Here is a 72,089-nt window from a genome sequence, read left to right on the forward strand (position 1 = left end):
GCTCCGTCAGGGTTTCTGGTGGAACTGGGGGATGAACACTCCAGAACCACAGCAATTGTTTGTGTGTGATCTGCTTCACGCAGTCGCATGGGACCAGGGCCAGCTCGGAAAACCAGGTTAGAAATAAGGATTGCCAAAGCACCTTGGAAGTCACTTGGCTCTGTGGCCTCTCACTGCTCCTTTACTGCTAACTTCACGCACGTTGCTCTTGCAGCAGGTTGTTTGGACTTTTACTTTGTGCTGGCTTTGCCTTTTTGACTCTTTCCTCCAATTGAAGTGGTGCTTCCACGCCAGTGAAACTTCAGAGGGGGGAAGCAAACTCAAAGCGAGGGTGAGGGTGGGGGAACCACTGGCGCCCCATGGGTGTCTCTGGTCCCTCCTCACCTGACCTTCATCCTTTCTCACGGGCTCTTTTCTCCAAGGAGCATCCCAGTGCTCCCAGCAGTTCCCATGCGAAGGCAGGCCAGGCTTTAGCACGTCTGTGGAGCGAGTTAAAGTTCTCAAAAAAGAACTTAAAAGTTGAAGAACAGGACCTTTCTGTTCATATCCAAGTCCCTTGCTAAGCTGCCTTCTGAGTATTTTTGGCCTTTTTATAAAGAAAGGTTGTGGCAGCATCTTTGCACAGTGGAGGCTCTTTACTAGAGAGCACATGGACTATAATTTTGTTCCTTATTTCCCAATTTGTGATCAGCTATATTTGTATATCACCTATATGATCTCCTGAGGCTCCTGTTTGGCTGCATAGATGATGCATTTTCCTCCTGTAGGATTTTGTTATTTTTGTTTCATTTTTGTTATGAAAATTAGGACTTGAATGGAATGAAATCTAATTTAAACAATACAAACAGAGAGTTAAGAGAGTGCTACACAAGGTATTCAAGAGTCTTATGCCTAGGAAAGCTCTTAATAAACCTAAGTTTAGTGTATTTTCATGGAACATTTAAAATATCTCTGATATTGCAGTGTCAGAAACAAATTTCATTTATTTATTTCTAAGCAATACTTTTAAGTTTTGCAAAAATTACTCCTAGGTAATTAGGATTAAGATCAAGTCTAAATCAAAAGAATACAGAATGCTTTGTATAAATGGCATAAGCCTGGAGTAAAAGTGGGATAGGAATAGATGATTTATACTGCTTTGGTTCAGTGCCCTGGGTTCAAAGTCAGCCAAGGATAAAATCAAAGTAGGTTTTTCAGTCTGAATAACACAAATGTTATGTGGAAAGATTTATATTCTGAATGCTATCTAAGCAATTAATCCAAAGGGAATTATTTATAATTGCTAATTAGTTAGACAACTACAAACGATATAGAATGGAATTATGTATCAGTTCACTTCTAAAATCTTGTGGGCTAATGTAATTGTGTTCCATTAGTATAAATCCCTTTACAATGGAGATTAAAATAAATGGGACTGAAACTTCCTTGGCTTCTGTTTCCAGTCCTGCTGTAATGGAAGGTTTGAGCCCAAATCCTGTAATAGGATGAAGCTGCCCAGCTGAGGGGTGTCAGAGGTCACAGGCTATCAGAGTTTGTGCTCTTTTCAGCAGTGCTTATTTACTTCTATTTCTTCTAACATTTACTTCCACTATTTCTTTGTTACTTACAAAAAAGTGGAAGCAATCTTCTGCTCTGTTTGGTCTCTCCCATTCCATGATACACAACCCTAAACACAATAAATGACTTTCACTTTTCTGCAGATGTAAAAGTGTCATTTCTATTTCTGAATTTACTCAAGATAGAACTTTTTACCACCATCATTACAAACATATACATCGATTATTTGAAGTTGTTTTGCTTTTTGCTTCACTGGGAGATCAAAAAGTTGTCAGAAGAGAGTATGGGCAGATTTTAAGGTTTTGTGAGGACGCTCACTGCCATTAAATTCCTTCTCGCCTTCCTCGAACTTCCAGGATGGATAATGTACACAGCAAGCAACATGAGAATGCTTACACTGAAAACGGGATCCAAAGACACTTTCAGAGTCCACAGAAGCACAGCAATGACGCTGGAAGGATCTGCTGTCGTTTTCCATACACCTGGACACCCCAGGTGCTGGAGAGGTGCTACAGCTGTGCCCTTCTCAAGAGCTTCCTGAGGGGAGGATTCATCCCACAGTTACTGCAGCAACACAATGGAATGTTTGTGGAATATTTCTGCAGAGATTCCAATCAATAGCAGTAAAAATTAAAACGCTTTTTTTGCAGCTTTTGGAAGCTTTGTTAAAGTAGAAATAATTTATCCGGGTAAGCTGAAGTCTCCTCCTGAGACAAGGTTTTGGAATTTTCCACAGTTCAAAGGACTTGTGCTTTGTAAAATGAAATGACCCTATTAATCCACATTGAGGGAATTTATAGTCAGTTTATGCAGAATAACTTTACCATTTCAAGAGCAGTAAGAAGTTGATTTACATGCTGCTACTCATAGAAAAAGAGGTTAACATTTTCTCTTTCAAACAAGAGCAGCAGTTCCTGGGAGGATGGGACACAGCAGTGGTGCAAACAGGGTTTGTGCCAGGAAAGGTTGAGAGTGTCAACTGCCCCAGTCTGCAGAACCCGTCCAGTCACAGATGCTCCCAGGAAGGTTGGGGAAATGGCAGCGAAAGGGAGATCAGCTGGAGCTCTGAGATCAGGTGTGGCTCAGAGGGACAGCTCTGGTGTCCGGGACAGGACAGCCCTTGGGTGGCTCTGGACATGTCACAGGTCACTGAGAAACAAAATTAAACTAATTAACTCAAAATTTAAACGAATTGATGGTCTTGAACTGGCCTCTGTGTTCTCTTCAGGATTTTCCAAAATGTTGAGAAAGGGCAATGGAATCAGATTCGGGTATTTTTAATCGTTTAGAAAATTCCATGTGCAGACAAAAGTTGATCGTTTGCATTGAACTGAAGGTTTGTACTGCCTGCTGCACAGAAAAAATAGGTAGATACTGTGAAAATGCCATGAAGAAGACATAACCCTGGTCCTAAAAAGAAGACATAGAAATCTCCTGTTGGGAAACTGGCTTAGAAGTGCACCAGAAATACAAACTAAGCTAAAGTACTGCTGTATTAATTAGTAATTTAATATGCAGAGTAGTTCTGAGGGAGAGACAACTGAGGAAGTCAAATAAAAGAGCCCAGTAACCACCATTAGGAACACATTGATTTGTTTGTCCAATTAATTTTAGACCTAACAAATTACTGTCTGCCACGTGACTGATCTCTGACAATCTCACAATACTGAGTGGATGAAAGTATTTGCACAGATTGGATAGCAATAAAGCAGAACGTGAAACTATGGGGGTTTAGATCTGTTTAATTGGAATTTGAACAAAATTAAATTGAATAATAAGGTCAAAGTAAACTGGTTCTGATTATTGATATAAATTTCATGTAGCTACAGGAAGATATTGAAGCAATTTATTTCAATCTAAAGTTTTGATTCATTGTTAGATATGCAATTAAATTTATTTTGTGGAAGCTTTACAAATGCTTAAATCTTCAATGAAATATTACCCTGTAACTGAAGGTTTAAACAAAACAAGTAACATAGTTATCTTTTGGATTTACCTTTCTTCCTTTGGGAATCCTATTCTACTGTTTTACTATTTTTGTACTTCAAAGATATTTGCAAAAACTGGAAAATTAGATCTCAGTTCCCATCCTTCCTTAGGTGGGAGCTAAATCAGTGTCAAAGATGAAAACCTCCATCCCTCTTTAGCTGCAGGCCTACAGACAGCCCTGAGGTCAGTGGTGCTGCTGAACCCTGTGCTGCATGTGAGAAACTTCCCCAAATTCACTGTCACCCCAAACTGCAACCTAAAACCCCTCTGCGACCTACGTGCATTTTAATGTTACTGCCTTCTGTGCTTACACAAAGAGCATTTAGTGATACAGAATGATCTGTTCCACGTGGGAAAAGAGATCACTCCTGAGAACAAACCTGTTGGAGGGAATGTATTGAGGTAAGTCACCAAAAATAAATGGGAAAGTTTTATTCCCATTGAGGCAAATCAAGATGAGGTTGAGATTAATTAAGCAGGAAAAGTACAGCACATGACACCTAGTCTAATAAAGACATTTGCATATTTAAAGGAAGTGAAACAATATCTGTTTTAATTAAGTAGGCTGCTCCTTCAGGTTAATGCATTCAGGGGAAAAATTAAATCTGTCTCGAATCCCTGGAAGAAATGGAGAGTGGCTGTAGGAAATTGGCCTCCTGAAATGTGATTAATGGACTTACACGATGAGGACTGACTCCTGCTAAGGCACCAGGGCTTGCAGGGAGCCAGGTGCTGCCACCTGGAGCAGGGGCTGCAGCCTCCAGGCACAGAGCAGAGGGTCCCTGGGACCACGGAGCAGTTCTCAGGTGTCACCTCCCTGCAGATGTTTTCCTCCAGCTGTCCAGAGGTGTTGGCATCAGAAGATTTGACATCTAATTTGCTCCAGCAGCCCGGGTCTCACGTTTCCTCCACTTTTGTTGTGGATCAGAGGGAAAGGCTCATGCAGCCCCTGAGGCACCCAAAGGGAGAGGGTTTAACCCTGCTGGGCAGGTGAGGGCTGCCCTCCTCCTGCCTGCTGGACAGGCAGGCTGCTGGTGGAACAGATGTTTTCTGCCATCCAGTGCCAGGGATCAGCAGAAGCAATTAAAATGACACTGAATTTCCAAAGCTGCTGATTAAAGGGGTCAGGTGCTGACGTGCTCTCTTGTAAATGCTTTATATCCTTTGAATTACTCATGTGAGTCCAAGAGCAGTGAGAAGAAACCTCTTGAAGTGATCAAAACTCCATTCTCAGGAGTGCTGCAAGGTGAGGAGCCAAAGATTCTTTATGCTCTAGCAGAAAATAGTGCAAAGCAAGAACAGAAATCTGCTTTCTACTCCCAGCTGTCCTCATGTGGAGCTCCACAACACCTGCAGAGAGGGTGCCAGGCAGAAGAAGAGAGAATTTTTAAGTTGAGATTTCCAGAGAAAAACAGTGAAGGTAGAGGAGTGCCCCAGTAAGATCAAAGGGGAGTTCAATACCTGTGCTATGGACACAAATGAATTCATTTCCCGTGTTTTCAAAGAGCAATTGGATGTGATGTCACTTCAAGTCCAGCACATTATGCAAATATTTTCTGCAGAAATCCGGCATTTCTATGGTATGTCTCGTGCATAATCTGACTGAGGAATACAGCTGGAGTTTCTCTCACCAAAAACCCCTGCAAACATCCCTGCCAGGCACAGGGATTTTTCTAATGAACAAAGTTCTGGATGTTAAAGCTTTTTAAACAGAAGTTACAAAGATCAACAACTCTGCAAAACTTCACTTGAGCCTTCAAAGAATCATGAAGAAAAGTGCATAAAAGCCTAACTCATTATTATCTGGTAACTCATTAATATCCAGGACTCATTAATACCTAGTAAGTCATTAATATCTAGAAACTCATTAGTATCTAGTGAAAGTTACCATAAGAAATAAATATAAGGGCTGGAGAAATCCATATTAAATTCAAGGTTATTAAGTGAGTCATGCTTGACAAAAGCACATCTTCCTATTTTTTATTGCCTAGCACTGCTCAGGATGCATCTAGCAATTAAAAACATAATTGTTGCACAATAAAAATTGCCAAAGCTATTAACCAGCCATATAAATGAAAACTTTGACTCCTAACATTTTCCATCAGAGTAATACAGAGTACAGTCAACATGCTTCACATTTCCAGGAATTCACAACCATTACATCTTTTGTTTTTGTAAGTCAATCCATTTAGTTTAAAAAAAAAAAAATCATTAGCTCCATCATGCCGTATTTTTCTAGATATTTTTGATTTTTACATAATGAGAGAAATGTGAGGCAGAAATTCTTCATTAATTAAGTAAACACTATTATAATTAGTTGAAGGGTATTTTTGATGTTTAAAAAAATGTTAGGGGGAGGATGTCCAAAGGTTAAAGCATCAGAGTGATGAAGTGCACTTTAAGTTGGGGCATAAATATGGCCCCAGTAATAGCTGGAATTAGCAAGACAAGGTTAAAATTTAATTTTTCTAATAGTGAGATGTTAAAAGTTACATCCTGCAGTATTAGGCATAAATGGCTTGTGTTACTTTGACTTTCATGGGGAGAGCTGAGGTCACTGGGCCCAGCTCCAGGGATGTACTTAAGCACATGTTTAAGTGCACAATAATTATGCACATACTTAAAATTTGTCCTGCCTCGTTTTCTCAAGCACTTGCAGCTACAAAGCCAGTGGTAAAAATCAAGAAATAAGCTGATTTCTAGATAGATGCTGGTCTCAGAACCTGCTGGGTCACAAGCATACAAAACATTTGCAGGTGGAAGTATTTTCTCTTTCCTTTATCTTGGTGCAATCTGATTAGAATTATTCTGGTGTTGGGGTGTACTATACAATAAAAAGAATCACCTCCTCAACCAAGTATCCCCTCATGATTTTTATTTTTTTAAACACTCAGGGAAATGTTGCTAAAATCAGAATTTCTGTAAACTTTCAGCTAGAGAACATTAGGAGAGTTCTCATATAATTGTAATTTCTAAATGGCTTTTGAGGCAGATTTGTAGAACCTGGAAGATACACATATTTAAAAATGGACTATGGAAAAGGTATTAATATATATATTAATTCTGGATTTCATATTTATTCTGCTTCTGTCCACCAGGGTCATATATAATTACTGGTAAAAAAAGTCATAGGTATCTTCCAACTTGCAATATCAACATTTACTCTCTATATTATTTTTATATCTAATCTTTTGCCTCGATCATCTTTCCTAAGGTATCTAAAAATACTTTACACTATAGTGTAGTAAAAATTGCCTTATTTACAAATTCTTATAATTTAGTTATTCAGAAGCAGTCCATTTTTATCCTGCTTATCTGATAGATATTCTGATGTAGTAGTTTAATAGACAAATGTAATTTTACAAAACACTATTAGATTGCATGCTTGTTTTAAAGATTAAAGTGGGTGACAGATTGATCGCTCCTAAATTGTTCATTCAGGGTAACTACACACATTTTAAACCACATTTATTTCATCTTCAGTGTACATAAATCCAATGAAACATTAATTTTTCTATTTAAAAACCCCATGTTGGAGGACAGGAATTATTGTCCACGCTCATGAAATTAGATTAGATTACTTTGGTTTTGATAACTTCTGTTAGAACAATCAGGTCTTAATTTTGTTATTAAGCTCTAAATTGTGGATATACCTTATTTCAAGCGTGATGATATATAAAGATTACTTTTAGGGTAATTTTTTTTTCCTAAAGTGTTATTCCTAAAACAAGCTATAAAACAAATTACTCCTATACTGAATAAAATATATTTAAGTTAATGATTTTTACACTTTACGAGCATAAAGTGAGAACAGAAGAAACATTAAAAACCATTATAGATTTGTAAGTATCTTATTAGGAAAAAAAAAAAATCAACTTACTCACCAGTCTGGCTGGCCAATTAGAGTGATTTGTTTCTAATAGAAGGATAATTTTGTTTTGGTAAAAGAAGAGAAACTGTTTAGTGCTGTCATTTGTTCCAAGTCAGATTTTGCAAAGGGTTTGAACCCAACAGTTAATCTGTAATTTGCCTCTGTATTGAGTTTTGCTCCAGCCAAGGTTTCTGTGTGATGAATGCAAACACAGGCTGGGGAAATGCACCTTTAGAGGAGGTGGGTGAAACTTGAGGGAAGGTTTTACAGACAAAGGGGAAGAGGAGAGAGTGCACTCACTTGAGTTCAGCTCCTGCAATCTGCACCGAATCCATTTGTACCATATTCAGGTGGCACCAAAAAACCAAATAAATAAATCTTTTTTTTTTTTCTGAATGTATCGTTGAATCATTTAAACCAATCAAATTGATTTATTTTTCTTTTTGGTGCAGTGGCTGGTCTTGGGGATAAGAGAAAACCAGACTATTAGAATTAATCATGACCTCAGTGTTTTACAGCAACACACGATACTCTCCTGAGTAAACACAAAATAGATTGTTTGGATTAAGTTTTCCCCATGTGGGATGATTATTAATCACTGTCAATTTGAATGGATGAATAAAATGCAGTTCAGGTGTGACTTTCTCAGGAATGACAACTCACTGTTTGGTAATATGGTCATGGATGAGAGAAGGAAAATATTCCTAGTAAATTGTCAGGTAATTCAGCTGGGGGAGTAGCACAATTGCATAGCAAAAATAAAAGTCATTGTGATCCTGGCTAAGAATAATAAATGAAGAAAGAAGCATTGTAAATGAACTTCAGGGATGCAGACTCTGGGAAGATTTGTTGGTGTTAAGGTCAGTGTCTTACCTTTTTGTTAATCTCTTCCTTCTGAAAATACCCACAGAGATGAGGAAGTTGCTACTTTTCCTTTGTCCTTGCAAGTCCTCTGTAATCTTTGTTTTCAGACAGAAGATCAGGCTCATTGCATCTGGTAACGACCCTTCTGCTCTGATCAGATCTGTCAACTCACACTGGCCAATTATTTTGAAGTGTGCAATGCTGTGAGTTGATGCTTCTCAAGAAATATGAAGCAAAAGGAAGAAATATTCCTACTTTAACCTTTATATGGCATAAACTGACAATACTGTACTCTTGTGTCCTTTTCTTACCTGTGTTTTCAACAGAAAATTTTGTACTTCTCCATATAATGGAGTAGGTCTAAAATGTGCAAAGATGATTGGATGAGTATGTCTTGAAAATTTTTTAAAATGTTTTTGTCACCCAGTTGAGATTTGAGTGGTATTGACATCTCCAGGATCAATGTGAGGTGGGACAGCTCAGCCCACAGGGCTGTGCATGAAATGAGCACGGGGCAACTCAAACTTCAGTGAAACCACAACTGCATCTTTTTTCTCCTGAGCTTAGTTCATACTACCAAAATCTCATATTTTTGCGTGCAATTCTCACTCTGAATAAACAAGTTTTCAACAAACAGACCAGAAAGCTTCTTCAATTCTTCTCTCATTCCTAGTGCAGAGAACAGTCAGTAGTGCCTCTTGCACTCAGCTTGTCAAGGGACAGGTGGTTCCTTGGCTTTTCCCAAGCATTTCCTGAATCCTTAATGCTGTTGGACATCATTCTACACGCCGTGCTGCAGGTCCCCCCTGGAGTGCTGGTGGCTTTGTGATTAGTTGATGGAAGAGCACAGAGCACCCTTGTAAGAGCACAGTGCTTCCCTTTTCCTCCCCTGCCCTGCTCTGGTTCTGTATCAGAACAGCTCTCACGCTCGCTGATGCTGCTGCAGAGCCTCTTTTATCTTTTCAGTGCTCGTCTCTTGGTGAGTAATTTACCTCTGCCATGAGGAGCACAGAAAGAAAACGACATTTTGCAAATGTAGAGTTAAACACCTATTTGAAAACCAACTCAGTGCAGCTCAGCTGCACATTTCCATAACCTGAAATTATGTCAACCTTAACATAGGAAGTAGAGGTGTTGACACAGCAATGTAATTAACAGTTTATACAAGAAACTGGCTTTTGTGATAAAAGTTCTGATTTTTAAAGACCACAGGAAAAAAAATTGTCTGATCTTGAAAAACTTGAAAGACATCGGTGACAAACACATACAACAGCAACTAAAATGTCTTGTTTGGTTGTTTGTTTGTTTGTTTTTTTGTTTTTTGTTTTTTTAAGAAATAAATTAATTTTCAAATTCATTCAAATCTTTAAGAGCAGAGTAATTTTATTCCCTATTTCTGTTTTTAAGGGGAGCCGAGTCCCTAATTTGCTTTGAAAATCTAGCAAGCATATTCTCAGTTGCTGAAGGAATGAGGACATGCTTGTTAAAACCTGTTCAGCTAATTTGACATGTATTTGCTAGAAGAAAATATATTACCTTACAAGTTGTCTACTTCTATATGATGCCAAAATACATTTGCAATATTTTTATCTAGTGAACTGAGCTATTAATTTACACAACAGAATTGCAAATCTGAGAAGATTTTCCAGGAACTAAAGTGACTGATGTTAACACTATTCATAATTTACAGAAACAAGAAAAAAAGACATTTGCTGGCATGCAAGTAATCTAGTTATAGGATTACAAAGATAAACCCCATCTACATCAGTGCAGCACAATCTTGCTTTGAAATTGTTTTCTTACAGTCTGCAAGGATTACACGAGCACATCAATAAACTGATCTGAGTACTCCTGGTCCCAGCATCCCTGCTCTACCCAGGGTAGACAACATGAACTGGATTCCACTGAGACCTGAGGTGCAAACTGTGGGCAGGATGTGCCCCACACACTCAGCACCACTTTTTTTTTTTTTTTTTTTTTTTTGTTAAAACATATCTAAGCCAGAAAGCCAAACAAATTGGCTTTTAATGGCATTAATGATTTTGTGCCTCCTCCTCTGTCTTTCATTCTGACTCCACTTTCACCATTAGATGTTTCTGGAGCAGCAGTGGTAACTGGATCCTGAGCCTCACCCAGATTAAAAGAGAAACATTAAAAAATTTGCTATTTCTTTTTGTGTGGGTCTCGCTGAAGCTCTGGCTGCCAGCTTGCAGAAGGCAGGCTGGAGCAGGTCAGCACATGCCCCCAGCCCAGGCTCTCACTGAAGCCGTGGAACTGGAGGCTGACTTGGCTCTCTGTAGTTTGGAGCACTGCAGTGAACCACAATTCCCTCACCCCAAAATGGGTCAGGCACGAGAACGCTCGTCTTTAATTACTCAAGGGAAATATTGACACTTTTAATTCATTTTCATTTCCTTTCTTGTCGATATCCCTCCTTTCTTTACTATCCCTTTTGTATGTGCTTGCAAATCTTCCTTTCAGGAAAACCTCTGCAAAGACTCTTATTTCTCCCTTTATATATATATATATATATATATATATATATATATATGTATTATAGATTTAATTCCCTTTTCCTTAGTGCCCTTGAACACAAACATGAGCCTGCTTCTTGAACAAACAATCCTTATGATAGCTGTTGAAAGCTTCTGTAAAAGCCTCCCCTTGCTCAGATGTAAAGTTAAAATTTGGAGATGGAAGAAAAAGAATCTCGTGATCATATCCTTCCCTCCAGAGTTATCTGGCTGAGAAAAAAATAAATAAAGTTTTCTTATTTGTTTTCTTATTGAAGTTTTTCTCATTTTATGCTGAATGTTTACTTTCTGTCTAGTCCTTCGGCTGTGTGACATTACACTAATGAGGCATCGTGGACAGTGCTTTCCTTTGTTTGTTTGTTACAATCATGATTACTTGAATGGGCAGTGCCTGAGGAAAACACAGCTCTGCTTTGCACCAATCCAGGACAGGAATTTCACACACAGAAAGGGGACCATACCCCAAATGCTGCTGACCAGAGATCTGACCTTTTCCCTGGATCCAACTTCTTCTTAGTCAAGTGATAAAAATGGCATCAGGTCTGTAAGGAAAAGTATTTTAATTGGCATTGCTGCCTGGAAATGACATTTTGAAAAGGAATGCCAGGTGAATCTCCAAATTTTTTTCCAGCAGCTGTCACAGTAGTTCTAGCTTTATTTCTGGGTTTATTTTCTTTACGTGTTCAGATGAGAGGGCCGGATTTGGTAAATATTGTAAATTTTGTCACGAAACACAAACACTGACACCTCCCTCTGCTTCCCACTCATTCCTGGGATGTGATTTTTACTTCTTGTAAGACACATAAATAAGTTCAGTATATTTAAAAGTTGTGTAATTATAGCTATTTGAGGTTGTTGAAAGCCAATACCAGGTTTACAGAAGAGTTTTAATTTGCAATACTCTGCTCCAAGTGCTCCTGCATCCACTGAGTGTGTGCTAGCCATCAAAAGAGAAGCAGAGTTTGTCCAGGCAGCTGGCAAAGAGATGTTACGAGATTAATAGAAAGACTATTCCCCTTTTACAGTGGTGAAGGAGAAGCCAGGCCAGGAGGAAAGAATTACCTTACATTTCAGTTACCAATATTTACATTTCATTCTTGAATACTGTTCCAGAGCCCATGACTAAGCACAAAGCCTCACCCCAAGTGTGACACAGACACAGACACAATGATATCTATTTGCAACAGCAGCTTTGGCCCTAATTCCACACAACCCATGATTTAGTTAAGCAAATGAGAATCCATGTAGGTGAACTCTGCTATTATATGCCACCCTAACAACAGAGTAAATTTCAATTCCTGTCATTTTTAGACCGTTATTATAGCATCAAATATCTGCCTTTGGCTTTATTGGATAACAGAGATAAAGATGGTGTGTCTTATAATTATTTATGGGAGTGGACAGAGCTATCTTTAGGCAAATGATGACACACTGCTGAAAGCATACACTGTGTGAAATGTGAACTTGCAGTTCTTTCGTGTAGTTTTTTTAGACAGCGTTTAAGCTGTAAAGACTGAATTACACATGAAGGGAATAGTTAAATTATATTCATTTCTGGAAACGTGGCAACTGGAGCAGGAAAAAGACCTTTACAATGGATGCAGCCACACCAAAGCATTCTGTCGAGCATAGAGCAAAATCTCACTTAATTTGGGCTTTATTGAACTATATCGTACCGTTTGTTTTAATGGCGCTCAATTTTAAGTCTAAAACTATCTTTAAGTGATTTCACATATATGTCTAGGAGATATGAGAGTGGCTCTTTAGATTCCTTCTGGAATGTTTTTATTTCTCCTGAATCATTTGGATTAAAATACAAGTAGTTCCTCTGGCCTATCATTAACCTCTTGAACAGATAATTTATGCTTCAGTACAATTCAACATATGAAAAAAAAATAATTGTGTGCATTAAGGTATAAAGTACAACATTTAGAGGAACTTAACTTAAAATTCAAAGGTTCTGAATGCTTTAAAGTGAGTGTGCCAACAGAAGGTGCCCAGGTTAAGAATCATGGCATTGGAACTCATAAAGGATACATGAAACAACTACCAGGTAGAGAATCCACCAAAAATAAATCTCTCAAATGAACAATTACCTTTAATAAGACTGGCCAAGATTGCAAAAATATTTGTATTACTAAAAGAAGAGATGTAATTTTCCATGGAACCATTTTCCTTGTAAATCTGGTATGTCCTAGACTCACAAATGCATCATCCAAGCCATTTCAGGGATTAGCTTTGATGCCATTAATTCATAAAGAGTTCAAAGGCATCACCTATCAGGACAAAATTATTTTTTTTCACCTTTGTGGTGCTCTGTATTTTGCTTTTCTTCCTCCTCTAAATATCTAATCCACAGGCCCATTTAAGTAATAAGCACATGTATAGCACAATAAAGAACAGATAGCTGTAAATAATCCTGATTTCTCATGTTATTGATATTGATGCATATCAGGAATAAAATTCCTCTCTTGGATTATTTATCTCTTTTCCAAAACTAAAATGCTTTTTCCTTAAAGGACTGAGATTAATTTCTGACCTTTATAGATCTCATTCACTTGTGATTATGCAGAAAATGTCTTTTGAGCCAAATTCTAGTGATTAACAGGGTATTTTTGGACTTTGCTTTAACATATTAATAACTGTACATGTGTACATTATTTTAATTAGAAAAATATTAATTGTACATATTTTTTTTTAAATGTCCTGCTCCTATATCCCCCTGAGATCATTCTATAAGAATTACAGAGAAAATGAGATAGAACCGGTATAAGTGTGGTACGTAGGTCAAAACTAGAACATTTATTCCTCTAAAAAAACCAACCAAACCTCCTCAGGTATCAGTGCAGAGACTTCAGTCTCAGTTTATTGTGTAGCTGAATGGGCCAAATCCTAAATCCACGATCCCTCTTTTAGTTCTGATCTGAAGCCAAAAGATTCACAGGAACATTAAGGTCCCAGGATGATAAATCCAAGCTTCAGCCAAAAAAAACCCCACATCCATCAAACCAGATCTTGGAGTGCCACAGCTCCTCCTCCTTTTAACCCTTCCAAGGATGGGGACTCGACCCCTTCCTGGGCAGCCTGTTCCAAGGTTTGACCACTCTTCCAGTGAAGAATTTTTTCCTGTGGTCCAACCTGACCCTCCCCTGGCACTACCTGAGGCTGTTTCCCCTGTCCTGTCCCTTGTTGCCTGGGAAGAGAGCCTGACCCCACCATTCTCTGCTGCCAGGGAGCTGTACAGAGCAATCAGGCCTTTTCTTCTCCAGGTTAAACACTCTGAAGATCAAAACTCCAAGAATTTGATTCATTCCAGCCCCTCTTGAATCTCAGAGTCTCCTAAAAGTGAAGTTGTTGGAGGCACTGCTTTGCTGAGCCCCAACTCTGGCACACAGAGAGAATTTGGGGTCTCAGGGTACCACACCTGCCTAGCACCACGATCTGTCAGACGCCCTGAAAACCTGGCTTGTCAAGCTCCAGGCCAGTGAAGCTGAGCTTTGGGAGGTGCTGACACCACTGGCAATCCAGAGCCTGTTTTGAAGGGTCTGACAGGGCAGCAAGACGCGCTGAGCTCTGCTGTAATCAGCAGAGACAGCAGGACACGTCTCTGCTAAACAACAACCAACGCTCCAAAGCACTTCTGCTTTCTCTTTTATACCCACTCCCCTCTCTGATAACTAATCCAACTTAAAACATATGGCTTGCAAGCACAAACCTGATTTGTGGCCTACCCAGAATAAAGAAGAGCCTTTGTTCTTCTCACAGAATGTCTCACACAGCAAAGGATAATTATGAGAGGTTACAAGCCCTAAAATCATCCATGTGACAGAACACCCAACCTCCAATGGAAGGATTCCAATAGAAATGTAAATAGTCAATGCAGAGAACACAGTCAAAACCCCGGCCTCAGGTTTATTTCAATTTCCTTGTTGATGAAAATATAACTTTGATAACGAAAAATATTTCTATGCTATGATATCCCAGTAAACAAAACCATCTTGGAGTGACAGACAGATCTCTGGGGCAATGTTTCTAGATTCCCTTACAGTTTCATACATGAAGCAAGTCTATATAAATTTAAGGAAATGATGATGTGTCTTTGAAATGTAACAAATTAAATCAAAGACTCTAAGGTATTATCAAATCTTGAGCTGAAGAGGCCACAAGAAGAAGGAATGGAGGGAAGGAGGAGAAGTTCAAACTACAGAATGGTGTAAGAACACTCAGACATACTCATCCTGTCATGTTTTTGTAATCTCACCCAGGGCCTCATTTAGCACTCATGGTCATTTTTAAAGCTGAATGTTGAATAGGCTAAAGCAGGACAAGAAGGACCCAAACAAATAGCTTGGTGTCACACACTGCGAACACAACAACGTGGAATTACAGCTTCTTTGAAACCCCATGGTCCTGGATCTCACACGGGACTTGTAAAACAGGGGGATGCAGCAGAAGGCCATGAGCAAACTGCTGCACAGATCCAATCCCCGAGAAAAACTGGGTTCAGCCAGGAAACTTGACTGAAAAGCTCAAGCCTGCCAGGCCTGCCCAAGTGAATGAGGGCTGCTCAGTGCCCTCCACCCCACGCTGGCCCAGCCTGTGGTTTCTGCAGAGCTGTGACTGCACTTCCATCACGTCTGCCCAGAGCCCCTGGGAATCTGAGTCCCCTCTCGGAGCTGAGAGAATTGTTCATTAAATCTGTGGCACTTCCCGTGCACCTTCAGCTCCTTGAACATGGAGAGCTGTTAACTGGCTTAAACATTCCTAAAAGTGCATGTAGAGTAAGTTGAATTAAGCTATGTGTGTCACTAATTAAAATCATTGAGACTTGAGTGGGCCTTAAGGGCAAAAATCTGTTCCTTTTAGAAGGAACACAGATAAATACTCTAGGAACATTTAAGTATAATTATTATAGCCTTCAGGACTCTGGCCTAAAAGTATCAGAGTGACTGCATTCCTGATGGCAAAGTTTATTAGCGCTGTTTATTTTTATTTTCATACAGTTATTACATGAATGCCTGGAAATGACACTGGCACGGAAGATCTGTTAATAACACACCCTATATAAACAGTTCAATTACTTTTGCTCATCTGATTTCTTTCAAGGCAATTTTAAAATCTGAAAACATGATAGGTGAAGAAATTTTAGTTCCTTATTCATAGGAGAGACAAAATTGCATTTTTGTCAGCAGTTAGGAACAAGCCCAATGCCACCTGTGCAGGCAAAGCTTTGTACCCTTCACAAAGCTGTTAAAAAGAAAAAGGGTGGTGGGGGGGAGACAACTTGGACCTTGATTTTTCCATCATGATGCTTCTGGGAAACTGTTGATTGCTCCCTCTTGCTACAAGTCTGGCATAAACCTGGATCTAAGTCAACATGTAAGTCTAAATCAGGATCAAGACACTTGACCTGCTCTGTGCTCCCAGTAGTAACCAATACTTTCTGTGCTGCTGTCAGGCAGTTTTGGTGGCACACTGGTGATGCTGCTGTAACTAATAGATATTAAAAACACACAGTTACCACACATTTATGGCTATACGCATAAATGTGTTTTTTAATGGCCTATTACTTTGTGTAGAGAACTATTTAATGGCCCTAGGATAAGGATGTATGCATGGATAGGTTGTTTTAAAAAGGCTTTATATTCTTGGCAAGCCAGATCTCAGAAGCTATTGAAGGGATTCAGAAGATGTAGAGGAGGTTTACAAAGAATCCAGCAAAAAATGAGGAGAGCACAGGCTTGAGGGGACAAGCACAGATCAATGCCAGAAGCCCCAGCTGAAGAAAGACAGAGCCCTGATGATCAATCACTGATCAATATTGAAAGCAGGGTAGAACCAGCTACAGAGCACAAGTGGAACAGGTATAGAGCTCTGAAATACATTCTGCAGCTGCTGGTGACTGAAAGCACAGACAGAACCATCTTTAACTGTATGCAAGGCTCCAGTTAAATTAACCATTAGTGTGCCTTTCTGCAGAACAGGGTATGAAAGACTAATTACTTTGATAGCCTGTAATATCAAAAAGTAAGTATTTATTATCACAAAAAGGTAATCAAACTCTTGACCTATGTCATCATGATCCTCCATCCCGGAAGCTGGGAATTCACATACAAGAATATATTTATTTCCTTGCCATCTTTCCAAAACATACTTTACAAAAGTGTCAAACCATTAGGAGAAATGAGCCATTATTCTTCTGACCTTTTGCAAGTAGATTACAGAGCTGGGATCAAATCTCATTAGAATTATACATCCACAAAGGCACTTCAGCACAGCCAAAAATCAGGGTAAAGCATTCTTAAACTATTTTGGTATTGCTCTGCAAAGAGGTTTAACCATGACTAAGAGGAATTTTGTAGCTATCCTTTCATTAGCTTTGAGACTTGCCATTCATGTGCAGGGACTCTTAAGGATCAACATATACTTTTAAAGATAAGACAAGATGAAGTCTTTTATTGTTAAAGACTGAGTAAAGAGGCGGAAGACTGAGAAAAAGGCACAAAAGCATCTCATTCAGAAATGAAGTTCCATTTTAAATTAATGAAATCATTAAAAATCACTAATGAGGGAGCTGATAATCACACAAGAGCTGGCTGAATATTGGACTGGGGTCTGTGCAGCCGTCCCAGGCGAGTGGAGAACATTAATGGCAACAGGCAGAGCTAGTTGGGATATTAATGACACCAGGCTCAGGTAGAGCTGCGCACACCTGCCAAAAGGATGGACCTGGACTCTGCTGGAACTAGGAAAGGAAAGGGTTGTGTGTTAAATGTCTGTGTGCACAAGGAACAAGCTGAATTTCCAGCTTGTCTCTTTCTGCTTGCTGGGGCTGTGCATGCAGCCCCACATCCTCCAGGAGAGGAAGATCTCCTGCACCCAGGGTCTGTCCCAGGCTCCCCTGACCCCCTGACCTGCCCTGCTCTGACAGGAATGCCTCTGCCACCCTGCTGCTGCTCTTCACTAACAGATTTTAGTTTTCCCTACAAACCTTTAGAAAATAGTCTTTATTTTACGTTTGTGGTATAAAATTGATGCCTGATGTGAAATCTTCCTTAACGAATATTTGCTGGAGTTGGACATCTGCCTGTTTGCAGAAGATTTTTAAAACCCCCAGCCAATCATTACTGCAGCTCCCCTGTCTTACAGGCAGCTCATATTTAATCTGTGCGTTCTTTAAATGCAAAGCATGCTATATTTAGTGTTCAAACTGCAGCATTAGTAAACTGAGCCCTCATTTATGTGTGCATGTGGGTGAATTGGGTGTCTCACAAAGGATTCAAGCAGATGCTTTGGCTTTAATGATATTTCTAATCATCTCACTTATGCCCCAAGGATATTTTCTTATGCTTTATTCTCCTGTCATGATTTCTACTCATTACAGTAAAGTGTTATTTTAAATCTACTTTTTATATTTGAACTTGCTTCAGCATCAGCTCCTTAACAACTTCATTTTTTTTTTTAAACGCACATTTTCCTTGTGCTGTCTAATTATAGGTACTGTCCTCAAAGGCATAGGCAGCGCAGATAAAAACAATCACACAATTCAGTGGTGACTTGCAGTCTTTACTGGTGACATCAGTGGTGATTATTATGCACTTTCCTAAGAGAGAAAGTCAGGAATAAAGTCAGCTGAAGTCCAAGGCCAGGCTGGAAAGGGCTTGGAACAACCTGGGACAGTGGAAGTTGTTCCTGCCCGTGGCAGGGGTGGAAGAGAGCAGACTTTAAAGGTTCTCTCCAATTCCAACCTTACTATGATTCTATGTTTCTATAATTTTTTTAACTCCAAAGTTCCTTTATACTGTCCATATTTTCCTCCTAGAAACTGCAGCCTTATAATCCTGTCTATTAAAACAGCTCATGCTTAAAGATCACATTTAAATTCAGATTTTACGAAACATAAATAAATACATTAGTACCTTTATAGTACGTAAGTGTGGTTTCAATTGTTTTATTCCATGCAAGTCAGGTTTCTGAAAGAAAAAATTATCTTTTGTGTGTATATGGACGTGCCACTTCTTGTGAGAGAGTCAAGAAGACATTTCTTGGACTGTTTTCTTAGAAGGGAGAAAAAAAAGAGGAAAGATATTCTGATTCCTGGTGGAAAGGTTGATCCAGGAGAAACAGCTGGGAATGTCAGAATTCCCTCCCTGTGAAAACTCATCTTACAGTCATGAAAGCAATGACTTGGTGAGTATTTGTGAGGAAAACAAGATGAGGGGAAAGTAGGGGAGGGAGGAAGATGTAAGTGTGGAAAGGAAGCTCGTGCAGAGGAAGAAATCTGCCTTGGTCTGAATACTGATTCCCAGAAAAAACAGATATTTATCTGTTACGAAAAAGGAAATATAAAGCCGCGGCAAGATTTAGTTTCTTACATAGGAACATAGAAAAAAAAGCTGAGAGCTGCTCAAAAGTGCCCTGCAAATTACAGGCCTTAAATTGGCCAGGCTCACACAGAAGTCTAACTAATTAAAATCTTGATCCATTATTTTGTGTGGACATTGATTCAGAGCAAGCAAAAAGCCAAGTTTTCTGATTAAAAACTTTAAATTTCTTTGAAAAAAATAATGATCAAAAACTTCTGGCAGAAATAATTGGCAAAGTAAATTTGAGAAGCAAAATTTGTCATTTTCATTAGCTAAAAATTAATTAGCAGTAGGTATTGATTATCCAAAAGTAATAAAAAACCCTGAAAAAACCCAAATACTCCTACTAATTTGCAATCTGAAATTAATCACCCATAGCCATATGTCTTTGCTTTTGAAGAGCATTTGACAGATTAAGTTTGGTGGAATTAAAGACTAAGGAATGTTTCCTAAATCATATTTTCAGTAATTGTATTTGAAAGGCACGTTTGTATCCCATCAGTAAACACAGCAATGGTGTGGGACAAAATTAGAACTGATTAATTAGTCTGAAATAGAAAAATACTGGCTCTGAAGTTCTACAGATTATCTCAGCGTGCATGTTAATACCTTAAAAATAATGTTAGAAGCAAAACAAAATTCTGTCAAAATAGATAAAGGTCCATTGAAAATAATTCTTTATGGGTTTTCCATTCACAGAACAGTCTAAACACGTATAAATTTTTACCTGTCAAGAAGTGGTTTTGCCCAGGTGCATGTTTTGGGGCATTTTTAGCTTTTTTAGAAGTTGATATAAAAAGTTAATTTGGAATTAGGGGAAATTTTGTTTTCCGTCCATTTTCTCAAAGCTTTTTCCACCTGGTTTAATCAAGGACCACTCCATTTATCTCGTGTCCTTTATGAAATCTTACTAATGCTTTTGATAAGGGAATTTTTTGGTGTGCCTTTAAAGCCAGTATTTACCCCTTCTTTATTTCCTACTTTTGCAGGCACAATTTGCCAAGATGAAGACTGCACACACGCAGATTTATGTTAAATAAAAACAAACATTTCATTTGGCAACAGACTATGTTTCAACCAAACACACTTAATTTGCATCTACAGAGAATTTAATATTATTTATCAAAGATTAAACTCCAATCTGCCGAAATCTTGATCCTGGATCTAAGACAAATGCTTTCTCTCAGAAGTGTGGCAAATCCAGCCCTGTGACTCTATTTTTCTTTTTTTTTTGGGGGGGGGGGGGGGGGACAGGGAGAAGTGAAGGGTTTGCCAGTCAGACTGACCTTTGGGAGAGAAGAAGTCTCCCATGATGAATTTTTTGTGCTTGGGACACACAAACCCCTGTGTGCAATGCACACAGCAGCCCTGGTGCCTGTAAATATTAACTCTGATGCTTTGAAAGCCTCCTGCAGATATTTGATAAATTTCCAGTTGCATACTGGCTGTAAAATCGTCATTTAGGAAGTTGATTTATTTTAATTAAGAGCATAAGTGATCCTGTGTCTCTTGAGACTTGCTGGAATGACTCATGCACTCATATTTATCTTATTACCTGGGGATTTAATATAATACTGAATCAATTTTTTTCTTCCTCCTGAAGGTTTCTGCATCAGAAATCAACTGATTTAATGATTAGAGTACTTAAAGAAAGGATAATACTTTATTTTCTATCTTAACCAGCTATGAAGACTTGCAGAAGGTGTTCACATTTATTATGTTATGATTTATATAATCTGTACTTTTTCCCCTCATAGCTGAGCACGAATGGATGAACATCTTGATTTCAGACTTTATTTGAAAATTACTCCAAGCATCCTAAAACTTAATCAGCCAAATTAATCTCTTTATATAATGGATAATTTATCACTATTCATGGAAACTCTAAAGAGCAATACTGTATAATTTGTACAGTAGGTCTCTGGTTGTCTTAAATTACAGGCAAGAGAGTGAATTCCCAACTTTCACAAGAGACTGAACATTCCAGTGTTTTTAGGAGGAAATCATTGCCCACATGTATCACTCAAAACTGCACTTAAATTTTGGGGGAGCAAGGCCTGCACCTTGTAAGGAAAAGCCATATTATTGTAAATTCCTTGTGCAAAATACTTGCTATGATTGCTCTACGCTTCTAATATCCCAAAATTCTACTTAGCTAATTTCATAATTCTAAAAAATAAGATTTGCCATCTGCTAGAAATGGAACCCCTATTAGAAAAGTTTTTTTTAAAAACTGCATTCTCTAATAATTCTGTGTCATGGAAATTCGAGCAGTAATATCTTTTATCTTCCTTTGTGCTCACTTTTCCTGGTGTGGTTCATGTGGTACGTAATGGGCTCATTATGTGCATGAAGCAGCATCATAGCATTTGCTAAAATATCATTAAAATTTATATTATTTATTCCATTCTAAAGAAGCAAGAGTATCCCTGTGGAGCCCTCAGAGTTGTTTATTATAATAATGCTGTGTGTTTGCAGGTATGCAACAAGGGAATCTCTTATAAGGAGAAAGATTAAAGAAGGAATTATCAGAACATTTTAGAGGTTACCCTCAAAGCTGAAGTTCTTCTCTGACCACGGCTTCCCATTGTGCTGAAACTCCTCTGAACTGAGGAGATCTTCTACAGGAACCATGTTCTTTGGGGAAAAAACACAAAGGTTTGGTGTTTCTCTCTTAAAAATCACCCCCAAACATCCCTGAATTCCACGTGGATGAGAACAGAACAACCTCCCAGAAAACTCTGCATAAAGGGTTCAGCTTTCCTTGCATGAGGAAATATCAGCCCATTTTGACTTGGAATCCACTTGAGTTTCTATCCCAAGGCATTTTAGGTATTTTCCTGCTAATTATGCATCTCCTGTCTGCAACAGATAAATAGAGTGTCTCAAGTAAGCATGTAACCATCCAATTAATATAATGGTTAGACAATGAAGATCAAATTATTGGCAAAAATTAGCTGGTTATGTTCTAATAAAGCAAAAATATTCTAGTGAGGCAAAAGCCCAACAGGAATTTAAAGCATTTGTAAATAAAGGAATTATACAGCCTTTTCCAAAAGGGAAAAAAAAACAAAAACAAAGCAAAACAAAAACGTTCTGTTTTTCTTCATATAAAGTGGCATTTCTTCCTCCACTTATTTGGCAATAAGATTTTGAACACCATTGTGTTCTCCCAATTATATACCAATCTCTCAAAACCAACTTTTCTTTTATACTTCTATTAAATTCCTCAAAGTCCAGTGGAAAATATTTAAAATATTTTAGACGTTTAAAATAAATATAAGCTACTTGCAAGTTTCTGTGTCCTTGGAAGGTGATTTGAAATTTAATTTAAATTCCCTTCCAACCCAAACAATTCCATGATTTTAGGTAAGGAATCCACACTGTAGAGGCAGCTCCTCCTCAGCACGACTCCTGAAGGTGCTAGAGAAGGAAAACAAAAAGCCAAATGCAAAATCTTTGTAACACGGAAAGTAAAACCAAAGGTTTAGATACAGAAAGACTTAACATCTTTAATCACTCATTTTTATTTTTCAAGACAAACCAGACATAATTTGAAATGGCTCAGTGAGCTGTAAAAAATTGACAGTAGATGTATGTGAGAAGACTGAAGAAGCAATTATCTGAGACTAATTTGAGTTTATCAGGCAGAAATTAGACTTTTATGGGTAAAGTTTTAGCTTTGTATTAAAAATGATGCATTAAAATATATAAAATTTCAAGGGTAATATAGTTAAGACTTCTTGGCAAATAACTGACTTTCTGTCTGCACAGCTCCTGCCTTCTCAACAGCTTTTATTCAAGTAGGAAACATTCTAGAATGACAGATAATAAAAAATGCTGTAATACATAAAAGGAGGGGGAAATCTCTCTTTGGCTTTGTACCTGACTTCTGCAACATTGGGGATGCCAAACTATTGTCAGTTCCTGGGGAGGCTGGACAGAGTTCACAGCAGAGATGCAGCTCTTGTAAAACAGTTTTTGGAAAAGGTACATTAACATGAGTGCACTTTGTCTTTCACTGACCCCAGAGAAGACTTTATAAAGCGGTTTAGAGGTTTTTCTATGTTTTAAAAAGTGAATAGGTGCTATACCAGGTCAAAAGTCTAATTATACTATGTAATCACATCAAAGTTTCTCCTCTTACATGTTAAAAGCATTAAGAAAAATATATTTTTTTGTTCAAATTTTAAAAGCCTATCTGTTTCCCTAGAAGGTATCAATCCTGCACTATTACTATTGATATTTACTATAATATTTACAATATTACTATTTAGTGGCCAAACTCCTGTTTATGTAATTTTCCAATAAAATAAGGGGCTGTTTAGACTACATTCACATCCAACATGAAATAATATTTCTCAGGATACAAAATGGACATCCTGAAGGATGGGAAATAGAAATGAAAGGCTAAACTTTGAGCCTGTGAATAAACTATTGAATAACTGCCTTATTAATCACTTGTTTATAGTACTGAATGCACTGTGTGGAGTGTAAAGCATTCCAATAGACACGGGACTGAATTTCTTTGTACAGGTAAGTTTAATTCTAGCATTTCCTCAGTTGTCAGCCCTCAACCTTGCTGTCTCTTTCATCATAATTTACCTGGGAACTGTGTCCATAATGACTCCTATAATTATATTTTTTTCCTACAATAATTCTGAATGCTTCAGAGAGATTGATTATTGCAGGAGGTAAGGACCAGAATCTTTCTGTAGGATCTCTATGAAATCTTTTGTCTTGAAAAACTATCTTCATTGCACAATTTAATTTACTTGATTAGATGCAAAAGACAACTGAAAAAAGGAAACAAGAAGTCAAACCTAAGGGGTCTTTCACTAAATGTGGTAAAATTTAGATTACTGGTAGAAATTCTTTCATTTCAAAGATTCATATCTTAATAAGCCTTGGAGAAGCCTTAATTGTCTCTCTAGTGAAGACCCGTAGTTGTCCAGCCCATAATTGCAGATTTGGTAGATAACTGAACCTTTTCTCTTCCAGAATCCTGTCAGTGAAAAATATTCGTGCACTTGATGAGCACACTTTGCAAACATGGGCAAACTTCTGGAATATATTATTATTATTATTATTATTATTATTATTAGTATTACATTATTATATATTATTATTACTATGACTATTATTACTATTATTGATGATGATGGCAATAATAATAATAAAAATTATTATTATTATTATTATTATTATTATTATTATTATTATTATTATTATTATTTCTGATTACTGAAACGACCAGAAAATAAAAGCGAAATTAAATCCATGTATTTCAGTGGTCCCTCATATTCTAGGGAAAATTCCCACATTCAGTGAAAATTGCATTGGATAATTGCATTGGGGTTGGGTTTACTGAATAGACTCAATAGCTCGAAAGGTTTGTGAAGGACATTTTACAAGCCAAATTTATTGCCAAAGAAATAATATTTTACCATGTCTGTCCTTTACAACTTCAAGATTTTTTTTTCTGATCAGATGGTCTAAATTTGTCAGGTCGATTCCTTAAAAACTTTACTGATAATGTTCCATGGTCGTGGAAGAGGAAAGGTCAGGGTTTGTCACACCTCCTCTAGATCAGAGGGTGTGTTTGAAATGACAGCATAAATACCACAAGGATGTGTTCCTAAACACCATTCATAGTTAACTGGCTTTGGGGAGAGGGGAGGAGACAAAGATAATGGGGGAGAAATTCTTCTAAAAAATGATTTTTTTGCATGTAAATGTTTTTAATAACCCAGATGTTTTGATAGCACTGCCCTCCATGAATGGTGGCAAACGCTTCTCCAGGGTGTTTTTCCTCCCTGCCTGAGACATTCACATAAATGAGAATGGAGTTTATCTTCAGTCCTGAAATTCTGAGCACATTGCTGCAAACAGGCTAAAGGAGGGGCTCTTTTCCTAATGTCTGTCCTTGATCATTCCCAGATTTGTCCCTAAAGGCACTTTTCATTTTTTTTAGCCGAACCTAATTCATTTTTTTTTAATTAAAATGATAATATTCCATCCATATTCCCTTGAGAAGAGCTTAGCCTTTACATTACCATTATGTGCTATCTTACATGTCTTTACATGATAATGATTTTGCTGTTACTCAATAACTATGCTAATTTCAAACACAGGAGGGAAGATTATCTCCCTCCCAACACTTCCTTTCATACACCCCACCCTGAAACACGCAGCCCTTCTTCCCCTTTACATAAACATCATTACCATGGCCTTCCCACTCTCACAGCCTCCCATCATCTGGTGGTCTTTACGTTCATAACACTGATCCTTGTCATCCCCAAGTCTGTGCAACAGCAAGATAATCGGGAGCTCACGATGCAATCATTACATCCCTGTGTTAGTCTCAATTTACACGGAGCACAGCTCTGCAGCTGCAAATCCCATTCTTGGCTACACCTCAGCAATTACTTCTACGTGTCATAGATTGTTTCATTTTTTCATTTTTCAGACTATCATGAACAAATAAATAAAGAGATAAATATTTCAGTATCTGACCAAGCGGTGAAAGTACAAGCATTTAGGATATTATAACTACAAAGAGCTTCTTTAGTTTATAACTTATTGCTGCATTTCTGTATGAGAGGGGAGGTGACCAGCCCATACCAATATCTCCAAGGGGTGCCAGAGGTTGGTGGTTCTCAGTTCAGTGGTGCCAGGGACAGGACAAGGAGCAGTGACCAGGAACAGCAACACAAGAAGCTCCACCTCATCATGAGGAAGAACTTCTTTCTGTGGAGGGCAGAGCCCTGGAACAGTGCTCAGGGGGCTGTGGAGTCTCTGTCTGGAGACATCCCAAACACACCTGGACACTTTCCTACATCACCTGCTCCAGGTGACCCTGCCCTGGACTGGGTGATCTCCAGAGGTCCCTTCCAACCCTGACTTTCCTCTGATGCTGTATCATAGAGAACAGTTTTTGCCTTATTTTGACTGTAAGTTTATGCTAAGTTTAATGAGGCTTGCTAAATCTGACACATCCTATCTAGATACCACAGTGATAGATACATTAGATGTACCAAAATAGATATATTAGAGAGGCAGAATTAGCACTGTATGTGCTAAGGTTGATTGATTACTTGATGAGTATTATATTCCCTTTACTGTTCTCTAAACCCCAGCTTTATTAACTCCAACCAATTTTCTCCAACTCTTCAATTTGTAGAACTAATTGTGCCTCGTTGCAGCTTCCTCCATTTAACTGATGAAGACTTAAGAGACAGAACACTTCTACAGATAGAAGATGACTATATACATAAAAAGCAGATTTTTATAAACTGAAACTTGTTTAACTCTATTTATGTGTTAATTGAAACTTATATGTACAGAAAACTGCCTGCATATGAATATTTAATATATTTAATTCTGGATTTTACTTTTTCTTACAGCAAAATCTGAATTTTGGTTGTGTACAAGTTCCATAAACCCTTTGCAAATTTTCTTTATTAACTATAGAAAAGTAAGGAGATATTTGTGCTGTCTTCATTGTTTCTGAATTAAATTTATAGCACTGAAGCCTGTACTTGTGATTTATAGAGGAGAGTGTCTTTTCTCTTGCTCAGAGCATTGATTTTCTATACCAATTTAAAGGAGGCACTGCATCCATAGAACAGGTAATGAATAACATCTTCATAGACAGAAAGGCACTCTAAACAAACATTTGCAAGAATTGATCTCACCTTTGTTTTGCCCTCTGTCTTGGGAAATGTGGTGTGTAGATTGTTATTAGTATTAATCTAATTTTCATGGCAATACGTTTGTTCTCTCTCCAGATAAAGAAAACATATATTAAAATTAATTTGATATTACATTTAGAATCCTGCATAAGTTTAGAACTTGAACTACTGCTGACCATTTAACACTTGAATGAAAAGTTCTGTTCAGCAACATCCGATGCATAGTTTGGAACAGGAGCTGGTCTTTGGGAACCAATCATATCATTATTACAGGGGCATAAAATTGACTGCTCAGGGTTAGTGTAGCATTGTACGAAACAATAACTGTACTCACAATTAAAAACATATTTGCTGTGGGAATTTAAAGACAAATGTTATTTATTGTGTATTTTAGTTACAGCAGAGTGAAGTTGGATGGTAAATTCAGCATTCACTATTTATCTATGGCCGAATTTGACACAATAATCAATTTTTCTTTATTTGCTGAGGGTGTTTTTAGCAGAAAATACGCTGTCATAATTTCATTTTGTTTTGTCATCGTTAGTGAGCTTCCTCAAGAAGTGCTCCACTGCTAAACAATCCTCTCAAGCAGCAATGGCAGCATAATTGAGTCTGCAGACTTATTCTGAAACCACGTAGTGCGAAGGTGTAATCTGCCATAATGTGGTCTCCACGGGCCAGCTCAGAGCTTGCTTTGACACAGGAGGATGATTTCATGTGAGACCTGCAGGGATCTGTGCCAGAGGAGCTCCTGCCCTGCAGAGCCCTCTCTGTCCTCACCACCAGACCCAGAGGCACCATCCTCTGTGATGCCTTGAGATTTTAGCCTTTGTATTTTCAAATCCTGTCCTGCATTAGGGTGTAACTCCAGACTCTATAAAGTGTTAGTGACTGTCTTCACATGTTGGTCAGACAAAAGATTCCTCTGTGCCTGACGTCCAAGGACACCCTACAGCCTCAGGCCCCAAATGTATACAAAAAAAGTGAAATGGGGGGAGCAAACTGGGGTAAATGACTTAATCACCCGGAGCTGTAATTTGAGAATTAACCCCTGATATGTAAATGCACCAAACTTATTTCTGTCTGGAAAACTCATGACCATTGTCCATCTGGGGTGTAGCCTCTGGGAGGCTTTGGCTGCTCAAGGTGTATCTACTGAAGGCTTTAATAAATAACCAAATTTATTGTCCTAACCTTGTCCAGCCTCTGTCCTAGGCATCATCTGAAGGCAGAGCACATCAAACCAAGGCTGGCTGGTAAAAAATCACCTGTGAGAGGCTGGGTGTCAGGAGCTCTGCTGCCCACAGAAGCCTTTGCTTTAACCAGGGTCACCCTAAAAATCCCCCTTGGCCCTAAAACGACCATGGAAGGACAAAACCCCCCAGGTGCTTTCTCCAAGTCTATCAACTCCTAATATTTTATATCTGAGTTTTAGAAGAAAAGCATAAATAGGATATCACAGAATGTTTTGGATTGGAAGGGATCTTAAAGACCACCTGATGCCATCCCCTGCCATGGCAGGGACCCCTTCCACTATTCCAGGTGGCTCCAAGCCCCCTCCAACCTGGACAATTCCACAGATGGGGCAGCCACAACTCATGAATATGATGAATATCACTCATATAACTTTTTTCCTCTTGTACTCAAGTCAGATTCATTATTTCCAACATTAATAACAGTGATTTATTACAAATTATTACAAACTAACATTGCCATTAAAATAGTTCTCTCCCCATCTGTGCTAGAAGCAGCCTTTGTTTTACTATCTCATGTTTAATTTTTCAACACTTCAGAAAGTATTTCGTGTGAATGTTTTAATTGTTTAGCACAGATGCAAGAATCTGGGTGGCTTCAAGTCAGCAAAATGGAATGCTGAAGTACCTTGTTGAAAATGGAAACAAATTAATTTTACAACAGCAAACTGAAAAATAAAATCTCTGCAGCATAAAGGAAAATTTTATTATCACAAATACCTAACAGCTCCTCCTGATTTACCTTGAACACATTTTTATTACTTTAATTGGAAAACAGCTAAAATCTTGTCTTACAATAAAGTTATGCAAATATTCAGCTTTCTTTAAATGGCCTCAGGAAAGGAAGAAGAAATTTTAGAATAAAATCCTTTCCAGGCTATTTCCTATGATGAAATAACAAAGAGGAAACTATAAAAATTACCGTGTCATTATCATCAGAGGCCAGAGAAGCCCTTGGGTTGCGGAGTTATTGTCCCATACCATATGTGAAAACCATAAATGTTAACGGAACGTGTGTCTATTCTGTGATTACTTCAGATGACAGTAAAAAGAATTGAAGATTTCCATAATGGGATACATATTCTGACCCTTATCAGCACAAGGGAAGTTCAAGGAGACAAACGAGAACCGGCTGCTTCCATAAGTGAGGATGGAACCACAGAGCAGAGGGACACTGAGAAGCAGCTCCCTACTTCAAAGCAGATCTTAAAGTAATTGTCACTCACCTTTCACTATGCACAATAAATAAATTGATCTGAAGCTACAAATAAAAAACTTATTTTTTCCCCCAGTAAGTTGGAAGTTATGCTTAAAACATAGGGGATATATTGGAAAAACAAATAAAGCCATGTGTTATTCATTGTATAAAATATCAACTAGAGAAGTACTGCCAGTTTCTGGGACAAACAAGTGTTACTGCCATGCAACGTGGAGTAAGTGTAGGGGATCTTAGACATATCTCATAAAATATCTTATGAATATTGTCTCCATAGGCATCGGGCTTATCCACATTTGTAGCTGATTTTTTGTGTGGTTTTAGCTACTCTGAGGAAGGCTACACCTATCTGGCACACAACTCCACCACCATCCTTGACATAGATACTTGGAAGTGTTCCTTCCTCCAAATCCTCTCGCATACCCTGTAAACAGAAATCTGCAGATTGTCCCTTGCTCTCCTCAAGGATTTGGTCCTTCCTTTCCAACATTTAGGTGCTCTGTCTGTTGAGCACTGAGCTATCCTCTGCCTAATGCACGAGGAATATTCTCAGGAAGCTAAACCTGCAGCCTGTTGCTCTGTTTACATCATTAACCTCTTAGCCTCAGCTTGCAATCATTCCTTTAATTTCCCCAAACAATTTTTTTTTGTTTGCTTTCAAGTCCAAGGTCACCTCTCTGTTTTACCAAACCCTTTGGATGTGCTTATTCCTGACTCAGGATTCACTCCATTGCTGCATTTCCAACCAAGTGCAGTCAGACATTTCCACATGGAGCCTGCTCTGGGTGTTACTGAGGGACAGCTCTGATGATTTCCCCTTTTTTTAAAATTTTCCCTTACTGTGTAAAACACCCCATAACAATTAGGCTGCTGATTTTTACAACTTTTTTACATCTACATCTGTTTTATACCTACCCACTGGAAACGTGTGGAGAAGACAAAGATGTGCAGCAACAGGAAACACTGGGCACAGAAAATTCTGGTTAAATATTAGGATTGTAACTCTTTCTTTTCCTGCAAGAGGCGTGCTCACACATGTGAACCACAGATGCTGAGGAATTGCCATCCTTCAACATTCAAACTTGCTGGGGCAACCTGCCCCAGTCTGCCCTGCTGTAAAGGTGTGAGGGGCAGCAGGGGCTGGGAGAGGAAACCTCCTGAGTGCCTTCCAAGCTGGAATTAAAGTGATATTCTGCTGATGCAAAAAAAAAAAAATATATATATATAAAAAAAATTGAAGTGATGAGTGCCATAAATGCCTCTGTTACAATCTGTAATGAATACAAAATGATTGGACAAAGCCCCATAATAGGATTGCTTTTATACCCCAGTTTTATTTTCACTTATATACTGCTCACATTATGGGCTGTAACTTACCCCTGCATACTGCCAGCATGCAGACTAGTTTTTCATAATTTTCTTTTGGATCATCACTTTTCCCTCACACACAGACTGCAAGCAAATACCTTTAGAGCTTTACAACAAAAGGAATTATTTTGGATATACCAGAATAGAGCATATCTATTATATCTTTTGTGCCTTTGATTCAGTGCCACACAGTGTACATTTAATGAAAATAAATAGTATTTACTATGGTGTAAATCGAGAAGATATTTCCTAGGAATGGTATGAACAAGAGCCAGACAGCTTCCACTTTTATGCACCTTTCACATTTCTTTTTATATCAGCACGTTTCTCATTCTGGCCATCTCTGACAGGTTTCAAATTATAATGCTCTTTTTTTTATATTCTCAACACAGCAATCAAATCTTTAGACCTTGAGGAGAAGGAGGAAATTAAGGCCATTAACATGTTAGAGAATTGTTTGATTTACTCATTATAAATTATTCTGAAGCTGAGCAGCTCATAAGACATGCCCAAAGGGAAGACAAATTTTGATTGGCAGTGTCAAAAAAGTCAAGGACACAGAGAATTTTTGTTAATAATTACTAAGTGCCATTAAGAAATGCTGTGTGCCCTCTCTCCAAAATCAGGGTGATTCTGATCCAGAACTTCCCAGCTATCAAACGTAGCAAGACCCAAATTTATAATTAAAAGACAGATTAAGAATATGTGCAGTAAATCTTCTTTTCTCCTGATAACTATAAAAGATGAAAATATTTTAAAAACCCCAAAAAATCAACTAGTCAAGCTGGAAAAACGAACTTGAAGATAACAAAACCCCTCGGATACAAGGCTTTTCCTCCCTATACACAACTTTCCAACAGTTATCAAAAATACACAACAAACACCAGTTGCACATCAGCCAACAGGACATTCTCAGGACCCCACTTTACCTTGCAACCCTTGTCATGGGATGGTTGAAAATAATAATGCAGCATAAATCCTCTGTAACCCTAAATCCCTGTGTCAAGCATGGCAGCTCCACAGTCTGACTGTGCCCTTTACTTGTGCGAACTTCCAGAAAAATGTTTCCTTATACAAGCAAATTCTGCAAAAGCTAAGTTTTCAGGAAAGCAAAAGCCACAATATCCTCCTAGGAAAGGAGGGAAGAGCAATTTTTCCTTCCCTCCACCTGAACTAAGCCAAAAACCTTACCTGTAAAAGCAGGTGACAGACCTTGCAGATGGAACTCTGCAAGCTGACAGTTCTCACTAAAAATTTGGACCTTCCCAGGTTTTGGAAGAGGTTCTGTCCTTTCTGTCCCAACCAGGGTTAAGAGTCCAGGTGAAACAGGAGTCCTGTGCCTGGCCTGGTGTGTGATACACTCCTGCATCACAGCACTGGGGTTTGGTTTTCTTCCTCAGCTGCTTAATACACAAATTCTAAACATTACCTGTGATGGAAAACAGGGCAAAAAGATCATCCAAACACCACTCTTCTCACTGGTATTCCAAAACTCTTCACGCCAGTGAAGGGGGAACATGGATGTGCATATTTGAATAACATTTATTTTTATTACTGGTACAAACTCTAGCAGGGCAGCCAGCTAGGAAGTCAGGGCTGGAATTTTTTTCCATGTTGTGCTGTACTATCCCCCCTTGCAGGCAGTTTTCCCCTTGAGCAACTTTAAAGCCCTGCTTACCTTCTGAAGCCACCTTGATGTGTGCATGTCTTTCTTAAATAAATAAGGCAGCCCAGCTGCCCCTGGGTATGGCACGATGGCTCAGGGACATCCTGGGGACAACTGAGGGCTGCCACAGGGCTCTCTCCTCATTTCCAGCAATACAAGTTCACTGCTCTGTTAGAATTAAAAGCACTTTCCAGGGGGGTTCCTATGGACAGAAATTTTTAAAGCCAGGGAAGATCAAAATTTTCCTCTGGCGCTAAAAAATATTTTTAATTTCTACTAGCAATGCTATGTTGTTCTTTTACAGCTGGAGCTGGATTATTGCAGACCACTAAAACTACAGAGTAGCTGCATCAAGGTTTTTTTTTTTGTTTCATTTTTACAAGATCACAGATAATTAACATTTTATTTTGAAAGCATTTTTTCTTGAAAAAAAATCCAGTGATCATTAAATTTTAATGTACTGAGGTAAGGATTTGTCTTTGATATGATTATTGCAGACACTGCACGTCTGTAAATTTGAAGTGATAGGACAGCAAATACCTTCAGAAGGACAGACACTGCCTTTGAAGTCAGTATATATATGGTTTAACATAAATGTAATTTCACAGCAAACTGCCTTTTATTGTTCACTCTTGTTTTGTCCTGACACTCAGCGTCGTGTAAAAAACATTCTGAACTTTGATATAAATAAATAATGTAATACTTTCCTTTAAACTCTTTGAAAACAAACTAAATGGAGACAGGCAAGTGGGATAACGAACACATTCCTTGCACACAGATCTGCAGGAATTCCAGTGTCCAGCACACCCTGAGAAGCCACGTCTGCCACATCTGATGGCCACTCTCTTTAAAGTCACAGATCAAACTTTTTAGCACTTTTGTAGACTGCAGTGCAGCAATTTTTCTTTATCTGAACACTTTTTTGTAGGTCCTATTCTGTTCTACCATGAACAAAAATTACCATAATGTTGGTTTTGAAATGTTGGGATTTTTTTCTTTTGTGTCTTTTAGCCCTGTAAAAATATCAATTTTGGCAGTTAATGGGGAACAAGAGTGATTATATTCTTAACCATTTCACAATAAGTTTTTAATTTTATTCTTTTGATAGAGAGGGATATGTCTGCCTTCAAAGTCTGCAAGCCTGGGAACCAAAGAGGGAGCCCACTGTCACAGAAAGGAAAGAAGATTTGGCTAGCAAAAAATTGCAATTAAAACTGAGCTCCCCTAAGGCAAGGCAGCCTTTTGTCATCAAAGAAAGCACAGACAGCACCATGTAACTGACCTAAGAACCCTGGCTCATTAAAAACCTGCATATTTATGATATTTATGATGGAATGATTATTGCAGAAGTGTAAGGAATACAGAAGATTTCTATCTCTATTAAGGACTACATCATTTCTACAGCAGTCACGCTTGCAGAAATGCAGTCTGGGACATTGCCAGGATCTAACCTTCAGGAAAGAAAAACAAAAGGATTTTGCACACAACCCTCAGTGAGCCCTGAATTCAGGCTGAAGTTGACCATATGATTGTGAATATTAAACTAAAAGAAATAAATCTAAGTGTAAGAGCAAAACAAGGAAATGACAGAGGGAAGATGGAGCTGTAGATAAGTGGATGAGGTGCCCAGAGAAGCCACACCACGTGTGCTGTATCCCCATGTCCTGGGCTGCATCAAAGGACTGTGGCCAGCAGGTCAGGGAGGTGGCACCAGAGCAGCTGGGGCTGCTCCTGGATCCCTGGCAGTGTCCCAGGCCAGGCTGGACACTGGGGCTGGGAGAACCTGGGACAGAGGGAGGTGTCCCTGCCATGGATGGGGTGGCACTGGAGGAACTTTGAGGTCCCTTCAACCCAAACCATCCTGGAATTCTATGGAAGGGAAGACTCCTCGGACATCAGATGCATTCAAAGACACATGGCCTACATGGGGAATGTGACAGAACCTGTCTGTCCATTTTATCCTCAGAAATCCAGGGTTGGTTGGGGTATTTTTTTTTTTTCAGAAAAGCAGGTCAGACTCCTCACATGCACTGAACTTTAGAGTTCTCATCAGGACAAAGGGAGAGGGTGCAGTTCTTCCAGGAGAATGAGGAATGAGACCCTCTGTGTGCCCCACCACGGTTCTACCCAATTCCAATGCCCGAAAAAAGCAATTTTCCACTTCATTATCACTCAGCCTTGCCCTCACTGGGAGCTAGCAAAAAAAACCTCTTCTGACTCCAGCAGCAAAAGCTGCGTTCCCATGAAGAGAATAAAACTCCAAAAACGTGAATGTTCGTCTTCCTTCTGTTTTACAGGAAACAGTCACAAAATGTTGTCACCAGGGGTGGAGTTCTCAGTGATACCTGACCCACACAACGGCAGCGATGTGGGAACGGGGCTGGAGCTGGGTGCAGCTGATCAAACATGACAAGCATAAAAAAAATTAATGAAAGAAAACGTTCCCTTCGATTTGATAGCTGTGATCAGCTTGACACAGGGTTGGTGGTCTAAATTTCTGGCTGACTTGAGGGTGGAAATGTTGGTAAGTCAGGAAGATTTCCAAATTTTTGAAGTAGTAATAGTTCTAGTCCAACATATTTCATTGATGAAATAGCCAGTAACAAGACACTGCTTGCAAAAATATTTCCCACTTGGGTGTCACATCTGATTACTCATCCTGTTACATTATTTTTATTTAATCCAGTGAATCTTCTATGAGATAAGACCGAGGAATGTGCATATTTTCCACCGTAACAGCTTTAACAAAAACATTATTTAGTTTTCTTAATGTGTTTTATAAACATATTTTCTCAATAGATGCAGAAATTAATTTTCAAGCCTGCAGCAAATGATGTGAATATTGCACCTAACACACCAACTTTAAGTGCAAAATGTTACAAGGATAACAAAGTCAGCAAGGGATATTAAAATTTTATCCATGTTCTGCTGTGAATCATTTAAATTTCAGAGATTTTGCTAATAACTTAGATAAATATTTAACACTTCTGATTTCCTATTTAGACATTCTTCTAAATATAATATAAAAATGGTAAATAATATAGTATCTACTGCAATTACAACCTATTTTACCAAGATAAATATTCCAAAATGCTCCGTTGTGTTATTATTGGAGATAAATTGTGGAAATTTAGACAGAGAAAACTGTGGGATGGAATTACCTACTCCTTATCTCACCTGGTTGTACATCTTTATTTATCCACACTTTTAAACTAAAAGTCATTAATCAAACACTTTATAGCAAAGGGTTCACTAGAATCTCCCTGTCTCTATTTATTGAGAATATTCTGTTTTAAAAACCTTTATTGAGGAAAGGTTATGAGCAGAACTAGGAGTAAAAGGATTTATTGAAGATCTTCCATTTTAAAAAAATGCTTGTTGACTAAAGGTTATGGCTAGAGCTAGGAAACTATAAAAGCAGAGAGCTGGGCTTTTAATAAAAATATTAATTTGAACTAAATGTTACAATCCCAGAATCTCCCACTGGTTTCAGCTGATGCCACTTTTGGGCAGCCAAGTTTGATAAACAAGTCCAGCTTGTGATCAATCTGACAAAATATAAAATTTCACCTGTTAAGTGCCAAAGATTCCACCAACTGCTGTTGCTGCTGTAAACATTTAACAGCTTTCAGAATTATTCCCGTATTTCTGCTCTCATAAAAAGTTCTTGTTCTGCAGAGCCCTGGTTTCATGGGGGCTGATAATCAAAGCATCCAATTCATACCTTTGATACTTCTGTTCCAATGATACCAGAAATTTCTGAGGAGTTATTTTGCCTCTTCTGCGGGAACACTCTTTCCCCTGTATCCAGGTAAATAGTCATAGATCTAAAAAAGCAATTGAATTTTTATGTCTTAAAAGACTTATCTGAAAGAAGAATGCTCTTTTCAATCTTCAGAACCAGACATAAACCTGTTTTCAAATGTTACATTTTTATATACTCCACAATTTATTCTTATAAATGATGGATCTACTTCCAAAAGGTGACAGAATTCTGTAGTGTAAAAGATGAGTTTCAGTTTAATGAACTGCACTATCCACAATTTATTTAAACGACAAATAAAAAAACCTTCACTGAAATTTGTCATCTTAAAGAGTGGAAATAATGCCTTAGAATGATGTCACAAGCTTAATCTCAAATACCTTTGGACTGTCTGAAAAAGCAGGGAAAAAAAGGAAAAAAAGCAGAAATATTAAGTACAAATAGTAGAGCACCATACAATGCATAATGAAACCTTTCATCCATGAATTGCAGGAAAAATTTTTATAGTTTCAGTATCTAATGAAATTTATTCCTGATACATAATTTATATTGACTTTCTCAATCATAATCCCATTTATATCTAATAAATTATGGATATTGATTCCATTTAGACCCCCAAATAAATAAATTAAATAAATAAATAAATAAACAAATAAATAAGGATTACTGTAGATCTGAAAGCTTTCAACTAAAAAAACAACCAAACTTACTGAGGTACAGCAGGATATGTGACAACATAAAAATAATTTTATTTTAACAGGGAATTTAGATGGAAGAAATTAACATTGGAAACGAAAAAAAGTTAAAACAGTCCCCCAAAACTGTAAAATTTTAGAGATCTAGATAGCAGATATATGTAAAAACAATTATGATCAACCAACAAAATCAATCAAATATATTTCTTGACTTGTAGTGAAGGTAAATATTGTAGGTGCATATTTTTATGTAAATATTTTTCCAGCTGGAGGCTCTCAACTATAAAAATCTAATTTTACATATATTAGAGGAGCTTTACACATTAAGATAAACTAAAAGGGACTCTAAAATTGATTTAAATTTCTACCACTTTTGAAGTTCTACTTTCTTTACTCCCAGAAACTTTAGACAGCAGCACAACTGTATCTATCCTCATTAAAGGGACCACAAGAGTCTCCAAATCTGCTTCAAATCAAACCCCTAAAGTTTCTATTTAACAGATTCACAGCTCTGGGTTCTATTTTAGTTTTACTCTCAGTGCAGCACTGTGTAATTCTCATTTCTTTTCCTTTCCAAGGTGTCTATTTACATTTCCTGTCTCCAGAGACTCCACACCAAGTTGTGCATTTCAAGGGACCTTGGCACTGCAGAAGTTCCAGGTCCTGCCAGAAGAAAAGGAGACACAACCAGAAGTTTCCCATCCCCAAGTCTGCAGTGGATTTATTGCACTATAAAACAACTCCATGCTTTGGAAGAAAGGGGCACAAATGCAGTGCAAAGCAGCCTAATCAGTGCAACATTATGCTAATTTTTATTAGTCAAAACTTATATCCTGCCTGTGCAGCTTGGGACTGAGGATGAAAAGAAAAGATTTGTTGAAAGCTCCTGCAAGAGCAGGTCGCATTTTAATGTTTTAATGGGCATCTACTGCCTAATGTTTCCTCTTATGCTTCTCTTTGTAAACTTTGTGCTGACCTTCGAAACTGAAACTGGATCAATACCATTTTATAAGACTATAAAACTGTATGAAACACGAAGTCAATATTGTATTTTTATCACGCTTGTGATATAATGCAGCCCTGTACATCAAATAACCCTGAGAGCACCAGAGAAGGCTCGAAATTTTGTTTAAAGATATTAATTCAGCCAAGTGCTGGCCAACACCAAATTTGCTGAATGCCAAAAAGTTTCAGCAGCCCAAAGACACCTTAGTGCCCAAAAAGTCTCTGTGAGCACAGAGGATCAAGCTGATGCAAACTTTAATTGTCCAAATCCTAAATAAAAATCCTAAATTGTCCAAACTAAATATTTTGGGGACATTTTGTATGCATGTTTTAGTGCCTCTTTGTGACCTAACTCAATTTTCACATGGACAAAAAGTACCTTAATTCCCGGGTACCTTCTACAGAGATTTACCATAAGCAGTGTTTTCTTTGCTCTTCCATCACAGATTTGAATTCACAGAAACTCACTGTGTTTTTATAAAACACATTTAAACACAAATGAACCTTAACAAACAAACAGGACTTGAAAAAAAAAAGCATAATAGCAAAGCAGAAGAAAAGGGAAAGAGGAATACAAGATTATTTTCCTTTATCTTCCAAGGAAAAATATAGAGAAATAAGTAGCTGCAATTAGAATTTGTAATTATTTCTGAAAAGCTGTTGCATTCCAGGTGCAAGCATGAGTAAAACCCCTTGGATCAGAACGCCTCTATGACCTTTCCATCAGCAGGAAAGCAACTAGGCCAGCTCCTCTCACCTCCCATAATGAAAGACCTCTCTATCTTTATGGTAGAGCCAGGTTTCCTTGGGCCCAGGATCAAATTGGACTCCTGAATCCTTTCCAACATTCCTTTATCACATCCCGATATAGAACGGGAGCTTGGTTGACACTTCTTTAATCAGAACTGTTTTCCTCTGCTGGCCAAGGCATTCATCCTCCCAATTGTGAGCTGCTCCCCATCCTTTTTGCAATTAGCACCCATCTAAGCCCTGCAAGTCGGAGGGATAATGCCCAGCTTCAAGGGCAAAACTATTTTATTGCCCGCAGCATGAGAAATCTGTACACATGAAATGTATCCCGTGTAAGAGAAATCCCCGTGCACCCCATCTCTAAAGAGGAAAGTATTTCTTCTGTTCAAATAAAGCCGCAAAGGCAATCTCCAAACAAACATTCAGCTGGATCAATAGCTAAAAATTGAAAAGAACATTGTCTCATGCTGCTTTATAGAATTTTCAGAAGATCTGAACCACACAAACCCAACTTTTCAAGTTCCACCACTGGGAGTTATAGTCTTGTTTCCTGAGTCTAGGAAAAAACCTAACAAAGAACATATTCACACACTAAAACTTTAAAAAAAGATCTGCATGGTCAAAAAATACCAGGGATCTTAACTTAAGCCTAGAAAAGTAAGGGCATTCCAAATTAGGCTCAGGTGGTTTTGTTTACCTTGGAGAACTTCAGAGCTGAAAAGGGATTTCATACATCTTTCTTTTTAATGCCCAAGTGCAACAGGTTTAAATCAACTTTACTAAGATCTGAAAACATATCTTTAAAAATGAAAACTAACAGGCACATACCTATGAAAACAGCCTTCCCATGATTTTTAGGGGGGTATTGTTAATTTATTTAATGATCTTTTTCAGTTTGAATAACAATATATTATAACCTTTCTCTATAAACGTGATATCAATTACTTAATTTTGTATAGCACAAAACCAGGAAATAGATATTTTGTATATTAACTACTGGCCTACAAGATGTGTCGTAGACATTGCACTTATAGAGAAAAGCAAACTTGCTCCATTACATGGAAAGAAATATGATGAACAAAAAGATATCAAATTGTAATTCATACGAAAGAATCCAAACCAACCAACAAAAAAACCCCAAACAAATAAAAAAAAACAAAACAAAACAAAAACAACAAGCAAACAAACAAAACAAAACAAACAAAAACAACAAAAAAACCCAAAACAAAACAAAAAACCAGGAACACCTCATTTGAGTGTTCTGTTTTCCTTTGTGGAAAATAGCTTCAGGCATGAAGTTTGTCTTTATTTGTTTTGGCTGGGAATTCTAAAGCCATGTGGTCTAGGAGAGCTACCCAATTCCTAAGGTAAGGTGACAAGAGAAGCTGAAAGAGCCATGTCCCAGCTCCCCTGAGGCCTTCCAGGTGTGATTCAGTTTTGCTCTCACGTGTCTGGTCCTGCAAAGCATCCTGCTGTTTTCCAGAGCAAAGCCAGATGTTCCAGAGACTGCACAATTCCCACGACATATCATACGTGAGGAAAAGAGATTTTCAGAAGAGGAGGTGGGAAAGTAGTTCTCCCAGATTTGGATCCCACCATGTCCAGAATTGTGTAGCTGTCTAGAATTCTGCTGTATTTTTTTTTTCTTTTCATTTTCTTTAGTCACATCAAACAATTTGCCTTCAAAGAAAACCAATCCTGCAGGCTACTGGATCCACGGTCAGTATAACTGCAAAAGAAAGAAAGAAAGAAAGGAAGGAAGGAAGGAAGGAAGGAAGGAAGGAAGGAAGGAAGGAAGGAAGGAAGGAAGGAAGGAAGGAAGGAAGGAAGGAAGGAAGGAAGGAAGGAAAGGAAGGAAAGGAAGGAAAGGAAGGAAAGGAAGGAAAGGAAGGAAAGGAAGGAAGGAAAGGAAGGAAGGAAGGAAGGAAGGAAGGAAGGAAGGAAGGAAGGAAGGAAGGAAGGAAGGAAGGAAGGAAGGAAGGAAGGAAGGAAGGAAGGAAGGAAGGAAGGATAAAGATGTTTGTCTTTATTAAGAGCTCATCATCACAGGCAGTCTCAGAGAAGAACAGTGAGAAATGTTGCTTCTTTTGAAAAAATAGGGAGATTTTTTATATAACAAAGGTTAGAAGAATGAAAGAGTCAATGTATTTTAACAATCCAGGAGAAAGTAATTTGAACAGGAGCATGCACAGAATTACCCAGCACTGAGATGTGACACAGGATCCCAATCTCTGATACAATCACGTACCAGCCGTGGCTTGGATTCTCACCAAGAAAGATGCAGCTCAAACATTTACTGCTAAAGTACTGCCTTAGTGGAAGAAATAAGTAGGAAAAGACATATTATTATGAAGAATAAAGAGAAGTGACAGTTTAGGATTATTATACTTAATTACTTTAAATGACAATGCTTTTCTCCCCCCTGTCTTTCACATACAATTTTTCTCTTTTTTTCTGTTCCTTAAATCTAAATGCAAACAGGAATTATTTTTGTTTCCAGTAACAAAACAAGTTTGAGTTTTGTTTGGTTTCTTTTTATAAAACAATATAATTTACACTATATTTTTAATCATTGCAAAGAAGCTCACAAATACTTTTTTTTTTTTTTTGCTTTAAATATCTCAGGGCAGATTCTACTTTTTTTTTAGAAGTTGTAAATAAGTCATCAGAAAACATGTTAAACTTGAAAGTCTCAGGCTCCAGCTGTGGAAATAAGTACAACTTACTCTTGCCTCTCATAATTAGGTCTATTGATTTATGTGTTTTGTTTTACTTCTATTTCATACAAGTATAAACAGATGAGAAAGTAGCAAGGGGAAATAAAAAGAAAGCAAATAATGTGGTCCAACATAAAGGAAATACGTACAAGAGTGAAATTCATTATTGTGGCGTAACATCATTTAATTTAGTCTCACTTAATCTTAGCTTGTTTGTTCTGAGCCGATACTATTCAAAAATTTCCAAAACCATGGAAGACCAAGGCCATGGCAGGGACACCTTCCACTACCCCAGGCGGGGATCCCAGATAGTGGATCTGGGATCCATTATCCCAGAGCTTGGGAATGGCTCCAGCAGCGCCACATCCTTTGTGTGCTGGAGCACTGGATTTGCTCCATCAGCTCCACATCCTTTGTGTGTTGGAGCTCTGGATTTACTCCATCATCTCCACATCCTTTGTGTGTTGGAGCTCTGGACTGGCTCCATCAGCTCCACATCCTTTGTGTGTTGGAGCTCTGGATTTACTCCATCATCTCCACATCCTTTGTGTGTTGGAGCTCTGGACTGGCTCCATCAGCTCCACATCCTTTGTGTGTTGGAGCTCTGGATTTGCTCCATCAGCTCCACATCCTTTGTGTGTTGGAGCTCTGGACTGGCTCCATCAGCTCCACATCCTTTGTGTGTTGGAGCTCTGGACTGGCTCCATCAGCTCCACATCCTTTGTGTGTTGGAGCTCTGGACTGGCTCCATCAGCTCCACATCCTTTGTGTGTTGGAGCCCTCGGAACTGGAGGCTGCCCTGGGCTGTGAGTTTTCAGTGCTGGGTCTTGGTGTGCTCCTCACCAAGGCACACTCCCAAGTCCTTCTGCCCAGGGCTGCCCGCATACTTTGAGACTTTCTAGTTTGAGTTCATCCCAGAATAACTATCAGACATTCTGGCACTCAGGCCAACTTCAGTAAATATTTCTCCAAATAATAGATTTTCGTATCACACACAAAAAAAAAAACCTACCGAGGTATTTAAATGGCCATCAATATTTTGTCCTTAATACCCTTTTAAAATCAAATGTAACATACTACCTAACTTCTGACTGCTCAAAATATAGAAGAATTATTTGTGAGCTGAATGACAGATAGCTGGAATTGAATTGACTTCTATAACCAGAGCACTCCTCCCTTGGTAGGTATATATGAAAATGGAATGCACTTATGAATGTCAGGCTCGGCTTTCTTCCAGAACTACACACTTTTTTTCTGGAAGTAAAATCAATACAATAAATCAATGCCTTTCCAAAGTACACAGCTGCAACAGCAAGGCTTAACCTCTTCAAGTTGCAGTGCAATGATTTGAAAATATTCCTAAACTTCCATTTCAGAAACAAAATATGAGTTTTTTACTACCATATTTTTTAGATCTCTAAGGGTCTATGTATATAAGCCTTACTCCAGCACATCAAACCTCAGAGACCTGATAATGTTGGAGTACAGTCACCAAAATAATAATGACAAATTTCCATTTCCACTTTCCTCCAACAGAGTTCCTTACCTTTTAGTCTGGAAATGCAGCATAGTATTGCATTCCTCAATTCCTACTTTAGGACTGAAAATTTTACTTTTTCTCTCATTCAATCTCTAATTAACACACTCATTTCATGATGACAGACTTTGAATATTTTTAGTTATTCCTGCTACAAGCTTCTAGGCACTACAGCTGTGTAGAGCATATATTTCCTCATTAAGGCAGTGGTGATACAACTAACATTTAAACGTGTGAATATGTAATTCAGGAGTACAGGGATTAGTTATCTGGCTGAAAACTCATGAATACATATAGAAACAGTGATTACCTAAAAAGATCCTTTGCAGGTTTCCAATGTAAATGTGTATGTTCACAAATTACTTGGAATGATATGAAATAGAGCTGGTTCCCTTGAGAGCCAAAGTTGCTGTTCCATAAATTGTTTCAGGACTGTGTTTATTATCACTTTTTTTTAGAAGAGTGGATGATTCCCTATCACAGCTTGATAAACATTCATTATAGCTGCATCTATTACACCAGCAAAAATGTATCTAATATTTCTACATGACATTTATATTCCAGGAGCTTACTGTGTCAAATGAAAAAAACATTTGTTTTAACAAAACAGGTAAACAAACTTTCCAGAGTCTAAATGCCTTATGTTTTAACATGTCTAAAACACCTTCCATAGAACACCCCTGCTCACTGTAATTAAAATTCAACTTATAAAGTATGAACATCTGTAACCATATGCAGAAATGATTACTCAGATTGCACATTGGGAGTGGATTCTGACTGGGAAATATGAGATCTGACTGAAAGAGTGAGCCCAAACTACAGTGGAGTTGTAAGGAAAAAGACTGGAACTGATTTCAAGGTGAACCAAACCTAGCAACAAAAGATATCCAGAAAGGCTGGTTGTCATTTTGGGGGTTGGATAAGGAGAACAGGTGGTGTATCAATCCCAAAGTGAAATGAGGAAGCAGTCAGCAGTCCATTTATCTTCATGGCGTTTCCGGAGAGGAACAAACCTGTGGAGGAGCAGGCAGTGAGCTCCAACTCACAGCGAGAGATGTTGTGTACGAGCAGCTCATCAGCTCTGAGAGCCAGAGAGAAACCATGAGCCATGGCAAAAGGGGTGGTCAGGAGGGTGGCTTGGTGTCTGGGAACGTGCAGCCAGCTCAGTTCTGCTCCTGTGGGGTCACCTGTGACTTCATGGGAGTGTCCAAGTGCAGGAGCTCAGAGAGCAAAGCACAACCATGAGCAAAAAGCACCACTGCCAAAATCACGTAACAGCACCATTGCCCTAAATGATCACAAACGTATTAAAATCATCAATATTCATTTATTTTGAGCTCCTCACTGCAAAACTGGCAGCAATTTTGGTTGCATGAATGTAGCAACACTGGGTAAGAAAATGAGACGTATATTTCTGCTCTCATAATAATGTAACAGGAGGTTGGTAGAATTGTCAGGTGTTCAAATTAGATATAAATTACCTCTTTCCAAATATTTGACAGGAATACACCTTTGAAATGTTTTTGCAGCCAACATCTCAATAACAATTTGAGGTAAAATTGCAGTTGAATGAAATTCTCTCATTGTTTTAAGTGGAAAGAAGAAATTGGACAGTAAGTGGCAGCTCAGACTCTCAGCCAAAGTCTTCTGCTAGGATATATAGGATTACACTTCCATTTAGGCCCCCTAGAGCCTCTGTTTTGTTTGTGACTGCAACCAAAATATGCACACAAAGGATTAAAAGTGCTTTTCAAGGTTACTGCAGAAATTGGAGTTTGTCAGAAGATGGTGCTGTTAGGCTGCTTTTATATAAGAAAATTACTTTTATTTACAAAAATAAGTTTAATCTGTGTGGAGACCCCAAATTGTTGTTTTGTTTCAAACATGAATATATTCAATAAATAAGTAATTTTGCATTTGTTAAGGCAGAGCTTTGACCTTGAACTACTTCACTAAGTGTGCACTGATGTACTCTGGAAATCTTTTCTCAATGGGATTGAGCTTTGTTTCTGACAAATTAAATAAAATTCAGGTTCAGAATTATTCCAGCTAAGTGTGGGATAACACGCATGGCTTCAGGCATCACAATTTTTTCCCCCAGTTATTGGATATATCATAGGTAGGTTTTTTAAAATTTCGTATTGGCGATGAGCTGGCTGCATGGACTGCAAGGTCAAGGCCAGGCAGTCCCATTAAACACACAAAGAGCTGAGCATTGTTGAGGGCATCCAGGGGAAAGCAACTCAGGAAAAATTCCAGTACCACATCCATATGAACATCAAAAATTGTTCTTATATGAAATCTACACTTGGGGCTCTTATGTTGAAAATGTAATCTTACTGTATCTCCAGCAACTCCCAAGAGATATTCTATGTGAATACTTCTGAAAAAATGTGCAGTGCCTCCAACCATCTTTTTCTTCCTTACTTGTTTGATATTTAATGATTGGTATTTTTTTCATAGCAGATTTCAATAAAGGGGAAACTTGATCAGCTGCTATGGGGTGCATATTTCCAGCTTTTTCTTCCAACCAAACAGTTGAAGTATATTTCCAATTTCCTGCCTGAATTAAAGCTCTGTCTTTAAGACCAGGTTGGAGAGAAGATCTGCTTAAGAGACTCTTGCCTTGGAGAGTGGGAAGTGGGCACTTGGGGAAGGAAGCCTAAGAACAAAGCAAATAATTCTGGTTCTTTCCATGGCTCCCTGCAGCCTGCAGTTTCCAGGCTAATCTGAACACTTGACTCACTTGTTCTCCTGGCTCAACTGCTTGGAAAGCTGTTCAGTATTGGAAAAGAAATAAAATCACAACGAAGAGTTACAGAACTAAGCATTGTCTTCTTCCCTTCCTGTTAGAATAAGAGGCTTTGGAAAGTCAGATTTAAGATGCTACAAAATACTGGCAAGCAACGAGGTATCTCAAGGTGATGTCTCTCTCAAAAACTGTTTTTTGTTCTTTAGGATTTTGTGATCTCTCTGCAACCTGATCTTACTAACAACTGAAAAAAATCACAACACTCCTCCCCACACAGAGTTGGACAATAGCACTTACAAGTAGGTTTTTGTGAACATCTGGGGCTTTGAAACACCTTCAATTTTTGAAAAACAGAAGTAGTAAAAGGAAGCTAAAGAGTAACAAGAACTGACAGAGCAAAAAGAATGAGAGGGACCATGGCAGAGGGCACCTACACTTCCACCAGGGCAGGAAGTGTGACACAACAAAAAGAACAATCAGAGCTTTGCTCAGAGGTTTTACCTTTGTCCTTGACATCACCTTGTATTTCTGTTTAGAGACCCTCTTCTCCCACTCTGTCCTTCCCTCCATAAAATGGCAATTGCTACTTGCCCACTCAGATTCTAAGTTGCTTCCACTGAATCAGGTCCTGGGAAGCTGGCACTGACCTGGGCTGCTCCTTAGGCACTGCTGTGAAGAGTGCAATTAATAACATCTCCTCCAGGGCTTTCCTTCACCTGGAAATCACACCAAGCTAAATCACAACCTCGAGAAGTCACTTAATGGTGTTTTCTAATTGAGTGCAATTGTCAAGGGAACCCAAATCCTAGGAGTTACTGCCACATTACCACAGCACCTCCAGTGCTTGGTCACTGATGAAGTGTTGATCTCCCTTCCCATGGCACTACAAGCCAGGAAATGCAGCACTGGAACAGCCAGAATAGTTTTCATGTCTGCTTCTGTCTTTGTTCATCATGTACTGTCGAGGAAAATAATGTCTGCTTTCCTGGGCTTCTTTGCTTGTTTTACAGGAAATAATAACTGTGACCTGCTAGGGAGGGGAATTATTCAAACTTGGAAAACATGCGGATATAGGAAATGTTAAAGAAGATCAAGTATTTATTGAGAGCAGCTAAGCAAATAACATTTTTCAGAATTACTGAAGTTTCTTGCTTGGCATACAATTGGCAGAATGACAGAAACTATGTTTTCTATAAATTTAGTCTTTAGTCACACAACACTTTATCCATATTCCTTTATTGAAACACTTTCCCCATCAACCTAATAGGTTGGAGCTCAGGGATTTTTAGTGGTGTCAGCCATATTCTGAAGAGTAACTTTAGATGCCTGTCCCTTTTGTATTAACAGATATAAATAGCAATATCAAAAAGAATCAGTTTTTGCAGGCTTTGCACTCTGCCTGCCGTGCAACCCGTGTTCTTGACCTACTGAAAGCTAATGACAGAGTTAGGACTTAATACTCCAGCAATCATGCAGGTGATCTCTCAGGATGAGCTGAAAGGATGAGCTCTCACATTAAATAAGAAAGTGGGGAGGGAAAAAAAAAAAATCTGCTAACACATCCAGCTTGTTAAATTAACTTTGGCCAAATCCAAAAATGAAAGAGAACTAAGGCTAAAACCAGTGGCCCAGAGCACAGGGAATTTAAGTAACTCAGAAGAGGCCAAGGCTCTCTGCACTTAATGAAAAAGCCACTGAGCTTGAAGACTGATCCCAGGGACCTGATTTAGAGCTGCTGGAAAAACAGAAAGGTTATGGGGCAAATAACCTCTTTCTTCCATAACAAGACTTCTGAATGATGCCCTGACTGCACGTAGCAATTTGCACATGCTTGCATGTAATATTTTCTAAATTTCCAAAGTCTGTATAATTTATCTTAGTTAAAGATCCAGTACAATTTGCTTTCACTTAATGCAGGAAGAGGATTAATTCATTTAGCTTAAGGCTCCCTGTGTTTGAGCCCACATCAGATTTTACCTAGGCTGGCTCTGTGTCTTGAAAATTGAGTGCAGTAACTCAGTTCTGTGAGTTTTTCACATTATTAAGATAACTCCATCTGCCATTAGGGGAGGAAAACCATGCTCATATATGAACCGGCTTTCTCTTACTGCTGCTGATTTCCTTTCTTCTAAGCACTGGGATAAGCAGGGACAGCAGACTATGAAGTTCAGAGACACAAACCAAGAGTTGCACTTTCTTTTTGCATTTTTTTTTTTCTCTAATGACCACTGACAGCGAGGTTGGATGGGTTCCTTTCCCCTTGCCTTGCTGATGACTGTTCATGCCAGAAAAACAATTTCCCAGGAGAATATGTAGGATAAACAAACCAACAGAATATTATCACCTTCATACTTTTTTGCCCCGATTTTGATCAGTGACTGACATCCATGCCAAGTACAAAATGATCAGAGCATGGGGTGATTATACTGTTAGACAAGTTTCTGCACGTTACTCTCACCCTTCCATCTCTCCATCTCATCCATTCATTAAAAAAACCACAGCCAGCCATCTCCCGGCAGCACTTGGGCCACTGGGGGGGGTATATGACAGTTGTGATGAAAATTAATTGAAGCTGAAGCTATTAACACGGGTTTGGATTGGCTTTCCTTATCTCAGACCACAGCTACTTGAGCACGTTAATTACAAGGCTGGTCTTTGCGAGCGCGGGAGGGAAAGCAGTTGTTCCTTCAGCAGTTGATACCCTGTGCAGTGTCTGTTCAGGGATGGACCCTGACTGCTGACCAGCCCGAGAGGCAAAGCCAGCTCTGCTCCACAGAGGTCACATCTTCAAACAAGCCCACGTTCTGCTTCAGTCGAGCACAAGAAATTATTTCGGAAATATGAAGGCAAGCAAATGCAAGACTGACAAAGATTAGCAAACACACCAATTAATAACTGCATTACACTGCTACGGCAATAAATCCTTCTATAAAATACAGAACCAATTACAAGCCACACAAATCATTAGCAGACTATTGAGATTTATGGGGAAAACTGCGACTTGATAAGAAAAAGCAAGGAGTGTGCCAAACAACCTACAAAGCACATTCCCAAATGTTCTTCAGAGGGTTTGGGAACACTGACTTCGAAAAAAACCAATCACAAATCTTGGAGCTCCTGGCAGATGTCATCCTTTGGAATCCCAGTTGTTTATGTGCAACCAACTGGCTTGAACATTGTTTCATGGCTATACATTAGAAATATAAAAATGTGTGAAGCTCACCTTGAGGAAGGAATCAGAACACAGGTCTCATAAAGCAAGATAATGGCACAGAATATCACTGCAAAAATGGGATAGAATAGTGATAGAAGCATAAATATGAAAGCATCACACAAAAATTTGTCTTTTTTTTAGCTAATGTACATAGCTATTCTCCTACTTGACAGCTTTTAAAAAATACCAGTTGTAGCCAATCCCTGAGATGTAAAGAAAGAACATGACACAACAGCAGCTCTTCTCAGCCAAAATTAATTCTTAGAAAGAAAATTATTTTTTTTTCTTTTTTTTTTTTTTCATTTTCCATGAAGACAGCCTGGGTGTATTGAGGGGTCTTTACAGACCAGCTGTTTACCCTTTAAAATAACATTAATGGAAAATGTTGCATTTACGAAGACCCCATTCTTCACTTTCATTTGATGAAGAAGGAAAAAACCAAACTGAAATCAAAAGGATTATAATTGTTTAAGGTAGAAGATAAATCAGCTGTAAGGGATTTACACAAGTGTAGAAACAGTTCATACAGCTGAATGTGTCAGTTGCAATAGTAAAAAATGCAATTAATTTCTTTTTCAAATATGTTTCTGGAGATTTCTGACATGGAAGACAGAGTGTTTTAATTGAGGATGGGTCAGCAGCAGGTGACCTGGTGCTGCCAGGCCTTGGCTGGTGTGACAATGTGCTCAGCATCCCAGTGATGAACAAACATCTGTCACCTACATGCTTGTTGTCTCTCTAAAGAGATGTACACCCTCAAAACGTCTTTTTTTTCTCTCTCTCTCTAAATTATATGAAAATATAATGAACTAAAGACAAATTGCTGTTTTTCAGTCAGGTTCAAAACACATCAACAGCTGAGTGAAAGCTGTCCTGTGCCACCAAGGAGGGAATCCTCACCTCGTGATTTGCAGCAGAGTAAAACCTGATTTTCTGTGTGATCCTGCAGGAGGGGAAGCCGGACCATGCATTCAGATCCATGCAGGAACTTTCTTTACCCAAGTTTTATGTGTTCTAACAAGGGAAATGCAGCAAACCAAAGCACAGAGGCCACTGAGTATTTACCACAGAGAACAAATGCACAGAGTTCAGTGGGGAAAGCAAGAGCTTTCCACTCTGTGAAGGGAGTATTTGATCAGAAGTACCCCACAGAAACACAAAGCACTAAAAGGAGGAGAAATGTCTTTTCAAAGCCAATCCTGATTAACTGAAGCTGTGAGACAAATTGTGAAAACTTGGAATAGGGGCAGGACTAGATCTTACTCAGCTACTGATTACCAAAACTGAAAGGAAAATGAAAAATTATTTTTTTCTTGATATCTTCTATGTGCAGGCCAGCTTTTGAAATAATAATAAGAAAAGCATAAATAATATATTAGCAACTAATCTGAAAGTACTGACATGCCATTTAATAAAAAAAAGTATTACAAAAAAAAAATCCTTACCTGAGAAATTCTTACATTCAGGTTCATTTAAGCATTTTAGTCCCCATCATAATATCAGGAAAAGACAAAGGGTTTTAAAGAAAAAAGTACTAAAGTGACTCTTGGTTTGATTGATAGCAAGGGACCTGCTAATTAATAAGGTATAAAGAAAACATTATTATTAGAAAACAAGCAACATCTTTATTTAGATAATTTGTTGAATAAAAAGACACAGATCAAGAGATAAATTGACACACGTTTTTAAATTTTTAAATTTCACAAAGATGAGAAATTTGGTAAAATGTGGGACCTCTTCCTTCAAGCTGTAAATCAACATTTTGTTAGGTATTTCCAATATCTGTCCTAGTCTTTGGCAGTGTTTCCATCAAAGTCTCCTCTGACGTGTGCCAGTGAACATTTACTCTGGTGAGAATCAAGGGCTGAGATTAAACCACAGACATTTGGTGTTTCTACTTCTTGGCTCATTCTAACTCGTTCACATTCTGTATGAGCTCAGTCTTGTATTTTCCCATTGGAAAACAAATGTGCAGCTCTCAAGGAATGTATCTCCCTAAACAGGCTTTTGAATGCTAGCTTAAAAAAAAAAATAAATTGTCATCTCAGTTGCCCTCCCAAACTCCCCCATTACTGGCTTTCACATCAAACCATTGTGATCAAAATTCCTGCTGGGATGGACAGCAGCAAGTAAGCCAAGCCTGGAGATCAAACTAGTTTAAATCAGCTGGCCAGAGAGATTTAAAATAAATTAAACATGACAGAATCCCTTCTTTTTGAAGGATTCAGAAACCATTGCTATAACACCTCAACAGCAAACAAGCTAACTACTTATTTCCTTCAGCCCCTGCCCGCTTGGGTCCCGTGCAAGTTCAGCTTTGTTAGTCCTTGAACGCTGCTCTATCCCTGTTCCAGGCCTAATTCCTCACTGCTGTCTGCTGTAAGACAGGGCAATATTGAAATATATCATATATAATGATGTCTGGAGAAGAAATCACACAGCAACTTCACTGCTGAAATGACTTGATTACTGCCCGGAGAAGTTTGAGGTTAAAATTCAAATAAATAAGGAGCACAGGAGGTAGAACAGGAAAAGATATTTCTGTACTGAGTCTGTAGATGGTTAAGCAAAAGAATGAGGTTCTAAAGAGGGACTATAAATAGATTATAACAATTATTATTACTTCAATATGGCCTTTAGCTGGTTCTACCTGCCAAAAATACCATTTCTTTTAACGCATTTCTGTATCACTCTGTACTCCCAAATATATTTTTCCTTCCTTAGAAAAATATCTCAGAATAATAGGGAGACCTTTTCACAGATCCTGCAAAGTTAATTGAGGCAAGGTAAGTACCAGAGGTAATTGAAGCAAAGAAAGCTCAGCACCAAGGTGAAGTCATCTCCACTTAGGGTTCATATTTAGTAGGCATTCAACCTAACAACACTGCTAAAGGGAATAAAATTTGGTGTGTCAGGCTTAATGACACAGAAAGTGGAGAGAGGGGATTAAAATGCAGCAGAGGTGCATGGTCTGAGGGAGTTTATGAGCCCTGGGTTTTATTACTCATATTCACCTATAGGATCAGATGCTGTATATTATAATGCAATGTTCAGGTGGTCAGAGCAAGGTTGTGGCACCCTGTGTAAACCTGGCAGTGTAAAAGCATTCAGTCTCCACAGGGTAAGTCTGGATACACATTGTTTAAAGTTTTTATGAGAAACAACCTTTTACATTGAGCAAAACTCAAAAAAGACCCCAAAACCCCCAGCTTCTCACTTTCTTTACACACTGGTTTGGCTTTTTTCTTCTAATATTTTTAGATTTGTCTGAATAGATAAATCTGGTGTAGTCAACTCACTCTGCATCCTTTGAAAAACACACAGATTGTTCCTATTCTTATTCACATTGTTCTCTTTGCTCTCTGCTTCCACTGTGACACAACTGGTCATCTCATCTTTCCCCTCTCCATGTTACAAATTTGTTTTTATTCATAGGTTTGTTTTCTATAGATCTCTACCCATGTTTTGCAACCCAAATTTCTGTACTTTAGGCTTAACATACTGCATTTAATTAAAGAATAATTAATCTGGGCCATCTTGAAATTGCTGTGTTTTCAGAGTCTATTAAAAGTCCTTAATTTATTCTAGTTTTAATATCTTTAGCTATTTGATTAAATAGTAAAGAAAAGAATGTCTATTCTCATTTACTGAAATGATAGACTGCAGATTACTAAAAGCAAAGAATGCCAAATTTCATCTTCATTATTTTACAATGTTGAGGACTAAAAATTTTCTCTGTAGCAAAGATATAATCCTCTTGCTGTTAGAATTTTTGGTATTTTGCACCAGAGTAAACAACATAAACTCAGCATCTCACTGTAAGAAATAACTAAATAAATACATCATAAAATATAAACCAGATTAACCATCATAGATTAATAAGCAAAATCTGAATAAAAGATCAACAAAAACCAAACCGGAGGAGACAGGGATTTTAACAGCTGCTAATAGAGGAAAATTATTAAGCACTCATGCAAGTGAAAACACTCTGAGGTTGGGATCAACACTACTCATCCCGAGTTTGCATTAAACTTTGAGAGAATGAAGCATTTTGATGCTGCACTAAAGCCCAACTGCTCGATAGAATTATTAGAAGCATGTCTGTATTGCGATTATTAATTATTTACTGTATTGCTACTGATCAGTGTGGGGTCACAAATTTTACTTGTGATCAAGAAAATGCGTGTACAAGTCATATTTAGATATATACTTAGGCTGAATCAAAAGTGAAAAAGCGTTAACTAATTAATTAATAATTCAATAATAAGAATCCACTGATTATTAAAACATCAGTTTTCAAATTGCAGCAAAGAAACAGGGCAGAGCTGCTTGGTAAAACCCAAGTATGGAAGTGAGGCTCTTTTCCTCATTTTCGTATTTGTCCTGCTTGTGAAATGCACTAAACTTCAATATATTCAAAAAACCCTGACTTCCCTCTTTATTTTTCTGTTCTGCCATCTGCATAAAACTCGGGAGGAAAATCAGCTGTTGTTTCTCATCTCCAAGCCAGCATTCCAGTGCTCAGCTTCTCAAAGTCCCACTTGTGTGGTTCAGACCCATGACAGAGCAGCATTTACCCATCACACCCATTCTCATTATTATAGCATTTTTCTTTAGTTCATAACGTGATCACTCAGCTCCATTCCCTTTCACAGGTGGTGCTATTTTCTAGTAAAATACAGTATCTTGCCTTTAACTGTTAGCTTTTACAGTGAAAACAGACCTTATTAAAAAATCTACAACCGAAGACCCTAAGGCCGCTGAAATGAAAGTAGTTTCTCTGAAACAACAGCAAAAATTAAATACTGAATTTATGACATATCTGTCTAGAAACCAGCTTCACTAGCCTGGCAGAGATATCAAGGAATGGCAGGGAGAAACACGCAGACTCCAAAAAGAAAAAAAAAAAATTCAGCACCCGAAAAGAAAAGAAACAAACACAGACTGAATTGTGTGGAAATAAAAGGGCGTGTGGATGCAGGAAATGCTGGAGAAGGCTGGGCTGCTGTAGCTCTGGGTGTGCTGTACATTATGGACACCAAGGAGCTGCCCTTCCTTTGGGACACCTCCTGTGCAATCTGCCATGGAAAGGGCTGTGGCCATTTCTGATCCCCCACAAGAGTGACAGCCACCCTGCGGGCAGACCTGGGGCACAGCACTGACATCTCAGGGTTACAAAGGATTGCCCAGCAGCGGGCAAACCATAACAGCTGTCAAAGGGTTTTGGCTCTTGTTTTTATGTAAAAGAAGTAATTACACAAAAGTCCTTTTCCCCTTCAGTACGTTCTGCACCAGGCAGAGCCTGCCTTGCTTTTAAATAAGTTCTTTTCTGGCTTTGATCAAAGGAAAAGAAAACTGACAGAGCAAATTGGCAGAGAGCTGGCAGAATTATTGATAAGATGAACACTTTCTTTAAGACAGCCCGGTGTGGTTCCATCACTTTATAGATTCTTACACATAAATAATTACTGTTTGCACGGAATCACAGAATTGTTAGGGTTGGAAGGGGGCTCTGCAGATCAGCCAGTCCAAGGCGGGGTCACCTGGAGCAGGTGACACAGGAAGGTGTCCAGGTGGCTTTGGGATGTCTCCAGAGAGGAGACTCCGCATCCTCCCAGGGCTCCGCCACCCTCATGGAAAGAAGTTCTTCCTCGTGCTGAGCTGGAACTTGTGTTTTAGTTTCTGGTCATTTCTCCTTGTCCAGCCCCTGGGCACCACCCTCTGACACCTCTTGGAGATGTTTGTAGGGAATGATGAAATCACCTCTAATTCTTGTCCAGTCTAACCAGGCCCAGCTCTCACCCAAGGCTGACCCTGAGCCACAGCATACAGAAAGTACATCTATCAGAGGAGGGGGAGTTCTAAAAACATCTAAATTAACCTAATAAAATTATTCAGATAAGAGTGGAAATGTCTTTCACACCCTTTATTATATTCTTTTCTTCTCAACTGTAATAAACGTAATAAGAGGGAGAACAAAGAATGACAGAATCTTCCATGTTTCATTATCATATCAAATGTTTTACCATAGCCACTGGCAAGATCATTTTATGAAGAACAAGTCCTGCAACCATTAATTTTTTCCTTCACAGTTTCTGGAGTAATGAATGGCACAGCATATTTCTGAATCAGAGTGATCTGCAGTGTGCAGACAGCAGAATCCTCACGGGCTGTGAGCACAACAAAGTGAAATAGTTCTTTTCCAAGCATCTCTCATTACAAAGGATTGGTTACCTGTGAGCACCAGGATGCCAAAATCTGGCCAGTGTTGTTCAGAGTTTAATCCACTTTGGGGCTGACTGCAGCAGATGCAGACAGAAGTCCCTCTTCCCTTAACAAGCATTCCCTGCGAGGAGCATCTGTCAGAACAGGAAAACAAGGGGTTATTCACTAGGATTTACAGTCAGCAGTCAGGTAACACCCAACAGGAAATAATCACTTCTGCAGTGCAACAGCTGAGCAGGGAATTACGAGGGGCTGCATAACTGACCAGCAGCAATATCCAAAATAACTCTGCTCAGGAAAAGGTTCATTTGGGCTGGTGCAGCGGGGCAGCACTCAGCCCTACAGGCAGCACAAAGGGGGTCTCTTACAGCCAGCTCTGCAGGTTGCACTGAGGCTGTTGGGGGATCAGGTTAGCCATTACTGGAGGCAGAATATCAAATATTTATCTGCACCTATTTGCTTCCTAATGAGGGGCTAATTCAATTTTCCAACAACAGGAGAGTGTGGCAGTCAATAGGGGATGAGCAGAGGGTCCCTGGCCTGGGGGGTGTCACTGTGAAAAATGCTGCTCCCTTAGCAGGGTTAGGGTTCGGACACTTCTCAGTGCATTGGCAGATTTTTGAATGATGCCCTGTATATTAATTTAAAAATAAATTTCGAGTCCTGGCCTCCCTTTCAAAGGGCTAAGGTGGAGTGACTTAGGCCCAGCAGAAGATATGAAAGTATTGTTTGCTATTTCCATAATGCCCTCATGGTTTGTGCCTTTTCTGTTTGAGCCTCAACGTGTGACTGGTTCAGATAAGCAAAATTTCCTCCCTCTTTGGGGTGATAACCACAACCCTGAGAGTTAAGCTACAAAACACTTTGCTTCCCAGTCTAATACGGGACTGCTGCAATATTTCATTATCTGAAAATGATGAAACTTGACTAAGAGGACAAGTTTCAGCTCCTGAAATAAAATAAGTTTCATCTAAGCCGTAGTGAATTTTTTTAAGAAAGCAAGCTGTACTGGACATGTTTCCTACTTGAAAATGAAAGGCAAGTATATAACAACTGAAAAACGTGAACTTTTATTAAGAAAGAAACCCTTCAAAACTGAATGCTAACTTTGGGAGTGAGTTCATACCTTCCTTCATCTGCTATCAGCCCATGGCTGTGACCTGTCATTACACTTGTAAGAAACAATAATCATAAAAGATTTTATTCACAATGAAGCTTAATGTGAAATGACATTCAATGACATCTGTTTAATATCTTTCAAGTTTTTAGGTAACACTAAATGATACCAAATGATTGCCATGTTGTATTCTTGCATTTTAATTTTGTATCAAATAATTTATACTTTCATTTGTGACAAAAACTTCACAACAGATACATTAACTGCACTTGTGAATGTCATGGAAACTATAAATGAATTTAAAATTTTGTCTAAGAATGTAACTGTGCAGGGTTTTTTATATATTTTAATATCAGTATTAAGAACAGATCAGCTAATAAATCTGAAGTTTTAGAAGAGCAGATTTTCAAGAACTACTGCACTGTGCTTCAGAATCAAGTTTTTCAATAACCACAGCAGTTTCTGCTTTGAAATCATCAGACCCTCTTGAAAATCAGAGATAGAACAATGAAAAGAGTGCTCACAAGTTTTTCACTCTACTTTCAAAAGTAGAGGAAGGAAGCATTTCTCCACCATATATTTTGCTGGATTATTTATCCATTGCTGGTCTCCAGTTCCTATAATGTATTTACTAGCCCTTGTTCATTCTGCTCTGTACTGGACACTGCTACAGGGCACAGAGCTTCCTTGGTGCCTTAAGCAGATATATTAAAAAAAATCCAAATCCATGATTGATATTAATTTATTTCTTATTGAACAGAAGGACCAAAGATTACTTTAACCGTTTGAACTCTTAATTAGTGACAAGGCTGCGTGTTCCATTATTGCCATGCATTTAGAGAAGAAATCAAATGCATTTACCTACATTTAGTTGTTTTGGATTGATTTCTTTTAGGTTAATTCCAGTTTACTTTTGCTGTGGCCAGAGTAATTGCCAGGCATCTCCTCATACAGAGTAAATTCAGAGGAATTAAGTTTTTTTTTTGTTTTTTTTTTTTCCTTGGCAGTAATCCATCTAAGAAGTGCAGGCATCTGCTAAGCCATTTTAAATTTGGTACCGAAACCAGTTACTACACCTGTACATGTTCAAGTATCCATTCTCTTGTAATTTAATCAATGTATTCAGTTGTTTCCTCCAAAAAGGAACCAATACTTCCTGACAACATGTTTTCAGCATAGACTGTGCTGAATTTTGAGAAATTTATTTCTCAGTGGACTGAAAATTTTTTGCCGTTTTACTTCTCAAGCCATTTTTGCCTCCTTTGGTCCAGAACTCCAAACAAACAAAATGATGAATGTAAAGCTCTGGAACATGTTTCTAACATTTCTGTTTTCCCAGAAGAGAATAATATCCCTGGTGTACCACTTACTTGCTTTTTCACCATGAAGAACTGAGCATTTTCTTGAATTAGGATATCCTCCTATTTCCATGATCCTTGGTTTACTTTGTTTCCAGACTGAAATTTCTGCTATCAGCTCTAACTGCTCAAAGAATTGATTCTCTTGCTGATGCAGGTTCTCATTCCTGACACACAGGGAAGCCTGAGCAAGGATAATTTTGGCAGAGGGGTGTAGGAAGAAATAGGAAAAAAAAAAAGAATTGCAGCCTATTTCTAAAGAACACGTAGAGTTACCTTTTAAATTCTCCCTTTTTCTTTTTCCCAGGATTCCACTAGAGAAAATTCTGTAGGCACAAAAAGACCTGCCTGCATTTTTAAAAGATTCTTCTGCATTATCCTTAATATCAGCACTATAATTCATCCCCTTCCACTGGGAAATTGCTGCTCAAAAATAACTCACTTGTAACAGGATTTTATCCCTCTAGTTCATTGATTACCAGTGATTTTTAACTTGTGGCTCCTAAGACCATTTTGCATAAGGGTTATAAAAATTGCCTTTCCACACTAAAGAGAAGTTGCTAATTTTGTCACCTTTTTTATTTTTTTTTTAGGTTCTAACATAATTTTGAAAATCGGTGGAAAAAATAATTAATTAATGATTGCGGGATGACCACTTTTACCAAGGAGCTCGATTTGGTAGTGTGAGATGGAAGAAACAAGGACAGAAAACAACGAGTGGGGGCACTGAATTGAAATAATCATTGGAAGACATTGATCAAGCCTGTTTCCTCGAAATTACTCAATAATTGTCCTAATTTGCATGAGCAGAAGCTGATACACATGTGCTCCATGGATCAAAGGCTGTTCTGCAGTCAGGGGCTGTCGTGCTGATCATTATTGGAGGTTCTGGGCCTCAGTGGCTCCTTGGGCTCCTCTGCACATTCCACATTGAATTCCAGCTGTGCTGCTCCCTCTGGGAAGGACAGACAGATGTGCACGCTCTGGCTTGGGCCAGTAACTCAGTGTGTGCATCACTGCCACCAACACCTGGGAAGAGCATTCCAAAACACAGCGCAGACCTTAACAGAATCACTCTGATCCAAAAAATCCCACTCAGGAATTCCATACTTACCTCCACATTTTAGAAATCAGTCGTTCTACAATAACAAAAAAAAAAAAAAAAAATTAGTTGTAAAGGTTGAATGAAAAATTTGCAGTCACATCAAGCGTGTGAAATCAAAGAAATGAGCAAACCTGCTTTGGATGCACTGTAAAAGTGATACAGCACCCTTAAAACTATAGAAAAATCTTATTAAATAGCTAAATCTGGGAACATCTTAGCAATCTTATATTGTCTTAGCATTGGAATTAGAATTCCCTATAAGCTGAGTACCTTAGAAGTGCTTTGCAGAAAATGAGTCCTGAGTTGAAACAATGCTATAAATACTTGAGGGCTCTTAGTATAGGAGGATTTCCAGACCAGGGTCTCAGACTCTGCTCATCCAGATCCCTCAAAGAAAGTAAATTTACTTTATTCTGTTTTCAGTTTCTGAAAACATAAAGTAAACTTGATAATACCTATTTATATAGCATCAAACCAATACATAAATATCTAACTGTCCCAAAATGAATATGGCCATTCCAAGCCATGACACTTAAATGGGATGTATTTGTAAATTACTGTAAAATGACCATTATTTGAGAAGGATTTACTGTGTTGAATGATCAAATATTATTAATGTGAACATGGCACATATATTAAATCTTAATAACACATATCTGCAATAATATGCTTTATATGGCAAAGCTTAGACTGCAAATGGAGCTACCTTTCCAATTCTGGTTTCCCAAATATTCTGCATTTTTTAACATTCATAATTTCAATTACTTTTTCCTAGAAATCACTGGGTTTAGTGTTTGTTCTGCTTCTTCCTTTGAAGTTTTGTCTTTTTAAGCACCTGCATGCGAGAAAGAACAGAAAAAGTCTGGCAGTGCCTGCATGAGGGCCCTTCAGGAGAGAACTATTGTGGTGCTGAATATATGTTTTGTATCTTTTTAATGGTATTCTAAAAGTTATCTGGAATAAGCACCATCAAAGTTAACAGCCTCTTTTTATAAGACTTTATCTTTTTCATTTTAAGATGTTATTAGAATAATAAACGCAGTGCCTGGTGGGCTGCAAGCAGGCTGCTATTTAACATATTTAATGACCATCTGGAGATTTTTTTTTTTTAAATTCAAAGCTTTATTTTGTATTTCCTCTTAAGCACTTCTTACATTTTTTTAGAAAAAAAAAGAAAAATTTCATTTTTCCTTTCCAGTTTGGAAGCGCAGGAGGTGCTAAATAGAAAGGCCTTGTCTCTACTTCTTTATCACTGCTTATCTCTTGTCCTTTGGTTATTTTCAGCTGGGTTATTATTATCTGTCAGGTCATGCTCCTTGATGCCCAAGGTAAGCTCAGGGTGGGCACACCAAGCATCACCCACAAGGCTTAGCTGGTAAATAAACTTTTTGTGTTAATCACACCGGGGTGTTGAGTGTTTCAGTCAGATTCTTTCTAGCTGGGAAATAGAACAAAGTCCTCAGACACGGCCTGGCTTTGGTCCTCCCTGTTAACAGCTTGTCTGCACTGCAAGTCTTAACTGATAATAATGGGATTATTTTCTTCTGCAGAGAAGCACAGATGGAGCAGAAGGACAACGTGGATGTCCCATTGTAGTTGCACTGGGGACTGGCATCAGCTCAGAAAACACCACTCTGTTCCTTGCTGGCTGGTTTAAATGCTATTGTCATTAATAAAAAATTCAAACTAGATATTATCGTGTACGTTACCTGGTGATCAGTGTATCCTTAAATTAGTATCCTTAAATTAGTAGTGCTATGCTGTTAATTTTTTTTTAGAATTTTATGCTGTGCTGTTGCAATGTGTGAACTGCGTAGCCTGGTAATGTTTAAAAGTAGAAAATACAATAATAAATGGTGCTGAATATGTGCAAAAAAAGCAAAAAATAGACTGTCAAGACTTTTTTTCTATCTATACAGTTTTCTATAAATTTCTCATTTCACTGTATATGCTTGGCATGCAATATAAAACATATTGAAAACAAAATTTTTGGCAAACTCTCCTAGATATATTTCAACATTTTGATTCCTGTTTACCTGGTTATTCTTTATTGTATTTTGGGGGCAATTACAATAACAGGCATCCTTCTGTGAACACCTGCCAGGAAGAAATGTATACCTGTGTGTCTTAATGGGTGGGAATTTAGCACCATTTCTCCATTGACATATGGCATTTTAGGTAAGCAATAGACAGGGAGATAGAAACATAAACATCCTGGAAGTAATGCTGTTAGGATAAAACAAACAAACAAACAAACAAACAAACAAACAAACATATTCAAAGCAATCTGGGGCTAAAGTGACATATAAATGACAGAGTGGAATGTCCCAAACAGCTTCCCAGAGATCTGAATGACAGCACTTGACAGCCAGCCACCACATGAATAAAAGATTAAATGCATTTGTACAACTGCTTGTGCAGTCAAGAGTGCAGCTTTCTTTTGGAAGAGACAAAGCACTTCCTGAGTTATTCTTGGCAATATGATGCAGTTGGCTCAACCAGGTGGGGGTGTTCCTATAGTTTAACTGGCATATCCTTGCAACCTTTGCTTCCAGGAAGAAATCTGTTGGAGTCACCAACTAAATTATTTATATGGTTCATTGTTACTGTTTATTATCTACGGGAACACATTTCAGTTCACATTTCAAATCTGAAATGCAAGGAGGAGTGATTCAGGTTCTTAAATGTGAATGAAAGGATTGTTTGGGAAGGTTCACAGATGGAATTTCTCTGCTCATGCTGAGAAGGATGACAGCAACTGAGCTCTTTCAGAGACATCAACATCTTCCCTAATTCTGGCTGAATGTTATCTATTGCTCTCATACAAATATTTGAGTAATGTCTAAAGAAACACGGTTTACAAACTGAAAAGAAAGAATCCAAATATATTTTTGAGTTTTATCTTTCCCCCTGAAGCTGTGTCCTCTGCACTGCGTGTAATGAAATTCAGAGTGGACCTCCAAACCTTCTTCCCAACTATGATGGTCCCAGTTCCAGCAGCACCAGGGCATCTTTATTTCCACATGCTGTCCTTTAGAGGGACATCTCAGGCTGCTCTTTCCTACAGGACCAGCACAAGGCCTCAAGGGTCAGGAAAGGTTGGTGCAGAAGGACAGAGCATGTCCTAAGCAATAGCAAAAATACCCAAAACCTCACCAGAATCACCTCTGGTTAAACCGATGCAGCATCTGCCTCTCTCTCAAATTACAAACAGGACAGAGTTCAATAGCCCAAAGTCACTGGATTTCTATTAATTCTTGTGAAATTAGTGCAAAACTATAAATGGGAGTTGTTCAGTACTTAAACTCTTGGAATTTGGAAACATAAAACAGATTTGCTAAAGCAAGGCCAAAATTTCAGAGTAAAAATTTACAATTTGGACACAAAGAGAGATGTGACCTGGTATCCTCCTGCACTGCAGAGCACATGGACTGGTGAGTTGATTGTGCTGCGGCCAGAGAGGGAAACTCCAAGCACAAAAGGATTTTCTGGGCTGCCTTTGAGAGCTGCAAAGTGAGGCTGACTCTGCAGCCCAGCTGATGTCATTTACATCCACTGAAGCCCTTGGCTGGGACCTGATCAAAGTGGAGCATCCTCAAAAGCAAGTCCTTGGCTTCTGGAGGACCTAATTATGGTTGACATGTCGACTAAAGACAGTCTCTGAAAGGAAAAATAAGATTCAATTAGTGTAATTTATTTCACATTTTCATAGTTCTGAGTCTTCAGCTTTCATCTCTGTAACACTAATTCTTCACCAAAAAAAAAAAAACAAAACAACAAAAAAACCCACCAAACCCACATCTTATCATGTCCAAAGATAAGTGCAAGCTGCATTTCAAACAGAATAGGCATAACTTTTTTTCTCTCAAGATTTCTTGTCTTGCAAAGTTTTATTCCTTGTTTGATGGATTTACAATGAACCCAAAAGCACTGCATGTTCCTCTTGAGTTCTGTGAGTGTGTCTGGATGATTCAGACTCTTTTATTTCTTTCAATTTGCCATATTCCTCGTCAGAAATGCTCCTCAGCTGTGCTCCCACAAAATAGAATCCCCAGCTGCATCCCTTTTCTTTTCTTCTCTTCTCCCACTCTCACTTTTAACAAATGTGATTAACAAATTAATGTAAATCCTCTGTCCCAGGCTTAAAAATTATTTTCACAAAAATGAAATAACATCTTTTGTATTTTTAAAAACAAATAATGGGAATAAAGCCTGGAACTGAAATTCTTGCCAGGGTGCAAATTCAATCTGAAGCAAAACTATTAAAAATTGGAGCTTAGGTTCAATATTTCAGTCAGTACAACATAATTGCACTTAGAACATATCTAATTATGGTCATTTTATCAACTGCCTTTTGAGCTGAAGTTGTGAGCCTGAGATGGAGAAGATGCCTGCACAGCAAGGTGAAAGCAAAAGCTTTCAAAAAAAACTGAGAACACAACTTGGAACCAAAACCCCCCTGCCCACAGAGCGGCCTTGTTACACTCACAAGAGATGACTGTCAAAAATCTACCAGGGTCATACCCATTAATAATTTTATTTAGCTGATAAGCAGGCAGCTTGCTGACTTAATTATATGTAACAGCACCCTTAAAATTCCTGCACTTGCATAGATGTTGACAACACCACAGATTTGTATTTGGGCATTCTTGTTACTCGAGCGACTTCCGAGCCTAAACATTAATTACACTTCCATAATTATTGTACTGACAATTAATCTGAAATTCTGTGCTGAACAAGGAATGTTTACTTTTTTATCCAAATTGACATATTTGGTTTATTCCCTCAGTCACAGATGTACAGCCACCCCTTCGTCAATCTGGACTAACTGCATTATGTTAATTAGAAAAGAAACTTTAATTTCTTTCCCCTGTGTGCCCAAAGGAATCAAGGGGACATGGTTGCTAAGACACATTCCTGTAAAAGACAGGATTTCTACATATTCACATCCAGGAAATGCTGATTATATACTGAAAACAAACTTCTGTTAACAGAAAGCAGCGAACTAAATTTTAATGATTAAAGGTTATTGTGTAAGGCTGGAAGAATTTAATAAGTCAGAATTTAAGTTGTGACTAAAACCAGTAGGTTTGGCCATTAAGCTTGGCAGCTAAGGCTGAAATGTGTGCTGCAGTAAAAGAAATTAGGGACAAATACTCAAAATTGCTTATTATTTTCCTAATTATTTTTACCACCTCCTACTATTCTTTTTAACTACTAAAAACTTGTAAAATCTACAAACCTTAATTGTTCTATTCCACTGCATATTGCACACACAAGAGACAATTTCCTTAGGTAAATATTTACTTGTCTGTAAATTGCTTAAATTTTGATGAATCTTATATGTGTAATTTCTTTTAATTTACATAGTAAATAGCAGATGAAACTTTCTTTAAAAATACAGCTGTATATTGATAAAATTTCTCACAGTGCACTTCCAAAACACCCCCACCTTCTGCAGTTACCCACCATGGTGAGCCTGTATTGCTTTGAGCTGCAAACTCAGGCAGCAACGTGAGCTTAAAAATTCTGTTTTTGGTTCTCTAGCTCATAATTTTTCCCATGAAGTGTGAGCAGTGTCCGGTAAGACCTGTTAAAATCCCACATAACACACATGCAGCAGCAAATGAGCAATATGAAAACACACTGTTCAAACTCATAGGTTAGGTGTTACATTAATTACATCTGTAACGTGCAAAACATATGGCACTTGGAAAAAAAATCAAGAACCAATGCTCTTAGTCTGGTAATATCTCTTAAGTTTTATCCATTATTTCAGAATTAAAGCTTTATTAACTTAATCCTCATAAATAATTCAACTTTGACTGTCTTCACATGTCTTATGTAGAGTTTTTGCCTTTATAAAATTTGAAAGGATATGTATTTTAATGGGATATTGGTTCCTGACTTCCTGTGGCTTTTCTGACAGGCTCAACCTAAAAGCATTTTGAATGAATTTATTTTCTGTTCCACAGGCTGAATACTAATACAATGGTTGTAACAATACTTCAGCATACCATTTCTAAATTGTTTTTTTTCCTTATTATTCTCTATAACTCTTTCTCCAGAAAAGTTTACTTCAAACTCTCATCATTAAAGTAAAATAATCCAGTAAAATTTGTAACAGTAAAGTAGGATTAATGTCCAAAAATTCTACATAATTCTTGCAGTTTCCCTTCCTGGAAGACAGTGTTATCCTTTGTGTTATATCAATGCACATTAGTGCTATATTGGTTAAAAGGGATACTACTTCACAGTTTCTGCCTTGTCAGCTTCCCACACAGCCACAGTGCTTGACGAGAGCAAATTGCACATTTCTTTGTCATTTCAGAGCTGCTGCTGTTTGGAGTCACTCTGTTATTCACTCCTACCTGTGCATCACCCCAAAGAACTCCGGAGTTCTTCCCAAAACCAGAATGAATGTAAGCAAAAAAGACACTTCTTAGGAAAGGTTAAAATAAGGAAGATACTTACAGCTTCAATGATGCTTTTCCCTAAATTGAAACTTCAGATGAAGGAATTGTGTTAACATAGAAGTTTTCAGCCAGAGAAAAAACTCTGAATTGCAGAGTGGCATCGCTACAGTTACTGAAGGGTGGCCACTCCTGGGTGAACAGTAGTTGGCTTTTTGTATGAATAAACTTCATAAATGTGTAAAGAAAGAAAATATACAGATTTATATACCCACATATAATATTTCTGTATTCATTTTAGATTTATTTGTAGTTTTGTATATTTATATCTTCATGAAAACAAAGGGCATAACTGTGAAACTAGTCAAAATGAATTAGACTCAAGAACGCTCAACTGTTTTCAACCATGAAATTCTAAGTTAACCTGGATTTTGTTAACCACTTTATCAGTGGAAGAAAGACGTGGCCAAATGAATCACTTTTTTCAGACTTTTTCTCTGTAAGATGAAGGCTGCTGAGGTAACTGAGCACAACAGCAGGCCCACTGCTGCCAGCAAACCCCGGGAAGTGTTGGTGGTGACACAGATGACACTGACAGGCTGACACTGTAAATTAAGTTACAATTAAAGGATTTCTGATACCCTGCTCATCAAGTGAGACTGTCTGCAATGAGCTGTTTGTGCTGGAGGAGACACATGTACAGACATATTTAACATCTCTTTTTGTGACAGGGACAGGGGGATGGAGCCATTGGGGACAGGGACATTGGGATGGAGCCATTGGTGTTAGGGACAGGAACAGGGGGATGGAGCCATGGGGACAGGGACACTGGGATGGAGCCACTGGGGACAGGGACAGGGACACTGGGATGGAGCCATGGGGACAGGGACACTGGGATGGAGCCATTGGGGACAGGGACACTGGGATGGAGCCATTGGTGTTAGGGACAGGGACACTGGGATGGAGCCATGGGGACAGGGACACTGGGATGGAGCCATTGGGGACAGGGACAGGGACACTGGGATGGAGCCATGGGGACAGGGACACTGGGATGGAGCCACTGGGGACAGGGACAGGGACACTGGGATGGAGCCATGGGGACAGGGACACTGGGATGGAGCCATTGGTGTTAGGGACAGGGACACTGGGATGGAGCCATGGGGACAGGGACACTGGGATGGAGCCATTGGGGACAGGGACACTGGGATGGAGCCATTGGTGTTAGGGACAGGGACACTGGGATGGAGCCATGGGGACAGGGACACTGGGATGGACAGCAGCAGCCCAGGCTGGGTGGGGTGGTCACAGGCTGGAGGGAAGGGATGGATCCAGAGGGGGCTGGACAGGTGGGACTGGGCAAACCTCGTGGAGCTGGAGAAGGCCAAGTTCAGAGTGCTGGATCTGGGTCAGGGAAGGGATTGAGAGCAGCCCTGAGGGTGAGGATTTAGGGATGCTGGTACATGAGAGCTGGCCATGTGTGCTGCATTCCCAAAGCCCCCCCCCCCATGTCCTGGGCTGCATCAAAGGACTGTGGCCAGCAGGTCAAGGAGGTGGCACCAGAGCAGCTGTGGCTGCCCCTGGATCCCTGGCAGTGTCCCAGGCCAGGCTGGACACTGGGGCTGGAGCACCTGGGACAGTGGGAGGTGTCCCTGCCATGGATGGGATGGCACTGGGTGGGCTTGGAGGTGCCTTCAACCCAAACTGTTCTGTGGTTCTGCTTTGGCTCGCTGAATGCAGGGACTGACTGATCAAACAGAGCCATCAAAAAGCCATCAACAGAAGAACGCTGCCAGACCCACTTCCCATTTGATTGTGTGGGCTATTTGCTTTTATAGCTATTTTTTTTATGGCTATTTGCTGTTTTATTCCACTGAAGTACATCCACTCCCTATGTAAAGCTGAAGCTGTGGCTGCTTTGAAAATTGTCGGCAAAAATGAGCAAACATTGTTTTCTTCCTTCCTAAAACTGTGTTTTATAGTTTATAAACAATGGCTGACAAACAGATAAATGGGAACAAAAGAGAGAAAAATGTTCCTGATTTGAAAGGCATAACTAACTTTACTTACAAAAATAAAATTTGTTTCCTGGGGCTTGATGAAAACCCATCATATTCACATCTTTTTGAAGACACAAATAAAGCATTGAATTAATTGCTCTAAAAACACAGTTCAAGCAGTGGTTTTTAACCACGTTTCATACATGCTTTAGTGGTTATAAAACAGCTCACTTTAGGCTTGAAATCTTGATTTGAGTGCAAAAATCTGTTGGGGGCAGAAACAACGATTTTTTGGAAGAAACCATATTTTTTTAAAAAAATTACTTTTTCTTCTATTTCTTATACCTCTGTTTACCAAAACTTTGATGTCATCTGCATACAGGCACCTTCATGTTTGTGGCAAATCAGAGATGCTGGAAGAAGGCATCCATGAAAGAGCCACAGATTTGCACCTCTACAACAGGCAGAGGTTAAAGGGGAGATCCATGGGACAAAGCTGGAGTTTTTAGCTCTCTTGTACTAGGGATGAGAAAAATATAAATTTATTTATTAGCAAGTTGTCAAAACAAGGCACTTAACACGTAGGCTTACACTGCAAGTCACTGATGCCCTTGGGCTAACGGAATTTATAAGAATTTTATTGATTTTCTTCCCTCTTCTGACTCAATGCATATTTTATATAAGCTATTTTTGGCTGCTTAGGCTCTTTTTTTCAGAGTTGTTCATTTTCCAGGATAAATAGTGACCAGAGCGTTCCCTTCTGCATATGAAAATAAAAGGCTTCAGTGCTTGGAATTTCAGAGTTAATCAACAGTGAGTAGATCTGTGAAAATTGAAATGAGCCTCATGATGACAACTCCATGGGAAGCAGAGAGATCCAGGGGTGGGTCAAGAGCCTGACTTGGGACTCAGTGGAAGCCTTTAAGTGACACAGAGGTGACAACGCTGACGTTCAGAGATAATAAAGTACAGAGTGAGATAATGTGGAAAAACAAAACAAGATATAAGATAATATGTCTCCATGAAAAGCTCACAGATCATAGATTTAACTGGCAAAAACAAGAACAAATAAACAAATTCCATTAACTGAGGCTGAATGAACATAAAATGACTTTTTAAATAAAAAACTTCAAGAGACTGAGCTTCCAAAAACCATCCAAACCTTTCTCTAGGCCACTTGCTTTTAAGAAAAGCTGCATTTTTAGGAACTTAAACTAATTTTCTAGTTTAGACTGCTGACATTTTAAAACAAACAAACCATAACCTTTTTAGAACAAAAGAAGAAACTTTCTGCCTTTTGTGGCTTCTGGGAAACCAACCCAAAAAGTTCCACAAGAGAAAACTGACTCTGAATACAGAAGTGAACTTTTTACAGAAGAAATGATCTGGTTCAAATTTTTTAAATAATAGCATTAAAAAAAAGGGGTTTGTTTCTTACAAGGAAGTTCGGCAATGAGCAGTAGACTAGGAAATAAATTTAGTTTCCCAAGTGACAATTAATTTACTTTAAATACAAAGAGAAAATCCTTAAAAAAAATAAACTTTTCTAATATGTAGCATTTCTTTCATCAATATTAAGCTATGGTATTTTCTTATCTTTAATGTCTGAGGTTTTATCTGCCTCCCTGTTACATTTTTCTACCATATTGCAAAATACAGTGTTTGTATCATTAAATTACAAAAGTGGACTTCAGGACAGTTTGAATGGGTTTTAAATATGGGTTTTAAATGGTTTTTTTTCACCTGTATACAAACAATCATTGCAAAAATCTAGTTAAGGTGAGAGAATTTTGGAAGACTTACACATACGAAACATGAAAACTGCTTCCATTCCAAAACAAGTTTATCTGGAAAGCAAATAGAATTCTTATATATTTAATTTTTCTAGGCTTATTAGCAGATATGAATAGCATTCAAGAAAGTCATGAAAGCTTTAAAATTAAGGCAGATGTAGCCAGAGAGATAAAAGTTATGAAATTTCCTTTGACTGAATGAAAAATCAAAGACAAATAATTTTTTAAAATCTACAATCAAATTTAATGATGTTACCTGCAGAGATTCTATGACTGGGAAAAACACATTTCTTTTTCTGACTACTATTGTATTTATGATGTATTAACTGCTGTTATTAGCTGCAGTTTTCTCTTTGTATGCAATATATATTTTTTCTTCATAATTTTATATTCCATTATTCTTGAAGTTTGAAACTATCTATTTGAACCTATCTACTCACTTGCCAAGTGAGACAAGGAAAAGTACTGTTTTTAACACACTAATACACACGGCTGGAGGAAATCTGAACAGAGTGGAAGACACCGATTTAATTACCTGTTCTTTGACTGAGAGATAAAATAACGTGCAGAGAGGTTAAACTGCTCCTTTTTCTCCCATAGAAAAACTTATCATTAATGCCTTTGGGTATTTCTTTTTTTCTGGTGAGTTTGCTTTCTAAGGGATTATATATCTCCTTCCTTTTGTTAATATACTGACTTTAGGTAGATTATTGACAATCTCAGTGCATTTTTTTATGTTAGCAAGAAGGCAGGGGAAGTCTAAGATAATTATTTCCCTTCTTTCCTGCCTCCTGGCTGTGTTTAATTGGACTTTTAATTTTATCTCCATAAGCAGAACCATGACAGTGGATCTGATCTTGTGTAAGGACTTATCACTCATGGCCACAAACCCAGCACTGGAGAGGGCAAGGAACTTCATGTAAAAACTTTTCCTTTCAGGCCAAGAGGGGTTTTTTAATTCAATTTTCATGGTAGCAAAGAGCTCCGCGTTCCGTCTCTTATCAAGAATAGGAAGCAGAACAGAAACTCTCCCATCTCAAGAGAGATCTGCGCTGCTCCAAACGACATGAAACAAATCCCTCCTCTCATCTTCATCTCCTGATGGCTGCTAACAGCCCAAACATCCTTCTTTAGCTCCTTTTCCCTTCGTTTCCACCTTGTAAACAGATTTTTGGTGGCATTTTGGTGCCAGTCTCAGCCATAAGTGGGATGGTGAGAGACAGATGAGTTCATGGAGGGCATCCCTAAACCCCTTGTGCCTTTCTTCTGAGGAGCCCTGTAATAACACAGCAGCAATCATCCTTGCTTTAAATATCTTTCTTCCACTCAAGTTCTCACTTAACAGATTAACTACAACTGCTTTAATAATCCTTATAATTTTTTGATGCACTCTCCTCTTTTCAAACATCTTATGAAGCTCATTCCTTCTTTTTTAGAGACTTTTCTACAGAAATAAAGGATACTGGATGGACCTTTCTTTTTAAAAATTCACAGAACTTAGCCTCAATTTCAGTTCATAGTTACAGACAGTCAAAGACATTTGTAGATACTTCCATTCATGTACTGTAGTGCATAAATTCAAATAAAATCTTTCCTGTAAAGCCACTTTAATCTTCATTCTCACCAGCAAGCATCAAAAGGCTGTATCAAAATTTGTTAGACGCCCTCTTAGAAAAAAACAGCCAACTCATAAATCCTAAACACAAGCCAGAATTGTAGCCCTGTTTATTAAATACAGGAAAATTGATGGCAAATGGGATGGAAAATTATCACATTATTGGAATTCTGTTAAGTTTTAATATTCATGTATAATGTTTTAAGATCGGTGTTGTCCGTTGTTGGGTAATGAGTAACAGCATTTGTTGTCTGAGTACAGTTTCTTTTAGATATTTCTGAAAGTTATCCCCGACTGACCTAGAGAGGATTTTTATTGTTTTAACTGCAGCATGTCCCATATTTGCTTCCTCTGCTTTGGAAAAGCATCCTGTCAGCACAGTCACAGGCTGATTACAAATTGCAATTAGTAGAATTAAAGTAAAATGAAACATACATTCTACTTCAAGGAAAGCCAATAATGATTTTTTTTCTCCTCCTCTTATTTAACCTTCTAGTTTTTATAGGACCATCAGAACATTCCAAACTGTGTTCTGCTACTACTGAGTAAATAGCTTTGTGCATAGTTCTGAGAAGGAGACAGAGAATAAAGAAATAATTTTCCCAGGCAATTATTTTCAGTGTTTTTTTCTCTGTGAGGCATCCAGAGCTCAGCACCACTGCAGGACAGGCCCCTGGTAAATCCTGCACTGCACTCTGTGGGGTCATTAGGAATTAATGGCAAATCAGTGATCTTTGAATTTCCTGATTCTTTTTCTTTTTTTTTTTTTTTTTTTTGAGAAGCATATGGATTTATTTATTTGCATTCCCAGTAATCTGATGAGATATAAAAAGTGCAGATGTCAAAAGCACAGGGTTCTAAACTGGGCTTACATTTAGATAAGCCCATGGAATCACGGCACACTATTCCTCATGTTTTTATGCAAATACATTTTATTTAGAGATTTAAAGCCATTTCGACTTGGTTTAATATGATTAGTTCAAACTTTACCTCTGAAATATTTTATTGAGCCTGGCCTTTCATATTTTTTCCAGACAACTCCTTTTCTGATCTGCTGCACATCTATACCCCAGTCTGTAAATTAAGCAGACACCATGATAACAATTTCCTATTTCTTAATATTCATGTTCAGATTTTATTCAATTTATTTTAACTCAATTTCACACCTCTGTCAAATCTGTTCTAGTTAGTGACTTCTCTGCCTCATTTCTTTTGTCTTTCATAAAAGAAATTTTTCTACCACTTGGAGAAGAAGTTTCCCAAAGTTCCTCTCCAAGTTCTACTTCTTTGCCATCTGGGTTCGGCTGCAACACTGTACTTTGTGGGGTTTTTTTTATGAACGTCAAAAGAAGGGAGAGCAGAAACCTCATTTTGACCACGTGTTACAAAGTTTAGGTCAAGGTTGTCATACCTTGGATAAATCCTTCCCACATTACTTTTTTATATAGTACAGTGCTTCATTGGCTATAAAACCTATAAAAAAGACCAATTTCAGGTGTGAATAGAAGAGCTGTTTTACCACATAAGGTGAATTTTACATCACAGATTCTCTCTCAATACAGAGCTGGGCTCCTAGGCTTCATGACAGAGAGATTTGCATAAATATATTTGCATGTAGCAGAGGGAATTGCCAAAAGATTGGAGTAAAACACCCT

The sequence above is a fragment of the Cinclus cinclus genome, chromosome 15 (assembly GCF_963662255.1).
Source record: "Cinclus cinclus chromosome 15, bCinCin1.1, whole genome shotgun sequence".
NCBI lineage: Eukaryota > Metazoa > Chordata > Aves > Passeriformes > Cinclidae > Cinclus > Cinclus cinclus.